The sequence below is a fragment of the Saccostrea echinata genome, unplaced genomic scaffold, assembly GCF_033153115.1.
Source record: "Saccostrea echinata isolate AGI-Se365-2 ecotype Australia unplaced genomic scaffold, CSIRO_AGI_Sech_v1 ptg000085l, whole genome shotgun sequence".
In the NCBI taxonomy this organism is placed as follows: domain Eukaryota; kingdom Metazoa; phylum Mollusca; class Bivalvia; order Ostreida; family Ostreidae; genus Saccostrea; species Saccostrea echinata.
The window spans coordinates 238,392-299,339 of record NW_026889834.1 but is presented as its reverse complement, the minus strand read 5'-3'; the positions used below and the strand labels follow the sequence as shown (position 1 = coordinate 299,339).

Here is a 60,948-nt window from a genome sequence, read left to right as displayed (position 1 = left end):
CAGTGTAAAATTGGAGTGTTACAACCTGTCTGGTGGCAGTTCAAATGAAAAATTAATTGATAAGAATTAGGTTAAAAATAGAAAAACACATTATTGGTCATAAAATTAAAACTATTCAATTGAATGGCAAAATGAATAAATAGATAAGGGAAAAAATTAATAAATTAAAAAGAATTTGATTCAACAAATTTTACATGTAAATATGATCACATTTAAAGAATCTCAGTTACTAAACTCAGCACTGACCCTACAGCAGCAGAAATAATCTGAAAACTGAAAGCCGACCAAATGTTAGTCTAAAAATGTTGATTTATTTTGCTCCCGTCCTTTTGCATAAAGAAAGCTTGAAAATTCTTTCCATTTAACTCACATTTATCTTTTTTAATTACTAACAATGCGTAGTGGTTATAGAATTTGCTCTGGAGTCGCAGCTTACACTGCGGATTCGAATCTCATTGCGGGACATGGGGACAGGTCCTTTGGATGACAGTATATACCGAGCTTCTGTTTCATAGTATGCGCTGGCATGAAAAAGATCCATAATTGCTTATGGGTGCACAGGTCTAAATTTTTGGCCCTCCACCGGCAAGTGGTGGCATCTCAGTATGAGATAAAAAAATTTTCAAAGGGATGGTAAACAAGCAAACAATTATTTTAATTACTTGTTCTTTAATATAAAGCAAATATGAAAGAATTTTATTTTTCCTTTTAAATATTTTGCAATTGTATCAAACTCATTCTTTCAAATAAACTTAACTTTCAGGAAGTTCTGGTAAAGTCAAATTACTGGTATATAAAATGTGAGATTATATGATGAAATAATTTCATTAGAGATGATGAAATAATCTCATTAGATAAGGCAACATTATTTAAAATGAATTGTTTAAAACAGATAAAAAAACACAAAAACAAACAAACAAACAAACGGATAAAAGAACACTAAAAGATTCACTTGTTTTAACTAAAATATTTACATACGTTTATTTACTAAACAATTTTTTTTAAGAAAAGGTAAGTCCACTTTTATCATTCTTGATCAGGAAATTCGGATTATCCCTCATCCTACTTTTACAAACAGTAACTCACAATGACTTTTTTCAATACCCTAATGTTAAGTGCACAAAAGACAAACTTAGGGCCTATAATTTATTAATTTATCTGTTTGCAATCGCATTGCCTTTGACAAACTACTTTAAAATGTCGGAGTTTCGAGGAAATTCAGTCAATATTAATAAATGTTATGTAACATATAAAACTGATTTTAAAGTTTAAAATAATAATTTCATTAAACACGGTACGTTATTTTAAAGTTAATTATTTCAAGTAATAGAGAAAATATCCTTAGAAGAAGTGCAACTTTATTCACATCCTTAACTGAATGTCATTTCTAACAAAATAATCTGTTAAAATCATGTTATAATTTTTTTTATCAGTACTCTGGTCTTTAAGCGACTAAATAATAATAAAACATGTCAAAAACAGTTAATTCGGATTTTGTACTATGTAAAAATTGTCAAAATATGTTGTTAATAACTTACTTTTACTGTTGATGTCCATTTTCACGGAAGTTACTCGTGCGCATGCGCAAAAAATCCATCAGGGGAAAGTGTGTAAACGCCATGGTGCAGCATGAAAATGTGTGTGGAAAAAATCACGTTCAGACCGGAAACTCACACTATGAACAATTTTGTATTTTCTGGGTAATATACGGTGCGAAATTCCGTTTTCAACACTTTAGAAAACTCACTACATGAGTGTAAGTGGTGACTCTTCAAAATGTAGTGACTTGCTGGTGTGTTACCTAGTACGTGTAGTGAGTATCGGGGTCTTACAAACACACCCTTACACACACACACACACACACACACACACACACACACACACATATATATATATATATATATATATATATATATATATATATATATATATATATATATATATATATATATATATATATATATATATATTGTGTGTGTGTGTGTGTGTCTGTGTGAGTGTGTGTCTGTATGTGTGTCAATTCTATTTTCATACTAAATATATATGTCATTTTATTTTTCATACTAAAACCATTATAATAACAAGAGGCCCACTGGCCTCCTCCGTCACCTGTGTGCCACTTGCCCAAGGGGCAAGGAAATGACTAGAGCTTTCAAATCACCTGCATCCATTTCAAAACTATTCAAAACTTGTCCAATTTAGTGATTGTAATCGAAATATAAGGACAATTAATTAACTATTAACTTAGTTTTATTTCCTCTAAAAATGATGTTAGATTTTGATGTATTAAAAAAAATTTCTAGATAATATCCCTTTAAATTAGTGAATATACCCCTTAAGAAGAAAGTACGTTAGGAACCAAAATCGGCCCTGTCACCAAATCTGATGATTTTTTTTTTTTTTTTTTTTTTTTTTTGGAAACATGTCTAGAATTGCCCCTTTCTAATTCATTTTATTTTTTGTAATTATCTTAAACTATTTTTTTTTCATAGAGCTCATTAAATTAAGCGAGTTTTCGTCAGTAAACAACACTATGACGTTATGACGTCTATTCTCTGATTTAAACATGACATGATGGTATCATGATGATACCTTTAAAATGACAGAGAGACCGTATGTTTGTATTGCGGTTGTATGCGCCAACTGAAGAGGAAGACCACACTTCTGGCAGACTTGTAATCCTTCCGCAAAGACACCAAGCTCCACAATTCTCCAGCTTTGCATGAGCTGGTACAATCTCATCATGATCCACAACTTCAAAACTGGGAGTGCCACACTCTTCATCTATTGATTATTTATTTCAAAAACAAACTTAAAAGTACTTTTTAAGATTTCGGATATTTTTTCAAATGTAATTTATATAAAATGTATAAAACAAAAATTGTATGCAATTAGCTCAAGATTTAATACTTAACTGATACAGATATCATAACTGGTTATCTTTTTTCATACCTTATGTACAATTATCAGTAATGCATTTAATATATAAAATCCTGACTCTCACTTTGACCTACATTTTCTTGACTTTCCATGAAAGTTATTAATAAATGACAAGAAATTGTGTTGTCAAATAGAAATAAGACCCCTTAATAAAAAAAAAAATATGTGTTAACTTTATGCAGACCAACAATTTTTTTTCACACCATAATCCTAACATTACTTTTCAATATGTATATTTGTATCCCTTATCAATCCTCACAGTGTGTATAAATAAAGATAAAGGAATTCATCTGAAATAAAATTGCTATTAAAAATCCTTTTGCAATGCGAGTTTAACTTTGATGATCAATTAAAGCTTAACATTTGACTTGTCTACCAGTTTTGCATTGCACTGCACTGCATGCCCGTGGTGGTGACCCATGCAATATTGACATGTTTTTGTTGAAATTTTCTACACAATTAGAATTAGTATTATGAACATGATGAATCAAATTCATTCAATTTTAAAGATATATTTTCCAACAGAAAATCTCTCCTATTCATACTTGGTTCTGAACTTACAAGTGTATGAGTTGATCCCTAGTGCCACCCACATTTCGGGGGGGGGGGGGGGGGGGGGGGGGCACCAGATAGCTCAACGAAGACAAAATGTTTATCATTATTCATCTTGGTTGCTGATTATATCACCTGGAGTTTATCAACTTGTACAAATATTGATTAATTCAATAAAAATATCTCCAAACTTGCTTCAACATACACTACAGATTAGTTTCCTTGCAATCTCCGAGCAGTTTGTTTCCATAAATGCCGGGTTTAAATACTTTCTATTTCACAACGGGGAATGACTCTAATCGAAAGAAAGGACTTTTTGAAGAAAATCTTTATCAACAAAGCAACATGAATCACTTAATCGCTCAACATATCTTGATACAGCTGATTCCTTGGAAATAAAGGAATTCCAACAACAGATGGCTAGATATATTAATACATGGTCTGAGATCGATAAGGGATACGTAATTTCTTACCAGTTTTTGAATACATATGGTCACTATGACACCGCATCTACTTCTGCCGTTGGGCTTCTGACTGGTTTTTGTACAAAAATTTCCGTTTGCGAGTGGCAAAGCCTCCCTATGCACGTCCCATTTTCTGAATTTCTCTCGTCTGAGTTCGGGAAATCGCGCGCTCTAGTTACTATGTAGATCGGAAACGGGTCAGATGTCGTAATAAAAACAAGGCGTACTCGATGATCATGCAGATATTTTAATTCTTATTTTTTTATCGAAAAAAAAAATTATGCAGTAAGGTTAAATGCACAGCATAATTAATTATTTAATGTTTTATATACTTCAACTGACGTTACATTGAATACTACTTTCATTCCACTTTGTGTTAAAAAATGCTCACACTCATACAACATCAAATAAGTATTAATGAAATAATTTAATACAGGTACTAATTGTTCAACTTCTGTCCAAAATGGCCTCCTTATTAACTGCCAACCATATGCTGGGGAGACATGCACGTATCAATGTACCAGTCCTTTTGAAGTTAACACTTCTGCTCTAAATGTGACATGCAATACAAGTGGGGAATGGAGTCACGATACCAAAGATCTTTGTGGTAAGTTTATCTTGCACAAGATTAGTTAATTTCAGTCTCATCAGAAAAAGGCGGGATTTTCATTGAAGTATATAACAAACATTGTTGTTTCAGTACGATTATGTCCATCAACAATACCAAATGGAAACCTGGGGCCAGGATGTCAAAGAAAAAATGGAAATAAGTGTTCCTATACATGTGACATAGATTATAGAACTTCCATTTCTTCTGAAAATATTTTTTGTACGTCCGACTTCGTTTGGAACGAAAAGGTTGAAGAATTGTGCAAGCGTAAGATAATTTTTAGACAATTGTTTTATGATTTTTTTTTTTCAAGTTGTTTCTCAATGGGAACATCAAATGCAAAGTGAAGCTTTCTCTTTTGAAATGTTCTTAAATGTCATTCATAGTTATGTTTTTATTTTTACATTTCAATGCATAAATATAATATGCTCTAGTTTTATCTTACATTCCTAATTTAGCCAACCACTAGAAAATTCTTTTAAATGATTTTATCTGTGTAACAAACAAGAAATCGCTGTTTTTGAAAAACCCTTTTCATTATATATAATTGTCACTAAGTTATTTCTTGATGAGAGTAAATGTTATTTTATTAGCTTTACTGGCCAGGCTTGGATTTTTCGAAAAAAACTTAAGTTTTTACTCAAGTTCAATCTCAAATCCTGAGAAAAAACTCAGCTAAGATTTTTCTCAAATCGCGTTTCTTGAAACAAACTCAGTCAAATCTCAGCTAAGTTTATTTCTTTTCTCAACTGAGTTTTTTCAACGTCACATAAGCGGCCTTACTCCTTACTTCCGGTTATAGTAATAATGTAAATAATCGTCTGCTACGGCAATCTAGGCCTATATTATGGAAGTGAAAGTTCCAAAGACACCCCGCCGGCCAAATTGGACCGAGAAGGAAAAACTGGTTTTGGTTGAGGCGGTCCGACAACGCGAGGACCGCCTCTTCGGAAAAATGAAAGGGTCGGGGGGTGTCAAAAATGTGAAACTCAAAGAGGGGGCGTGGGAGGAGGTAGCAGAGGCGGTGAATGCGTAAGTACCATTTGCAGTATATTTTATAATCATGAACACGAATGTATTATGCCTTATTATGCATAATTGATAAGTATTACTATTGTTTCAATAGAAAACGAGTGCCTCGTGTGTGTGTGTGTGTGTTGTTTTGTTTTAAGAATTAGAGTTATTCCTCTTATTTGCTATAATAAGTTTTCAGACGTATCAAGGGGAATTCCAAGTTCTTGAGACAACAAACGGACATTCAAAAAGTTCAGTCATTTTAAAATTGCTATATATCTAGGTATATACTTGGACAGAGAGGTTGTGTAGCATGATTATAGGCCTACATTGTTTTCTGTATTATTTAAAAAAAAATACACAATGATTTAATATGACAAGTCAGCGGCTACACTTCTCTACACGGAGGCAATGCGGGTTGACAACTAGATTGTCCACCGAATGCAAAGGGCAGGGACCAGACACGTAGATTGGCATAATGGTTATTAACATGAAAGTTAACATTCGTGAGCATCAATCTACAGAAGTCTTTTCCCTAGCAAAATTCAGAAAGTACTCGTACATTTTGTACATCTATTATATATTTATACAGTGCTGTATAGTGAGAGTTACCCCTCTTTATTTTACTAAATTCAGATTATAGACTAGTAAAGTTAAAATTTCTATAATTTTTTTCTTTATTTAATAGAATAAACGCATTTGAAATGAAATAAAAACTGCCTATTTAAAGTTCAATCTTATTTCAAGCTCAGTGTCATTTGCATTTGTTTTAAAATACTGGAAATAGGTACCCTTGTATATATCATTTTTGAAAGCTTGTTGTGGAAAATACCTTCACAAATAAAATATTATAAATTGATTACAGACAGTCCGATACAGTTGAAAGAACTGTTGAAGAAGTCCGGAAGCAATATGCAAACATCAAACAAAGAGGTACAGTATTTAGAATTTTATTAATCAATTATTTATTTAATTTTTTCACCTGTTTTTAAAATGTGTCCATATATCACTTATAGCCTTCAATTTAAGAGACACTTTTATGATAACCTAAATATATGAATGGAGGATTTTCAGGTATATTAAAAAATCTTATGATTTTGTTTCTCTGGGAAATCTCTCCAATAAGTAATGGCAAAATTATGGATGACAATATTAATATTTTGTTTTTATGCAGCTAAAGAAAAATCAGATGCAATTAGACGTCCTGTCACTGGTGGAGGTCCAAAACTTCCCTCTCCTTCTCCAGTGGAAACAGAAATACTAAATCATCTTGAAGACAGACCCAATCTTTGTGGTCTGTCTTCAGGTCATGATACAGAAGAAGGTATTTTATTATTTAAGTATCGGTAGCTAAAAAAAATATTTATACCTAAGGTTTGATAAGACATCCGTTAATTACATATTGGGTATAAGAAAGGACAGGTATTACATTTTTATAATCCATATCACTATTTTTCAGTAGTTCTTGGTTGTCTTCAAAGTACTGCTGGTGATTCATTCTCAGAGGTGCTAGCTAGTGGAGATACTTGCTTAGGAAACAGTAAGAACTTAATATTTGTAATGTTAATTTGTTTGTTTTAATTAGATGTAATGATAATAGATTCATACATAGTTGAAAAAATCATTGTCAACCATTGTTACCCTCAGCTTCATGCAATATTTGTGTAAAGAATTATACTAAACTGTCAGCATCAATGCAAGGAAAAGATAAATATTTACTTGTATGCCCTCAAGGGCTCCAAATCTAAATGACCATTCGGATTCTAGTAATTTACATCAAAGTATGATAATTAATATGAATAATGCAATTTTTATGTTTTGATATTTTTATCTAATAAAAGAACATATTACATTTGCTTATTCTTTTTAGGTATTTCATGTACAAACCTGGAAATTCCTATAAATGACAGCACCCAGTTTGGTCAAATTATTGATCTACAGTTGCCATCAACTATCTCAACTAAGACATCCAAAAGGAGGAAAACCATGAAGGATGAGGAGATTAAGACCCTTAAGGCAGAGAGGGAGAAGTATATTCAGGAGACAATCAAGCTGAAGGAAGAAGCTGAATATTATAGAATCAAAACATTGTTCTTAAAAAAGAAAATTAATGAAACTTCACAATCAAAAAGAAATTCAGAACAATAAGTTTTATAAAGAAAGAAATTCACTGTAGGCCTACATATATGAGTATACAAAGTATATTAAATGTTTACTAGTTGAATACGGAATTTATTTTCATTAATGGGACTTTTTTCATGAGTACTAGCAGAGTAAAAATATTTTTTCCAAAAATCCTGTGTCATGAGTGAAATAAATTCCTCATTCAACTACAAATGTTGAATTTTCTTTACATTATGCCTGAGGTCAAAGATTAGGGGACAATTTTTTTGTAGTGCCTGAGAATCAGTTATTCTAAATTTGCCATCTGTACATGTACATCTGTCATAAACTTTAATCTCCATTTATATAGGAACAAAAATGTATTTTTTAATACATGGATGCTACTTTTTTTTTTATTCACACAACATACATAACATTATACACATACATCAAGTTTCAGAAGCAGAAGTGCGTTTTTATTTTATGAGAGAGAGAGAGAGTTAAGAGAATAGTAGGTTCCACCTGTTCCACTGGGTATCAAACTTTTCCTTTCCACCATTCTTATAAGAAATAAATTTTTGTGTTTCATAATGAAACTTCATTTGTGATATTGCAGTATGTACATTAATAGGTTTCTGGGTGCATCTTGCAGTATAAATATAATATTTAAGCCAAAGAAGAATAGCATTTTGAACATCAGTGTTTTCATCAATAAACCCTAAAATAAAAGATTTCTTAGTAACTCTAATCCTTAGACCAGTCTTATCTTCAAGTAAATGAACAAATTCTTCTAGAAAAATTTGTGTACTATTGCATTCCCACAAAAGGTGTTCTATTGTTTCCTCCTCGGTGTGGCAAAAACTGCAGAACTTACAGTCATTTTTCTTAATTTTGAATAAGAATGAATTTGTTGCTAAAATTTTGTTTATAATCCTATATTGGAACCATTGGAGTTTACAGTCTTTTGTTACTCTGAAGGGTATTATGTGAATTTTTTTCCATTCCTTAATTTCAATTTCTAGAAGCTCACTCCAATGTGTTTTACCTGCTGCAACAGAAGAATTTTGATTAAGGATTTCATAATAGCATTTAGATTTTTTACATTTCATTACTGTGTAGATATTTGACATAATTAATGGGTTAGTGAGCTTTTTTATTGTTTTTTCCTTACCAGAATTTTTCATCCAAGCCTTTATAGCATGAATAATACTATTGTATTCTAAAAAATTAATCTTTATATTTGGATAGGTGTTACAGAAACACTCATAAGTAAAGAGTGAACCATCCTCATTTATGATATCATTAAGTTGTCTAATGTTACTGTCAAACATTTGTTTATTATAAAATGGTTTTACACCAATATGTAAATGTGGATTGTAAAATAATGGTGAGTCACCAGCAACATCAAACTTTTTTTCAAGGTTTTGTAACATTATCCATGACTTAAAAACGTCTGTCCAAAATTTATTCTTCAATGTTTTTAAGAAGGTTGTAGTGTATTCAATTCCACAACTTAAAAATTTGTTCAGATTGAATTTTGGAATGAGGTGTTCAATCCCCCTATTTGTAAAGATGAGATGCCTTATCCAAAATAATTTCATGGAAGCTATAAAAGACATCAGATTTAACATTTTCAAACCTCCATCTTCATATTTTTTTACAATTACTTCTTTTTTTACTCTATGCGTTGAGTTATTCCATATAAATGAGAAAAAGATTTTTTCCAATTCCTTACAATACAGTTCAGAAGGATTTGGGATTGACATTAAAATATGATTTAATAAAGGTAAAACTAATGTTTTAATGACTGTAATTTTCCCTATGGGAGTTAAATACCTTTTCTCCCATTGTTTAAGTATTGATTTAATATGTACTAATTTTGGTTCATAATTTAATTGTTGTACCTTATCCAATTCTACATCAAAATGTATTCCTAGAAGAGTAAATCTGGTAGTTCCCCAGTTAAGTTTGTAGTTTGGCAATAAAATTTCATCACTAAACTTTTTAGAACCTATCCACACTATGTGAGTTTTGACATAGTTAATATGTAATCCAGACATTTCTGAAAATTCCTTTAATGTTTCCAATGTTTGTGTGAGGGACTCTTTACTACCATCAAGAATGATTGATGTATCATCAGCTGAGAAATCTTTTTTTCAATATTGTTTACAGTAATACCTTTAATATTTTTATTTAATCTAATTTGGATTGCTAAAATTTCAGCACATATAATAAATATATATGGTGACAAAGGATCGCCCTGTCTGCAACCCCTCTGAATGTTAATTCTATCAGAGAGATTACCACCTTGGTTTATTGCAGATGTAATGTCTGTATTAAAAAGCGATACCCACTTCTTAATTGAAGGACCAAAGTTAAAAAAGTTAAGTGCACCTTGTATAAAGCTCCATGATAAAGTATCAAAGGCTTTTTCAAAGTCAATAAGTAGTAATAGTTCAGGTATATTTTCTTCCTCAGTGTAATGCATTATGTCGTAAATTAGCCTTGTGTTTTCTCCTATATATCTATTGGAAATGAAGCCTGTTTGATCTTGATTAATTATTTTATCTAAATAACATTTTACTCTGTTAGCAATAGACCCAGATGCAATTTTATAGACGGTATTTAACAAAGTAATAGGTCGCCAATTCTTTAAGTATTGTCTTGGCTTGTCACCTTTTGGTAACAAAGTAATGACACCATGTCTTTGTGTAATAGACAGACTGTTATTCTTATATCCATAATTAATAGATCTAACTACAAAAAAAACAATATATTTCCAAAACATCTTGAAAAATTCAGCAGAAAACCCATCCGATCCAGGGGATTTATTTGATTTCATTTTGTAAAGCGTAGAAGAGGCCTCCCCCATAGTAATTTCACCCTCTATAGATTCTGACTCTTTGCATGAAAGCTTAGGTATTTCTTTATTGCTTAACTTGCTGAATAAATCAATATTTGTAGTTACTGTACTTTTTGTATATAACTGTTCATAAAATGATTTTGTTTCCCTCAAAATTTCTGATTGGTCATTAATAACATTTCCATTATTATCCTCCAATCTTGGTATGATCTTACTAGTAAAGTTTCTGGATTCTAGTGTACAAAAATAATGTGATGGTTTTTCACCTTCCTCAACCCATTTTGCTCTACTTCTGATATATGTACCCTGTAACTTATGTTTTCGAATGTTCTCTAATTCTTGCTTTTTACTACACAATTCTTCAATATTATTTTCACTAGCATTTTCTTCCAATATTCTAATATTTTCTATTAATTCTTTCTCCTTATTTTCATTCTTCTTTTTGATATAAGTTGCATAGGAAATAGTTTTACCCCTTATTTCAAAGAGCAGGGTTTCAAGGAATAATTGACCATCAATAGTGAAGAAAATGTCTGAATCTAAAATATTATTTATGTTATCAAAATTGTATACTGGAATTGCATATTGTTTTTTAACTTCTAAGATAACTTTTTTGATGCATTCCAGATATTTTTCATCATGAAGTAAAGAATTGTTAAACTTCCATAGACCCCTTCCTTTCTTAAAGTCGTTAAAGGCTATAGACAATGATATCATGGAGTGGTCTGATCTGTAGCTAGATTCTATAGTACATTTTTCTAAACCTGACAAAAGGGACTCTGATATTAAAAAGAAATCTAAACGACTTTGTTTCAAAGGAGTTTTTCCTTCTCCAAGAGTATCTACGAACATTTTCATGTAATTGTCGAAAAGGGTCAATATAACAGCTATTTTCTATTATTTCCAAAACCTTTTCTCTTGCCTTTGGATTATTGATAGATTTATAATTATAATAATCTAATTCTGGGTTTAAAACTAGATTAAAATCACCACACCAGATAAAATTACTACAGTGCATATCCTCAATGTGATTTTGTATGTTTTCATAGAAGAGTGGTGTGTCATTATTAGGCCCATGTATAGTGCATATCAATACTTCGTGTCCCTCTATACTATTCTCTTTAGAGAAGTGGACAGGCTTTCGCCTACATCCACTTCTCTTCGCAAGCCTTCATGTTTTGATTCTGGAAAACGTGTAAATCTCGAACCGGTGACGGTCTACACTTCAACTGATATTTCGTCTAAAATACGTCTGAATGTACGTAATAGACGTGTTATATTATCAATTTTAACATAAATACACACAATTGTCACAAGAAAACTGACCTTTAAGTATTGTTAATCCATTTTCACAAGTTCTCCATCCCGGATTTAAATTATGTGCAAGTAACTCTTGAAGTATTCAAAAATCTCTAATTCGGATAAAAATGGAAACTATTTTTACAAAATAATAATGAAACGAGAGAAATCGTCTACTCTGTATAAACTAACGAGAAAGTATTTCCTCAAGTTTCGTTCAAATTCTTTTGATCTTTGTTTTAAATTTTTTTTTTTTTCATTTCTCGGGAAAGGTAGAGTTAATATCGTTTAAAAATAAAAGAAAATATTAGTATTGTCAGTGAGGAAGTAATGAAGTATTTTTTAAGCTCAAATTTACATTTAAATTGTATTAAAATAGTAAATATAAGTATAGGTAATAATATTAATTTTGAATAATATGCTAAATCAAAAGTGAATTGTCAAAAACTTTTTTTGAACATTAAAATACGTCTTCGCCAATTTTTCCAAATTATCCGACTTAAAATTTTCAATTTTTTCTAATAAGCTGTGGTAGATAAACATTAGTTTAAATCCGGGATGGAGAACTTGTGAAAATGGATTAACAATACTTAAAGGTCAGTTTTCTTGTGACAATTGTGTGTATTTATGTTAAAATTGATAATATAACACGTCTATTACGTACATTCAGACGTATTTTAGACGAAATATCAGTTGAAGTGTAGACCGTCACCGGTTCGAGATTTACACGTTTTCCAGAATCAAAACATGAAGACTTGCGAAGAGAAGTGGATGTAGGCGAAAGCCTGTCCACTTCTCTAAAGAGAATACCTCTATAATTACATGCTTTAAGCAAAATATAGTTTCCATCAACATCACCCTTTTCTACAAGGGGTTTAAAATCAAAGTTATTATTTATCAGAATTGCAACTCCCCTGGAGTTTGTAGTATATGAGCTAAAAAAGCACTGATATCCCCATAAATTTCTTACTTCATTTTCGATATCACAGGAAAAGTGTGTGTCTTGCAAACAGTAAATGTTATATTTCAACGCTCTTAAATAATTGAAAACATCCTTGCGTTTTGCAATATCACCTAAACCTTGGCAATTTACTGATAGAATTTTAACCATTTGATATAATTACGCAAAAACGTTTAGATACCCAACGGAACCGTGGAGGTGACCTCATGATATTGAATATAAGTCTACTACAGAGATAGAGATATAGAAAAGAAAGAAAGAAAGAGCACAGAAAAAGCAACAATACAGTAAGTCAGATAATGATTATCAACAGTTAAAAAAAAATTCCACAAAAAACAATTAAGTTGACTACCGTGATCTAGTGAGTCACTGTTTGGAAAAAAGTCAATGCTTATGACACCGGATAAACATTACTGTCAACTAACGTCGGTGGGAATACGGTCGGATTTTTTAGTCCCGGATCTTATTTACTATTTGCTATATTTTTAACATGATGATTTATTTCACCTTTCTTAGACTCTCCACTTTAAGATGATACCGGGTACATGTATTGATTTTTTTTTTTATTGTTCATTTGCATGAAACTTTTTTTTCTTTAAATAATAAAATAAAACAATTTTTTAAAATAATAAAATATTTTATTACCACTATTAAATACTAAAACAACATTATAGTATTATAAAAAATATGTTGTAAGTGGTAAAGATAGATACACATGTATATAAACATTTTCTAGCCACATTTTAGCAAAATGCATCTATTCATGAACTCTTCTTGAACAGAAATTTTCTTTCTGAGATATTAAATACTGCAAGGTTTCAAAAGAATTGTAACAAATTTTACAGAAAATTACATGTTACAGAATGTTAATTTTTGTTCTTGTAAAGGGAGCACTTGTCAATTATTTATAAGACTGTTTTAAAGTTTTTAAACTAAGTGGATCTTTGATTATTTTAAAAGCATGAACTAAAAATTGGTGCACACAATTAATTGATTTCAAATAAAGCAAAATTTTAAGACATCCAAATAAATGATATTTTCAAGAGTTATGGTTCCTTCCTATGAGACAGACATCCTTATATCCAGATACCCTGTAATAAAAAATGTCTTGCCTTATTAATGATTCCATCACTAAATCTGCTATCTAAATGCTTGTGTTCATTTATAAAGAAAAAAAACTCTCAGCAAGTTTTTGGTGTAAATTTATTGGACATTGATTAAGAAATCACTGTTTGATTATTACATGTCAAGATTTTAAAGATAATTGTGTATTATGTAAATATACATGTAGTACTGGTATTAGTATTTTTATTTTGTTTAATCATCATAAGTTAATTATATGGAATTTGACCAAAAGAATGTGTTACATTTGTATAATTATTTTGCAAGAGAAATGTTTCATCTTTCATCATTTCATAAATGTTCTAAAAAAAAATCATACAGATACTCGCTCAAAAATTCTCAGTGTATATCTCTGTTCTAAATACTGTACCCATAATTTTAGCTTTTTTCTTATTTTATTTTCTTAATTCACTGAATTCACTAATTTTCTAAAAAATTTAATTTATAATATCCTGTGTGTACAGTGATACATGTAGCGGTACAGCGTTAATATAATAAACAATTACATAATTAGTTACTTGCATTTTCTTTTATTGATATCTGATATATCATTACTGGTAATTTTTAAGAAGTTCAAAAATATTTTCAAAGTGTTCATCGTTGTACTGAAATTTTTTTTACTTAAATCTATATTTCAATGCCATATAAATTGTTTTTACCACTTATAACCCAAAAGGTTGTATAGCATGCATAATATAAATCAAGATTTGTTTGTAAAACACTGATTCCCCCTGTATGACAGCTTTTGGCGAAGGTCAAAGTCCAAGGTCTAGGTCAAAAGATCAAAAGTGTTGTTATAAAAGATAAGGACCTGTCTTAATGAATATACAAGCCTAAACAACAACCATTCGGAAGTTATGGCCCAGGATAAAGTTGTTTTTAAAGTGGGTAAAACTCCAAAATCAAGGTCAAAATGTCAAATTTGTTGGTACCCAAAGATTGTTCCTGTCACAAGGAATACACCTGAAATATGAAAGTTATAGCTTCAACCAATCAAAAGTTATGGACATGGTTAAAGTTTTTGCGGACAAACAGACAGACGGACGGACAGGGCAAAAACTAAATACATGTACCCTCGAATCTATAATTAAGGGGGCACAATAAATTATGTATATCTGCATTCACATGCTGTTCAAATCCTGTTATTCTGTTTCCACACTAGTCTATTATGATTTGTAAACTCTATATAAACTCAAATGGAAATATCATACATGTATAGACAACTGTACCAGGGATACAGTTGTGGCATAATACTTTATGAAAAAAACGACCTACATATGTAATTTCTAGCATCTTTGCCATCCCACTGATCCCTAACATTAAAATTTACATCCCCTTGGTTGATATATACGCCATCATCAATATCCAGTATGTCATTATGATCTATTCCTATATTGTGCAAAACTGCACAGGCCAGAGTGATATCACACGCCTTTTCAGGAGTTGTTCTTAAGCCGCTGTGGAGACATGGAAATCTCTTCTTCAAGATGCCAAAGGTCTGTTCGATGACAACTCTGGTTCTAGCGTGAGCATTGTTAAATCTTGCTTCCGCATCATTTGAAGGGACGGGGTACGGTGTCATTAGGTGGGGTTTGCAAGGGTAACCAGAGTCCCCCAAGAGTAGTCCTGGATATTGTCCTTAAATATAAAGAAATGTATAAGATTACTTGAAAGTATCATATTTGTGCCCCCCCCCCTTTTTTTTAATCAAACCGTGGCAAAAAAAAATAGCACTCTAATTTTTGAGTGAACTCAGTAAAAGTGCAATAAGCGCTAATCGGTGATTTTCCACGGTAGTGACCCAGGCAATAATTGTCAATAGCAGTAAAGAATGGTTTTCAACCTTGGAAAGGGGGGGGGGGGTCCTTAATATATGCACTCAATAATAAAATAGAAAACGTATGTGGTATATATTGAATTACAATGACATTTACAAATATTTGGGTCAAATGTCAGGTGCTTTTATGTTGGTACATGTACAACTCTTTGTTTAAGCCCTGTTCACAGAATTGTATTGTTTGTACATGTATATGCCTAGTTTTTATCAGATAATCGTTCACAGAATTGTATTGTTTGTACATGTATATGCCTAGTTTTTATGAGATCGATCGCAGTTCGTTATCTTCATCTTCTTCATTAGATCTTAAAACTTTTGAATCCAAACCCCAAAAGTTGTTCCAATTTGCCACTCTTAGGGAAATATCGATGATTAGCATCACACGTTTAAAGAATTTTGTAGAATTTATCGCTGTCGAAAAATGGGATTTCTTTCCATATACATGTATATATACCGATTTCAATAATTATTCAATTTAACAAAACTTTACAAATGAAGTTACCATTTTCAAAGGCAATGCTTATATGACTGTCTCGGTAAATCCTGCTGTCATGTACACTTCCAGGCCACTTGGCGACACAGTTCAAAATTCTAAATTTGCCATCGGAGATCATCTGATAATACGAATAATTAAATATTATTACTCGATAGAGATTTTTATAATTTTTAAAAATCTTTAAAAAATATTAATTTTACGATGGCCAGTGCAAATAATTATAATTCAAAATAATTAAAACAAATTACCTGTACATTTAGAGAATGGTACCCTTTTCTATTCAAGAAATCTGGTTCATTTTCTGAAGGTGCCTGAATTTTCATCAATGCACCCGAGGACATTTGGAAAACCTAGGACCATGAAATAAGTAACCATGTGAACACATTAAAAAAAACATGAAGAATGTTGCAACTAATAAGGGAAAATGATAGCCATCTTCTATTAGAAAAGTCTTGAATTTATCCACTATTTTGGCTATAAGTTATTCTTAATTATTTTCTTTAATTTGCATTCAATTTTGTTATTGAGGTAGTGCCCCCCCCCCCCCCCCCCAAACACCTGAAGTGTGGATGCCCCCTTCTTAAATTAAGTAAGAGTCTTCAAATTCTCAAGAATGAGATTTCTCAGTCAATCACACCCATTTTTCGTTCCATACAGGCAGGATTGTACGTTTTCTTAAGTTTAGAGAATGGCCATGCATGTATAATACATTTACGTTATAATAAACTTTATTATATACTGTACATAGCCATGCAATCTCTAAACGTAAGAAGTACTATCTGCTTGCATGAAACGGCATAGGTCCTGATTGGGTGTGATTGATGGGGAAATATTATATATTTGAGAAAGTATAAGTTCTTACGATTTTTTAAATTATTGTGTGAGTGTGTGTGTGTGTGGGGGGGGGGGGTCCACACTTCAGGTACCTGTGAATCCCACCTTTCCCATATATTTTTTTGGGCCAATTATGTGTACATGATGGCATAAATAGAAATCGTTCCATATCTTTTCTTTCTTTTTGTATTTTTTTTTAAAAAGTTTTATTGCAACAAAGTGTAAGATAAGATGTATGCGAAAACAAAACGGCTATTGTTTTATTGATTCGAAGGATTTATGGTACGATGTAACTTGCACCCATTTGTTCTGTGATTACTTCCCTTGTTTTGTTGTTTACCTGCGATGGAATAGAAATGCTTTTTCACTCCATCAGCTGCATGTCTTGCTGGCATCCTTATAAATTGCCGTGACATCTGACGCAAAGCATGACACACATCCTTAACCGCCCTACACACAGTGGATGGGGACAGGCTGTCAAATGTATCGGCTACAAAGGAATAAAACCTCCGGTGGCGAGAAATCTCAGTGTGGCCATAACCTGCAGAAGGGGGGTGAGGGCACAGCTTCGCAGAGTGTCTCTCTCGAGAAATCGTCTTAATAAATTCACCACGAACAAAATTGTGTCCGGGCGGAAACGATACCTTTTGAAAATTTCCTCCTCTGGCATTAATTCTAAAGGATTTTCACGGTCAACAAGCCTGTTGTGAGCAACTCTCTGTCTATGTCGACGTCTACGACGCTGCCGTCGGTTGTTCACCGCCATGTTTGAGATATTTTTAAGGACTTAAGTTTCCTAACAAGGTAACTTAAGTTTTTTCTCAGTTTGAGCAAGAAAAAGAACTTAAGTTTTTTCGAGAAATGCAATATTTTGAGTTTTCTCAAATTTGAGATTTTTCTCAGAAATTTGAGTAAAAACTCAAACTTAAGTCTGAGATTTAACTTAAGTTTTTTTCGAGAAATCCAAGCCAGAGCTACAAGAGCTAATGCAATGGAAAGGTATCCGTCATCCGTTTTTCTGTCTGTAAACATTGTACCACAGATTTGGTCCAATTTCAGTAATACTTGGTACATAAGTGCAATATATTAAGATACACAATAGTGTTAATCGGTTTTTGATTTCGTCAAACGGTGTTGCTATGGTAACAAAAAGATTTGAAATTCTCTCAAAATTCTCCTCCTCCCGCAGTTTTGGTCTATTTCAACAAGACTTGGTACAGAATTACAATACACTAAGATTTTTTATTTAAACAAAAGATGTTATCATGTTTAATTTAAAAAAATATCTCTGGAATTTTACAGTTTCACCCAGATTTCAACAAGGCTTGGTGCACAAGTAGACTATGCTAAAATATACGTAGTAAAAGCCGGTATAGCTACAGTCTCGTCAGAGACTTTTGCTTTTTTAAATACATCTGTACATTAATAGCACTATATAACATTTTCAGCTTTCAAACTATCTGAAATTGTGAAGTCTTCTCTCTCATGCAAAATATACAGGGAAAACGTGAAAAGAAATTTCACTAACAAAGAATACGAGGGTCATTCAAAAAATACGTAGATAATGTTCCTCATCATCATATTATTTTTACGAGATTAAAGATCAACACATTTTCATATATAAATTTTTTTTTTTTGTTGATATGTGAAGTTTCATTCCATTTGATTAGATTAAACTGAAGTTCGCCAATTTTAAACGCAACATGTTTTGTCACCACGGAGCACGGTTAGCAACATTGTAACGTCAAAAACAACGTCGAGAAAGTTTTTTTTTGTCAAAATTGCTCTGCCTTTTCAATTCATACACGGTTTATAGCGTCTTATCAATTCACAAAAACGTATCCATAACACTTGACACCAAGTTTGCTAACAATTGTTCGAGTAGCTGAAGTTGAATTGTCAGTGTTTTCAAATTCTTTACCGCGTAGCTCTGTTTTCACAAGTTACAAAACAGTGAAGCGCATATGACCTTTCATGACGTTACTAACTCTTTTGACAAGATTTTTAACTATAATCTGTTTCAGACCGTCTCCATCGCCCGATTCAAAGTCTCTACAACACAAAAATTGTCTTTTCCATTATATACAAATCCACAGCTCTTTTTTTTTTATATAGATTCCCTACTTCCTCCATCATTTTAAGAGTTTGTTTTAGAAATTTCCCGAATGCAAAACAAAATTTTATTGCTACTCGCTGCTCCGTGAGGTCCTTCGACGTCATGCTGTTTTGCTTTTTTTTTAATCAAGTCTTTCTGTCTTTACAAATTTATATCTTTTAAACGAAGCGATGTATCACATTACTTTTAAGCATCTGGAGTAATAGAACAATAATTAATTTAAACATTTAAATATTATTTTATTTAAGCACCATTCATAAGAGGTACGGCTATAAATATTATAAAATGTAAAATTAGTCAATAACACAATTTTGACCCTGCTCCGTGACCCCATTTTTGCTGTCTTAAATCTTTGACAATTTTGATAAATATCAATATAATCAAGCGGAGAAGGAAGACGCAGCTTTTATAAATTTATTAGGAAAAAGAAAAAGCAATGGCAGATCTGAAATATATACAAACAAATAATACAATATCATAATATACGTAGACTTTGAAATTAATACACTGAAACAAGATACTTTAATTTCCTATTCACTTCAAAAATAAGAAAATTTAATTTTTCTTAGCCCAAAAGTGGTATTTTCATAGTTTAAAAACGTTTTTTTCAAAAATATGAAAAATACTTAAGCTTATCACTTGGACTTAATAAATAAATTACAAAGAATTTAATAAAAGAAACTTACCTTTCAAGTGGTGACAATGGGCAGCTGGTAATTTGTAAGAGTAGAGTTAAATTTCCCGCACTGACAGTAATGAGCCCGTGCCTCAGTATTTATAGAAGAAAAACCGGTTAAACAAGATTTACTGGGGGTACAAACTTACTGGCCAATAAAATTTTATGAGTAGAATTCATGAATGAAAACCAAAACACGAATTGGCTACTAGCAAATATGGCATATAGTAAATAATGGCTCAGCTAGTTCTTAAGAAAAAATAGAAAAAAATATTTTAAATAAATATCACTCTGCCACATCAAGATAAATTCCAAATTTTTACTCAAATTATTTGAATCTTGTTAAAATATGTGTAATAAATTTGGTTGTAATATGACGTTGAATAAAAAAGTTATGACAAAAGTCTACGAACTTGTTGAATGACCCTCGTCTATACAATCCTCTTTTACCTTTGCAGGAGGCATAAAACTTTTGGCGTATATATGTTTGAAAAACAACTCATCAGAAGTGTATGATTTGTAAAGCTATTGAATATTAATATGTTTCTTGTCATTACATCAAAGACCCTATTTTTAGAATAAAAATCTTACGTGAGAATCTCCGTGGACTGTGGTCTGTTGACTTTTCTCAGTATCGATATATCATAACCATAAGGCTAAATTCAGCTTCACGTTAAACAGGGCAAATGATGGGGATTCAATAGTTTACCTAAAGAGTCATGTCCTTTGTAAATATGAGATGATTAGAAATATGTGAAAAAGAAACAAATGAGAGGACATTTTCTCAAGAACCACTTTGCCAGAAAACGAAACTTACGCGAAAGACTTTTTGCATGTATTAAGTGTTAAGTTAAATTTGTATACAACATTGCACCAGGAGCATCTGTGGGGTTACATCAAGGACTCACAGCGCAAGATTGGGCAAATCTTGAAAAATCTTCGTAAAAATCAGGATCATATTTTATCCCATTAATTCCACTTTGTAAAATTTTTGTCCCTTGAATTAACATGAGGCAAACATTGATTACCAGATTTGCATATGGGAATGTATAGAAATTGTTCTCTTAATCCCACAACAGAGATACCACAATTTTCATTTTGATATATGCAGTCTTCTCAGTGTTACATGTAAGTATATCCAATATGATATCTTTACCCATGGCGTACACTCATATATTCTAATAAAAGTTGTACATGACATTATCTGTTAAGGAAATCATTCAATCACGTATGGATGCATCCTAACGTAAGGATATTTTAAATTTGATACAATCAAGGAACTGAGATTAAGATGGACAGGCAGACTAATAAAAACTGATGAAGGATAGCGTCAAAATTACTTCTGACCAAAAGTGTTGGATAAAGCTTACAATTATTCGACAGATAATATCCATTATATTAATATGAACAAGTATTGGACGAGAAATGTAAATTATAACTAGAAAAGCAGGAGTGGACTGACAAGCAAGACTGGACACTCTCAATATTAAAAGAAACATGACATTGTGCAAATTTTACATGTATATTTATCAAAACATTTTTTCAGAGCTTGATTGTACAGAGTCAATACAAAATGGTCATCTTATAAATTGTCAGTCAAAAGCTAAAGAAATATGTCGTTATCAATGCAATAATCCTTTTGAAGTCGATCCATCTGTTCAGAACATTACATGCAATACGACTGGGGAATGGAGTCACAATACCAACGATCTATGTGGTGAGTTCGTTTGTTGAAAAGAGAATCAGTGTGTTAACTGGTTAAAGGTATGCAACAACGAAACAATGCTTTTTTTATATATATAATTCTGTTATAACATACATTGTACCTTATTTCAAGTAAGATTATGTCCGTCAAAAATCCCGAATGGAAATTTGAGATCTGGTTGCCAAAGAAAAGGTGGAAGCAAATGTTCATATACATGTGACCTTGGTTATCAATCTACCATACCTTCAGACTACATTATTTGTACATCCGACTTCACATGGCATGAAAATATAGAAGAATTATGCAGACGTAAGAAAATATTAATTTTGGAAAATTTTATTCGGTTTCATTAAAGTTTGAACTACTTTTCAAATGAAAACGTCATTTGCAAATTGAATTTTCTACTGAGAAACCTAAACGTCGCGCGCAGAATTGGGGCTGATTTTGTAACGTCAAAGAAACGTCAATAAACACTAAAAGTTGACTTCCAAGTGTTGGAATATTCATTATATCTTTCATGTAGAGAATAATTGATTCAAAATATAGATTCTTAAATTGCCCCGATTGAGTTTAATTATAGTTTGACAATATCTAATGTCATCCAATACATCGATGTCCTTTTCATTCTCTATAATAGCATTTGTTTCAATATGAATGTAGAATGTTTTCTAATATACGTTTAAAGTACTAAAACGTCCCATTCAGCAATGTTGAATTTTTCTTTACGATAACGATTTCTGTATTCTCTTGTCTTCTTTCACTTCCTTTTTTTTTTTTTTTTTTTTTTTTTTTTTGGCTGGCGATAGTTTTTATTCCCTTAAAATTGCAAGTGTACAAAAATCTATATTTGACGTTATTTCATGTTTTCTAATAAAAAGCACAAAAATATTAAAAATTTAATGTGTAACAAAATAGACTAGACATCCAATTTTTGCTCTGTTTTCTAGAAAAGGTTTAATTTTTTTCTATTTTTAGGTCACCTGAGTTTACTCAGGTGACCTATTGCTATACGTTTCCGTCCGTCGGCGTGTTAGTGCGTTAACATTTGAACATTTTCAGCTTCTTCTCTGAAACCGCTCAACCAATTTCAACCAATTTTGGCATATAGCATTTATGGGTGAAGAGGAAGAAAAATTGTGAAATTCATGGTCCCTGCCCCCCTGGGGCCTGAGGGGTGGGGCAAAAGCCACTAAAATTAATGTAATCTTTAAAAAAAATCTTCTTCTTCTTTACTCATGCACATCAAGCAGTCAAACTGTTGGCATGATTGTAATAAGCATTGAGCCCTCTACAAAAATTGGGAAATTCATGGTCCCAGGGTCAGGGGTTCTTGTGCTAGGATGGGGCTATATAGATCATATAGTGAAAGTGCATTATTTCTTTGAAAATCTTCTCTGCTCCTGGGTATTAAATATACTAACTAAGTACATAGTTATGAAGAGCAAGGGTGCTTCTTCCAAAATTGTGAATTTCATGCCCCAGGGTCAGGGGTTCTGGTGTTAGAGCGGGACTCTATAGATTAATTAGTGAAAATGCATTAATTCTTTGAAAATCTTCTTCTGTGCTCCTGGGTATTAAATAAACTAAGTACAGAGTTATGATGAGTAAGAGTGCCTCTTCCAAAATTGTGAATTTTATGCCCCAGGGTCAGAGTTTCTGGTGTTAGGGCGGGGCTCTATTGATTATATAGTGAAAATGCATTAATTCCTTGAAAATCTTTTTCTCTGCTTCTGGGTATTAAATAAATTACTTAAGAACATAGTTATGATGAGCAAGAGTGCCTCTTTCAAAATTGTGAATTTCATGGCCCCAGGGTCAGGGGTTCAGGTGTTAGGACTGGGTCTATTGATTATATAGGGAAAATACATTAATTGATTGAAAATCTTCTCTGCTTCTGGGTATTAAATAAACTAAGAACATAGTTATGTTGAGCATGGATGCCTTTTCAGAAATTGGGAATTTCATGGCCCCTGGGTCAGGGATTCAAGTTTTTGGGCGGGGCTCTATTGATTATATATTAAAATTCCTTTAATTATTTGAAAATCTTCCTCTATGCGCCTGGGTATTAAATAAACTAACTTAGTGCATAATTATTATGAGCATGGTGGCCTCTTCCAAAATTGTGAATTCCATGTCCCCTGAGTCAGGGATCCAGGTGTTAGAGCGGGGTTCTATTGGTTATATAGGGAAAATACATTAATTCTTTGAAAATCTTCTCTGCTCCTGGGTATTAAATAAACTCACTAAGAACATAGTTATGGTAAGCATGGCTGCCTTTTCAAAAATTGTGAAATTCCTAGCCCCTAGGTCAGGGGTTCTGGTGTTATGGCGGGGCTCTATTGATTATATATTAAAATTGCAATAATTCTTTGAAAACCTTCTTCTCTGCTCCTGGGTATTAAATTAACTAACTTAGTGCATAGTTACGATGAGCGTGGTGGCCTCTTCCAGAATTGTGAATTTCATGGCCCCTGGGTCAGGGGTTCAGGTGTTAGGGCGGGGCTCTATTGATTATATAGTAAAATTGCATTAATTCTTTGAAAATTTTCTTCTCTGCTCCTGGGTATTAACTAAACTATCTAAGTGCATAGTTATGACGAGCATGGTTGCCTCGATCTTCAAAAATTGTGAATTTCATGGCCCCAGGTGTTAGGTCGGGGCACTATTGAAATATATTGAAAATGCATTAATTCTTTGAAAATCTTCTTCTCTGCTCCTGGATATTAAATAAACTAAGTACATAGTTATGATGAGCATGGCTGCCTTCTCAGAAATTATGAATTTCATGGCCCCTGGGTCATGTGTTCTGGTGTTAGGGCGGGGCTCCATTGATTATATAGGGAAAATGCAAAAATTCTTTTAAAATCTTCTTCTCTGCTCCTGGGTATTTTTCAAAAAAAAGTTAGTGAATGGTTTTAAGGAAGAATGCCTCTTCCAAAACCGTGAAATTCATGGCCCATGGGTCAGGGGTTCTGGTGAAGGGGGGGGGGTCTATTGATTACATAGTGAAAATGCATAATTTCTTTCAAAATCTTTTTTTCTTCTACTGGTTTTTAAGCAAACAAGTGTATAGTTATGATGAGCAAGGGTGCTTCTTCCAGAATTGTGAATTCATGGTCAATTGGTCAGATGTTCTTGTGTAAGGATGGGGCTTTATTTATTAATAATATAGTGAAAATGCATTTCTTTGAAAATCTTCTATGCTTCTGGGCATATTCGAGGCAAACAGGGTAAAAGTTAATATGCAAGGATATTTTTGCCAGAATTTTGAACACCTGGACCATTTAGTCAAGTGTTCTGGTCCTGGCCAGGGCTCTTTTAACTTGTATTCTGCTGAGCAAAGTTATTCCCCTTTGCCATTCACCTTTGATAATTAGTTATTGGAAATAATGTATTTGAAAGGTTAATAGAATAAGAGAATTATGCAAGAATATTTATTGTATAATGCAAAAAGTACTTCCGTAGTTTTAATGATCAGGTAGACTTGGAAATAATAGATGAATAAAAATGAGACAAAAATAACTTATCTTTTTAAATGTTCTTCAAAGGCCAAGAGAGGCCAATGTGAGAAGTAATAATATCGGGTTAAAAAATAGACATTTTGTTAACAGACTGCATGGAATAGTGATAAATGGGGGACAGATAGATACTAGACCAATTATTTTGTTGATGCCAATCATACTATTTTTCTTTGTTTTTGGGCAACAAAGTTTCATTTATCAGTTTATGGATCCTCTAAATTGTTGTATTGTACTCAGGTGACTGTTAGGGCCTTTGGGCTTCTTGTTTAAATATATCATTTATTTGCACATTTCAAAAATAAGACTTCATCTGTAACAAGTCTTCCATTTAAAAGAGAATAGCAAAAACTCACATCTATGCTATACGCCCAGTAAAATATCATAATTGGCATATTTTTGTCGTAGTAACAAAACCGACTAGACATCAAAATCACTCTACCAATCTCTCCAAATACTTGGTTATAACTTTTAAAAGGAACATTTGTCTTTTTCTTGACGTGCACATTTCATTTATCACTTTAGTTTTATCAAAAGAACTTGTTATATGGTAAAAATTCTTTACCAAACATTCCATCTTTCCTTGCTACTTGTCAAAATCACGACATTGTACAAAATCCTACCATTTTTACTAACAGTCGGAATCGGCCAGCATTGGATTTATTAATGAATTTTGCACGACACCTTTACAGGACATTATTGAAATTATTTGCAATTTGGATGGAAAACCCATGCAGCCAAAACGAATACAATGACTAAAAACTACTAGCGCCCGTCTCATAGTGTTACAAATACCCCAATACCTTGCGCGACGTAATGCGAGAGCATATTGTGAATCACTTATTTTCGTCGGGGTTTTATTTTCTTTGTTTCAATGTATGGAGAGACCCACAAATTCATGTCAACCACGAAATGCTAATTTTCACATTTATAACTACTCATCAATTCTATATCAAAATATCAAATCCCCATAAGCCCATATTCTTTCTCACATAAAAAATTGACCCCACGAAAATTTTTGATTTTACAGTATCTGTTTGCCTTAGATATGTTCTAGAATTGGAATATATCATACAGTTAACAAAGAAGTGGCACGATGTATCTTTTTAAGGTATAAGTTGTCCTCTGGAAATACCCAATGGAAATTTTTCATCGCATTGTCGAGGAAATATCGGAGATAAATGTGAAATAGTGTGTCAGGAGGGATTTAATGCGGAACCTCGCTACATAGTTTGTACATCCTCGGGGTCTTGGGACAAGGACATTCATGCTGTTTGCGTGCGAAGCACAGGTAAGTTAAAAAACGAGCATAGTATGAACTAGAAAAATAGGTTAAGATAAAGAACAGAGATCGATCTCCAAAAAAAGCAACAATACAAATCCATTAACAGGGCATAAACACGGACCCCTGGATATTCCAGAGGTGGGATCAGGTGTCTAGGAGAAGTAAGCATACCTATACTTTAATAATTAATTCCTCAATAATCATAGCAAGTTTCAAATACATATAGATAGATGGTAAAAAAAAAACTATGACATATAATGTTACGGACGGTATCGCAGTACGGCGCACGAATTGCTATCGGCATGTCACGGACTCCCTACACCTTGTTACGACAGCCGTCGTGTTCTGTTCATGATCAGTCAGACAGAACAAGATTTTTTTTCTATTTACATTTTTTTATATATATAAAAAAAATCAATATGAACAATATTTACAAGTCTCTATCAATCCATGTCATACAACCACGTCCAGACACGCGCCTTTCACGACGGGCACCCGCCAACTGGCTTGCAGTGGGTCTCCGGTCTGTTTAACGTCGTTGCCAACACACATATGACAAGATAGTATTAGAATTATATCAGGAACCTTTAAATCAAATAATATTTTTTTTAGTCACAGGTTACGTATAACTGAAATAAAACTAGTCACCATTGACTATCATTGCAATAATGGCATCCCATACAAACAGTTCATCTAACCAAACACTGTTATATATGTAGACAGCGTTAAGAATACACAATTTCTTAACACAAGTGGCTTAAACAACTAAACCCATGACCGACTGTATATGCGTAAAACAAAATACACTGCATGCATAAAAACAGAACATTACCCGCATGAGTAACTCTACTCAGCAAAACCTATATACGTAAACAGTAACAAAAACATTACTTACCCGTTTTTTTTTTTTTACAAAGTTAACAATTCTTAATGCAATATCAAAATACTAAATCATAAGAAAAATTTAACTTTTCTCCTCATGAAGAAATGGTTACAGTTGTAGAAACTACCTAACTACACATCTTGGACTGTACGTCAAGCATGTAAAAAGTATGAAAACGTGGACCCCGGCTACGTGGTCAGCAATGTAGCGATTCAAATATTACAATAGGCCGTAACTGACCAATGCCTGCAATTTCTAAATTTAAGGTTCATTACAGGTAACAAAATAAAGAAGTCCCGTAAAGTAAAATTAAGTAAAAATCATAGACATAAATAAAACAGTAATCAGGATAAAATATTGATTGTGACACGCCTTATAAAATATCTTCCATCTTTGTGCATTTCAGTCGCCTGTACACCCATTAATAAAAACAATTTGAAAACACTGCAAATTTAAGTTCTTGTTGGATGTTCTTATCTCATATTTTAATTCATCACGGCTTTCAAAACGATGTCCTCTCAAGTAGTCCTTAAGCTTTGGATCCGAAATCCAGCGGGGCCAGATCCGGTGAGTACGAAAGAAGCTTTACACTTGAAACTTAACATGTCCAACTCTAATTCTTATCCCACCAACCGATGGCTTGGGCGTTATCTCGGTAAAATACCATATTTTGAAGATTCTCAGCAAGATGTGGGCTCTTTGTGCATATAGCATGCAATAATTCACGGCGAACTACCTGAAATTAAAAAAAAATCATTTCAGCATTTTTATTTAACAAATGTTTAATTTTGATTAATCAGTGCCAAATTGTGTATAAAAATGAGATAAAAATAAATCTATAATTATTTTTAAATTAAATTAATTTCAAACATTTTTTAACAAAACCCCATTAAACGAACTTTCGCTCAAAAATCACCCATGCCATTTGTAAACTAAAGATGGGGAAACTCTCCTTTATATTCTATTTAAACATTTGGAGACTTTCCTATATTTTAAAGTCTCTTTAAATGATATTTTATTTATTTTTCCTTTATTTCTATTTTGATTTGTGTCAAAAATAGATATTTGCACTTTTTAGACTCCGTTATGGAAGTGCAACTACCATACGACGTCACTATCTTGAGATTCTAAATGTTCGTGCGGTTTGCTTTCTGTAGGCAATAATGTCTGATCACATGGTCGACTTGTTAAGTTTTTAAGACAAAGAAGAAAAAGTCTGGGTTTAAATGCATACGCATTCATTTTTCAGAACAGTTCTATAAAAAGAATGTTTACAAATAACACACACACACACACACACACCCTCACACACACACACACACAACATAAAATCTTCTAGTAAAGGGAAATAATTATAGTTTCCTCATAATAAATAATAATATATTTATAATTAATAAATAATAAATAATAAATATTTATAATTAATCATAAAATATCATTTCATGCTTTATGTAACACAAATTCATTATCAGAAAATAATTTACTTTTCACTATAAACATTTTTATTTATAGCATTTATATCATTTTATATATAAAATATTTAGTCATCACAATATAGACAAAAGCATCACCAAACACAAATTTTACTAAATATATGGCACAGTATATGAACTTGATCTCTTTTACTATGATTCCTTCCTCAAACAGTCATACATGTAACTATAACAAATGATACATAAATTAAGTCTGACTAATTATTGGCAAAATATATTTAAAACTCGTAAAAAAATAACATTTTACACAAATATCATCCACATAACTTTCACACCTCATGCTCATAATTAATCATGTTAAAATATCAATAAACTGACCTGTTAAGTCAATTAAACTGTCCATAATTCCAATAGCATTCCAATGATACCAATAATTCCAATTGTATAGAAATATTGTCAATTTTCAGGAGTCAGTCAATACGCTGCTCTCTCACAAAGGGATCTTTCTGAATGTGTTTTAAAAATCTACAAGAGTGAGCTCCTCACAAGAGTAACTAATCAAATACACATATGAATTGCATGCTTGACTTAATGGGGGTACTATGGAAAAGCCTTTGTGTAATAAATGTATACATTCGCTCTTACTGATTTTTCAGATTTTTTTTAACCGAGGGACATACATCTTATAGATATAAATACAATATAAATACAGTACACAATAGAGCATTTCATATGAGCAACATATATGGTAAAATATCAAGTATGAATAATGAAAGCATTAAGTATCCAGCAGTTTATTTTTAAATTTGCTTGCAAAAATTTGTTTTCCATGGTTACACATTCCCTTTGTATTTGAACTTGTACACACTCAGTTGAATTACGCAGGTATGTTAATGCTACACCGAGATTTCTAACTAGCCTACACAATGTGACGTGAACTTGAAAGATAAAGATTTCTTAATTTAGTTATAATTAAAGATTTATTTCAAGTCTTAGAAATAAATTGAAACGTAAACCATAATAATTTATATAAGCTAAATCATGAAATATTTATTATGGAATAAATACATGTAATGAAGTATTTGTCACGGGGGTTAAAAACTAGTACCTAACCCATTACGTAATAGCTCTTAATCATATCTTCGCCGAATGAAAATGAAACAAGACAAAAATTCGTATAAACAAAGAAATGAAATGGGAATAAACAGTGAATATCACTTGTGATTCATATTAATGTTCAAAAATCAGATAATATATACTGATATATTTTCATTGTTTTTTTTTTCTCTTTGAAATCCCGATCAGCTTTTTTTCAACAACAGAGATGTAAAAGTTCAACACTACGCCGCATACTTTGAAACATAATTGTGTCGACTTCGAAAACTTGTATTCCATAGTACTTAGAAAGTACTGCTAGAATCGTGTTGTAAACTTGAATTGATGAAAATTCTTCGAGCTTATGTAAAAATTATACCAAAAAAAAAAAATTGGTAAGGGTTCATGCAAAATTTTAAAATGAGTATTTCTGTGACAGGAGCGTAGGATTCCAGCAGCATTTTTCTTTACACAGAGATGTATTACATAATCATTTTACAGACAGATATGAATAATCACAGAAAGTATTGGACTTTTCGCATTTTGTTAAGGCATATTTTTCTATTTATAGACGTCACGTGATTACGTCGTAGTGGACTGCTTTTTTAGCCTAGGCCACATTGATGTCTATACAATGGATAATAACAGTAAATCTATTATCCGTAGCTTTTTTATTCATCAATGTCACATTTAACAAAAAATATGTGAATTTCCAAAATAATGATCTGAATGCTAACTTAATATACCTGCGTATACACAATTTACACTAGGGCGACAGGAGTAACAGTTTTTTTTATAAAAGTTTTTCTAAAATTTTCATATTTTAGGCATTTAGGTACAAAATGAAATTTATCTTCTTATTCACCTGTAGAACAAAGATCACATTTTCTGCTATTCCTTGGGGTACATGTATTATAATATATCCCTCTTTCAATAATCAAATCATGAACACATAATCTTATTTGGGAAATACATGTTCTATTATTAGTGTATAAAGGTTAACAAAGGTATGATTGTTAAGTAAAATACTTTCATATGGTATCTTAACAGAGTTTGAATCTACATTATTGTTTTATACAAATCTGAAAAAACCATTTCTTTTATTTGTAGTCCATTCATCATCATTTTCTACCATTACCTGTACATCGACTTAAGTGTACAATTATCATTATTTTTGTTTAATTTAATCAGACACTTTAATAGTTTTTTTTTTATAAATTTGATAATATTTCGATACAATGACCTTGTCAGCAAATACAATTTATCATTAAGTCAAATGCTGACTGACGTTTTTCATACTAATTGTTAGGCCATTATTTACACACTGAATTGTCAACGGATTTTTCTGTTATTTCCCGATCAAGACAAGGAGCACACGGCAGGGAATTCTCCTCCATGGAACCTGATCCTACCTCTGATCTTTTAGAGGTCCGTGTTTGCTCTGCTCCAAAATTTTTATTGTTTAATGGACCTTTGAGCTCGAATACTTTTTATTATCTTCATACATTTCATTCATAGCAATGTTTTTTCTACACAACATCTTAGAAACGTTTTAGGATTTGAAAAGATCAAGAGATACATGTAGCCACGTGTAGACTTCCATCTGATTAATCCATTGCTATTTTAACGTTTTTTGTCACTAATCCTCAAGCTTGCTAGAGGTGCCCATTTGATTTGTTATTTTTCTTAAGATACTCAATTGGGTGGAATGAGGGAGGTGTCTTCAATTGATAAAGGTTATCATTTTCCCTCTTTCTCTTAATTTGAGACATGTTGTATTCTTTATTAATCTTCTTCTTCTTAACAATCTTTTTTGTTTATGTGAAGATATTTTTACACCTTGGTTTTTTAGAGGAATCTAAGTTTATACTCTTCTTTGATTTTTAATCCATCTGTCTTGAATTATTAGATTCCAATTCTTATGAAGAAAAAAATTGTAATAACTGTCAACTTACATCTCCTGAAGCCCGCGTGGCGCAGTGGTTAAAGCGTCAGACCTAGAGTCGCGGAGTAAGGAGTTGATCCTTACGTCGCGGGTTCGAATCCCACTGATGAGGGACGTGGAGACCGGTCATTCGGATGAGACCGTATAAAGCGAGGTCCCTTGTCACAGTAGGTGCTGGCACGAAAAAGGTCGCTCACCGCTCAATGGCCCTGAGTGCCGAGTATAGGTCAAAATTTGCAGCTCTCCACCGGCAAGTGGTGGCGTCTCCATACGAGTGAAAAAATCTCGAGAGGGATGTTAATACATGTACAACAAACAAACAAACATCTCTTGAAAAATTCAATTTATGTTACCTGTTCCAAACTTCAGTCATTTTCTGGACTTTCGGGATCTGAAAGGAACCCATTCTTCTACGGCGTTTATTGGATTGCCCTTTCTCAATGTCTGTTACAGGGACTTGGACAAAGATTTGAAGTTGATATTTTCTAATATTATACATTAATGTAAATAAGATGAATCTGGTTTGTCGAGAAACATTTGTTATAAAACACTATTACCCGCTGAATAATGAAGCCACGCCCTCCAGCGTAGCAACAGTCAACATTGCTTGACGACGGGTGATATTCCAAAAAATACTGACTGCGCAGAATTTATGCATGCAAGGTTCACTGTAATAATTATTTGTATAAAACATTTAGTATAATATGATAGATATTGCATGTAGTTGAGTTTAACATTGAAAATTTTCACCCCAAGAAAACCACTGTCAACCTCGGTTGCGCCTCGGTTGACAATGGTTTTTTTGGGGGGTGAAAATTTTCAATGTTACACTCAACTACATGCAATATTTATATTAAATGTTCGGTATGATATAATGACTTCCATGTTGTTAAAAACTGATATGTAATAAAAGCGTCTCTATAAATTTCTTTATCGAAATGCGCATCTAATGCATCAAAATTGGTACCGTAAATGATTTATATCCGAACATTGTAAAACTACTGTACTACAGTGCATGAAACTAATTTTGTTACAGTATCGATGCTGATTTGAATGCTTCCTTAGCTTGCTGATTTGAATGCTTCCTTTGCTTGCTGATTCAATGCTAGTAATCCTTATCCTGATGCTGTTTTATAATTAGGTCAATGCTACCAGAAGTAGCATCATGCTACCGGAAGTAGATAATGAATTTCAGCATTGCCGTTTAAAGCAATAAAAGTGCCTTTTACAATAATTTGATCATAATATCTCACTATGTATCAATAATGTGAATACTTTAACCAATATTCTTTTTTTCTTTTTAAATTTTTTACTGAATTAAAACTCATTGATTTTCTGATGCTAGTAGGATAATGCTGATTTTATGTTGGTCAATGCTGGTTTTATCCTTTGCTTGCTGATGCTGATCCTGGTAATGCTGTTTTTTAAATGCTGATGCTGATGCTAGCTCAATCCTGATGCTACTAATGCTTATGCTGATGCTGGTTTATGTAACAAAATTAGTTCCCTGCACTGTACGAATTTTAATGTGGGACCCGTCTGATTAGCTGCAATAATGTAGCCCTCTCCGATATATTTTTTTTTTTTGGGGGGGGGGGAGGAGAGGGCTACAACTCCTTAGGATCTCCGTAATGGTGCAAGTGCAGGAGTGATTCACTACCGCACAGATTTCGGCTCAAATTATCAGTAAGTGGGTATTTTATTAACATATCTTACCTGAACTCATAAAATGTAGTTATGCAAGACATGAAATGATCCAAAAATATACAGAACAATCCGTATATCGGTTATTTTTCGTGTATGTCAACATCACAACTTGAATTTATCCGCCATGTTTACTGACCTTGATCGATTTTATTTTGGGACAACCAATGAGAATAGCGGATCGTTGAGGATTTCCCTTATTTTAAGCATAAATATCACTGTTTATGAAAAAATATCCCATGGAATGCTTTTATTTATCGATGTTTAGTGATATCATACAACACAAACATTTATCAACACCGACATTTACTTTATCAAGTGATTTTAAATTTCAAGCGCAAGTCTCAGTGCATCACGCGAGAACTGTCATGGCTGCTGAGGAGAACGACTTTTAAACACGCAGATTTATTTTACTTGGTTTTCGCGTATAAAGGGCTATGATGGTGATAGTGAATAAAAATTTTGTCTCATTGGAAGTAAGTTGAATGCAAAAACAGTTTATTTTCCCTGCAGTCGCCCGTATCTAAAAAATATATTTGCACAATTACGGAGATGCAGTGGAATTGTAGCCCTCTCCTGAAAATATCAGATTAAAAAAAATCCGAAAGGGCTACATTATTGCAGCTACGTCTGATTGACACGTAAACATCCTAACATTTTTATCCTTAATATCTAATAATAGTGAAAAATCTGTTATTTATTAATGAAAAATATTAAAACTATAATCCAGAAAATTCAAAGTAGAATGTGAGAAAGCAAATCCAATATAAAACTGTTGTCAGTTCGTGTTCAGTGATGTGTGCAGTTAGCAAATTGAACACATCCGGTGAAAATTAACAATGACAGATCTCGTGTCCCCGTTTACAAACACAGATGTTAAACGTTATGCTATAAAGAATATCATGGTCATAGAATTAAATTTTTTCATGCAAGTTCAATTTACTAAACTGAAGTTTTTTTTAAATAAAAACAAAAATTTAAATTCTAAACAAAACAGCGATGCAACTGTGTCCAGGCCCTTTAATTATGACCTTGAGAATCTAAACATCTGAGTAGACGTTATGCTACTAGAATAGTAGAAGTTCTTAGCCTTTTGATATTTTCAGGTTGTCGGTAGTATTGTTTGAAAACGTTTGCATTAGGCCTTCTATTCCAAAGTAAAATTAAGTCTTTTAAAAAAACCTTTAAGTTTCTTTCTTTTCTTGATTTTATCCTCTTATTTCCTACCGAAAACACCATCTTCTGACAGAGGTATATAAATAAATTTACTAATGACTATCTTTCAAAGTGTATAAGCAAGAGTCCTCAGTGGCTCTTTACTCATTATTAAATGATGAAAATCCTCAATCTCCCCGTTTTATCGAGTGCTTTGAATTAATTGCATGTTGTTTTACGTCCCATTCGAGAATTTTTCACTCATTTTGAGACGTCATTATATAAGTAAAAGACTTCAGACTTAGACCTATCCTCGACACTCAGGACCTGTCGTTATTATGCCAAACGCTACCATGACGAGAAACTCAGTTTGTAAGGTCTCATCCAAAAGACCCATGACTTTCACTTCTAGTGCCTGTGAACACTTGGCGAAAAAAACAGTCAATACCTATGTTTACTTAATTTAATTTCTGCCACAATTTAAACACTCCTGTAGGACCCTCAAACGAACAATGCAACAATTCTATGATTTTCTGTTAAAGCACTACTTCTCTTACAGCTTTTGTTCGATTTCAGTAAGACTTGGTACACAATAAACTACACTAAGATAATTCTATTATCAGTTTTTGATTATGACAAACCACCTTGCATTGGTTACTAAAATAGAAATATCTATGTAATTCCTCCTCTCACAGTTTAAATCCAATTTCAGTAAGACGTGGTACACAAGTAGACTTTACCTAGATTAATAATTTTATTTATTGGTTTTTTATTTAAAAACAATCCATGTTGCCATGTATGAGTATAGTTACAATCTTTTAAAACGTTACTCCTCCTACAGTTTTGGTCATATTTCAATAAGACTTTGTACTCAGGTAGACTATCTCAAGAAGACTTTGTAATCAGGTAGATTATACCAAGATACATCTTTCTATTTTATAAGAACACCAGTAGAGCTAGAGTCTCATCAGAGACTTCTGGTTTCTTTTTTTATAACGAAGAAAGGCAGTTTTCTGAATCCAACTCAGCCTTTTCTGTGTCGTTCATAACAACAAAGATGCAAAAGTTCAACACTACACCGCATAGCTTGAAACATAATTTTTGTCCATATTGAAAGCTTTTCTTCTTGGAATATGCCTCTAAAATCGTGTGGTTAACAGTAAATGATAAAAATTCTCCGATGATATGTTCAAAATGTAACACTTTTGGTACGGAGTCATGCGAAAGTGTGGAATAATTGTTTCTTTGACAGAAGAGAAGGATTCTATCAGCATTTTTCATGGTTCAGATATGTTTTTACATTACTATTTTTACACAAAAAAATGAATAATCCACGGAATAGTGTTGAACTTTTCATTTCCATTAAGGCATATTTATTTTCTATTTATCGACGTCACATGAAGACGTCGTAGTGGAATGCTTTTTAGGCTACGACTTATTGATTTCTATGAAGTGAATAATAAGCGTAGATGTTTTTCCGTGGCTTTTCTGATTTATGAATGTTACATTTTACAAAGAAGTGTAAATTTGCCGAATAATAATTTTGGCGTTGCCTTAACTGCCTGCGGAAATGCAATTATTGACTTGGTAAAAAAAAAGGGAGGTTAAAGAAATGTATGCACATGAAGTAATTATGAATTGTTATATTCTGATTATATATTCTCACAATGAAATTGCGCTTGTAGTCTCTTGTCTTGCAGTGCTTTCAGTTCAACTATCAATTTATTTATTTGGAATGCAATAGCACAATAATTAATTCTGAAGCTCAGTGTGTGATTGGTATGAGAAAAGAAACAACACTACACACTGTCACAAAACAGTTTAAACGTATTTTTATGTATAAGTATTTTTATATTACCCGGGTCATCCTAGAGACATATTGCCATCTGTTTTTGTCTTTAGTCCTGCGTCAACTGTGGTTCGTCGTGTGGTTTTTGTCGAGAGTTGATAATAATCCTTTGAACATTTTCAGCTTGTTCTTTGGAACCAATATCAACCTTTTTTTTTTTCATTATATGATAAAGCATAGATGGGTTATGGGAACAAACCTTTTTTGTTTTGAACACGAAGTGAATAAAATATATTACATCTTAGAAATTTTTCTTCCCTACTTATTAACATTCAGGCAAACTATTTCTACGTGATATCATGATAAACTCTTAATTAGCTCTCTACCAATAGGGTGAAATTCATTGCTCCTTGATTCAGGGTTTGACCTCTAGGTTGGGCTTCGTTCAACTTGGTAATACATCAATTGCAAATCCATTACGCACTTGAATATCTTCTTTATACTTATTGACATCTTTCAGGCAAACTGCTTGTGTAGTTACAATGAATGCGTATTTCCACTGTGAAATTAATAGTTCCTGAATCTATTGTACAGTGCACTTAGGGAAATTTTCTGAAGTCATTGATACATGTAACTAGCTAAAAACTGTTTGCATGATTATAACACTACCAAAATTGTGAAATTCTGTACCTTGCCCATCATTCAGATATGTGAGTGTTCAGCTAAGTTGGTCATTTATCAAAAGTACATTTCTTCCTTTGAAATCTTTTCCAATTGTTCATGGATAGATAGATAGATAGATAGATAGATAGATAGATAGATAGATAGATAGATAGATAGCAGACAACTAGTTTGTATGGCTTTAATGATTAGAAACCCTCTACAAAACTTTAAAACTCATATCCTTCAGATTCAGGGGTTAGGACCTAATGTAATCAAAACATATTGATACATATATCATAACTTTACTTCTGAACTTCAAGAAGTATGATCATGATCTTAAAGTGTTCAGCAAGCTGAAAACTATTATTACATGAGTAAAGAGTGTCAGTTCAAGATACAGTGAAAGTGTTTATAGATTGAGAAAATCACGATACTCGGGTGTTCGCAAAGGTCCATTTGCCACTTGTACTATAGATTCCAGTTGTCCAAGTAAGATATCAAAAGGCCACCTCATAAATTGTCAGTCAAATATTGGAGAAATATGTCGGTATCAATGTGACATTCCTTTTGAAATCAATCCATCTGCTCCAAATGTTACATGCAAGGGAAGTGGAGAATGGAGTCATGATACCACGGATCTTTGTGGTGAGTTTGTTTTGTAAAAACATAGTACTGAAAAGAGATAGGAACCGTTTTCCCCTTTTAAAATGAATCCATCTGTTCTAAACATAAGTTGCATCTAAAACAAAGATAGAGTTGTGATACAAATGTTTGTGGCAATCTTTTTATCCAAAATGTCATGATGAGGAGAACAATTACTAGTACACGAAAAATGCATTGAAAAATTAAACACGATTTCATTTTTAACAAATACTGAACTGTTTATTTTCAGTACGATTATGTCCAAAAACAATCCAAAATGGAAACCTGGCTCCAGGTTGCCGACGGCATATTGGAAGCAGCTGCTCATTTACATGTGTCACTGACTATATATCTTCTATTTCTTCTCAAAATATTTTCTGTACCTCAGAGAGCATTTGGAATGAAAACATAGAAGAATTATGCAAACGTAAGACATTTTTATATGATTTAGCTTTTTTATTTTTTATTTTTTTGTTTATAACATCACATGTATAATAACATCACATGTATAATGGTCTCTCGGGTGGGTTTTATTAACTTATTCATTCAAAAAATAACATTCTTTTGCAGAAATACGCTGTCCACTTGAAATACCCAATGGAAATTTCTCTTTGCTATGCCAAGGATCTGTCGGAGAGAAATGCAAAGTTGACTGTCATGGACAATTGAAAACAAATTCTTTACATTTAGTTTGTACCTCCTCTGGAGAATGGGACAAAGATACAGATCGTATCTGTGTACAAAATAGTTATCGTAAGTTAATTATAGCATATGATTCCTCACAATTTAGAACTCTAAAGAATTTACAGTGAAAAAAAACGATAAACAATGTTCTTTGCTGCAATATATATCATTTTCTTCAAATTTGTTAAAAATAATGTAATATGGGAACAGGATTTGTCTAAAAGTTTTTCATCAAGTTTGCAAGATGTGATTTTAATATAAAAAAGAGCAATTGATAAACAAATGTAATGAATTAATATCGTTTATTAATAAGATAATAGAGTAATGATGCTAAAACAGGAAAATGCAATATTAAGTATCTTGAAAGGACTCCTTTCTTTATTTTATTTTTTTTTTTTTCGAAATCACAATTCTACGGATATTTCGTAGAATTTTGACAAATTTTGTTTTATCGTCCTGGACATGTATATATATATATATATATATATATATATATATATATATATATATATATATATATATATATATATATATATATATATATATATATAAAATTAAAGAGGTCCTTGGTATAGGTAGTAATACAGAAAAAATAATTAAGATTTCGTAGAAGATGGCACTTTAATCCATAGCGCTTTCGCCTCTTGGCTCTTCAGTGGATTTTGAATATTGACAATAACAATAGCAACTTGACATAATAACGTCGTTATTATGACGTCATAGTTAAAAGACAACGTCAAAAGTTGGCGCAAAAAATGTCCGAAGAAAGCGCCAAAATAAATAGACTTGTCACTATAAATGATACATGTTTACACAATAATGATCAATAATTATAATGAAAAAACAATATTAAAAGTCATAGATGCAGTCAGAATAATTATCTGTTAAGTTTAGGCTTAAATGTATCAATGAAATATTGTTCTTTGGCCCGCCGTAACTGTTCATTTTCCTGTGTAACTTTGTAGAATGGAAAGATACTAAACAATCCCTTGCCGCATTGGTCAAAGTGCTCGCTGCACGGAGTATTCCAAACGGATGGGTCCCGTATATGCTGCTTATGTACTCTTACACGGTCCGATATTTTATTTCCTGTTTGTCCAATGTAATGTTCTCCGCAACCACTGCAGGTCATGCAATATATGACGTTCTTTGATTTACAGTTAATGTTATGTTGAACTTTAAAAATTCATTCCGTTTTTGAATGTGATTGATTTTCCGATTTGTAGGAAATCGCAAGTTCCACAGCGCGGATCGTCACATTTGGAAACCATAAATGTTTCTTTTGAAGAAGTGAATTTGGCTTTTGTGAGGATTTTCTTCAAATTTGGTGGCTGCCTTCTACTATAAATTAAATCCTTCTCCTTAATAAGGTCGTTCAGATTTTTTGATTGTAGAAGTATTGGCAAACACTGTTTCGTTGTTTTGAAGATGTTATGATTTTTTGGATTATGAGTGATAACAAATGGAATTTCGATTTGTATATTTCCGGGTTCATTCTTTCTGTTTACTTTCCGAAGTTCTGTTATTGGGATTGATTTGGCCTGCTTTATCGCTTCGGCTATAAGGTTGTGCGGATATTTTTGGCGGCGTAGGAAAACACTCAATTCTTCTAATCTTTTCGTCCTACGTTTTCATCCGTAACTATTGTGCATATTCTTCTTGCCAAATTGAATGGTATATTCCGTTTAGTATGTGAAGGGTGGCAGGAATTAAAAAGAAGATACTGATGACTGTCAGTTTCCTTGTAGAATAAATCTGTAGAAATGTTGGTGTTTTCCTTAATGATAAGTATGTCCAAAAAGGCAAGTTCTCTTTGACTGGTTTCGATAGTAAATTTGATGTTTCCATGTAATCTATTAAGTAAACAGTGGAATTCCATTAATTCTCTTTCAGATTTGTTCCAAAAAATAAAACAGTCGTCTAGATAACGCTTCCATTGATGTCTTATATAATTGGAAAATTCCAATCCGAAAACTTTCTCGGTTTCAGTGTACATCTTTTCTTCAAGGAATCCTAATACTAGCGTAGCGTAAGTTGGGGCTACCTTCGTGCCCATTGCAGTATCTTTTACTTGTAAAAAGTACCTGTGATCAAAAAAGAAATCATTGTTCTCAAGAACCAGTTGTAATCCTTCTAAAATAAAATCTTTAGAGAATCTAGGGTCTATCTGGTTTTCATGTTTATCAACCCAGAATGATATGGCCTCTAGTCCCAAAGTGTGTGGTATATTTGTATACAAGTTGGTCACATCAAAGCTTACCAAAATAGCATTTTCCTCAACGTTTTTAGGGATGTGGTGTAGAAAGTCCATATCGTCACGGATAAAACTTGGTACTAGCTTACAAAGAACATTACATTGGACAAACAGGAAATAAAATATTGGACCGTGTAAGAGTACATAAGTAGCATATACGGGACCCATCCGTTCGGAATACTCCGTGCAGCGAGCACTTTGACCAATGCGGCAAGGGATTGTTTAGTATCTTTCCATTCTACAAAGTTACACAGGAAAATGAACAGTTACGGCGGGCCAAAGAACAATATTTCATTGATACATTTAAGCCTAAACTTAACAGATAATTATTCTGACTGCATCTATGACTTTTAATATTGTTTTTATATTATAATTATTGATCATTATTGTGTAAACATGTATCATTTATAGTGACAAGTCTATTTATTTTGGCGCTTTCTTCGGACATTTTTTGCGCCAACTTTTGACGTTGTCTTTTAACTATGACGTCATAATAACGACGTTATTATGTCAAGTTGCTATTGTTATTGTCAATATTCAAAATCCACTGAAGAGCCAAGAGGCGAAAGCGCTATGGATTAAAGTGCCATCTTCTACGAAATCTTAATCATTATTATTATTATATATATATATATATATATATATATATATATATATATATATATATATATATATATATATATATATATATATATATATATATATATATATATATAACCTTTAAGGATGATCTGACGATTACTATTTTAAAAATGTGTCAAAAAAATAAATAAAAATACTTATCATTCCGCATGGAAACATGACAGAATTAAATTCCAAAGTTCATTGTCAAACTTTAAAACTAAGTTTGCATTACTATGAAAGCTTATTAATACAGTCTCGTGTCAAAAGTATTCTTAAAAACATGGCGTCGCTCAGGTTGAAATTCGGTAACGGGTTTGTTTTAGACATCGTTTTCAGAAACGAAAGTAGAGTTATCTCTCTTACTCCATATCTAACTTCACTGGGAGAGACATTTATCACGTGATTGGTTGATAACGTATTATATCGTCTGCATTAGTTACTTTCGGACTGTAAACAACCATGGTTAGAAAGGGGAAGGAATTATATTTGGAAGAGAAACAGTCGATTTTATCACTTAGAAAAGCAAGTTTGACACTACAAGAAATATCGGATATTTTTGGAAGGCCATTATCAACAGTCCATACATTTTTGAAGCGTCAGGGAACAACTGGAGATGTTGAAAACAAACCAAGAAGTGGCCGACCCCCAAAATGCAGTACACAGGATGAGCGACAAATTTTTCGGATGGTGAAAATGAATCGCAGGCAAAGTTTAACAGAATTAACGAATGTTAGAAATGAAATTGGTCCTGGAACTGTCTCAGAAAGCACTGTGAAAATAATTTTAAATCGAGATGGATACAGAAGGAGAATTGTAAAGAAGAAAATGCGTGTGCGCGAAGTGAATAAAACAAAGCGTGTGAAATGGTGCAAAGAAGAGAACTGTGGATGACTACTGGAAAAAAGTAATTTTTACAGATGAATGTAAGGTTTTGATCGATGGCGAACGACGTATATATGTATGGAGAAAAGCCGGAGAGGAATGTGACCCACCTTGTATTGACCAATAGATAGTTTTCAGTAGGCCCAAATTAGCGAGAGTTATTTCCCGTTGGCCGCCATATTGGAGGTCAACATGTTCATATTCCTTCATTATTCAATCAACTTTAACTTTTTATACTGGCCATTGTGGGGTAGGAAGGATTGTTTTTCTGAAAAAAATACATTTGTTAAAGCCTCCTTTATTTCATTCTTTTTTATTCTATAAAGATTTTTACCCAAATATTTCTGCTACACCCTCTTAGATTTGGTAAGACAAAGAGGAAAAATTACCATGTTGACCACCAAGAAGGCGGCCAAGGGAAATAACTCGGAGAGAAAATATGTCATATGAAAACTATCTATTGACCACCCGCCGGGCGACGTTTGGATTTAATGATCTGGGGATGCATTACTTTCAATGGAGTCGGCACATTTTGTGTTGAAGATGGGAACATAAATGCTCAGAAATATACAGAGATAATTGACAATCATCTTTGGCCCGTCTTTGCAGCACATTTTCCATCAAATGATTACCTATTTCAAGATAACAATGCCCCCGTTCATAGGGCCAGGTCTGTGAAGGAATTTATGGAACAAGAGAATATTCCGACGATGGAATGACCTGCTTAAAGCCCTGACTTGAATATGATTGAAAACTGTTGGCGAAAACTTAAACAGGAACTTTGTAAAAGGGTACAGAATTTGAGAATCGCAAATAACCATGAAACGGCCATACAACAGGTATTGGAAAATATCCATCCTAACTTCATCCAGGACCTTTACAGGAGCATTCCACGCAGAATCCAAGCAGTAATAAAGGCTAAGTGTCTCACAAAATACTGAGATAAGATTAAACTTTTAAAATAATGTAGACTGAAGAAAAACATTGATAACTTAGTTTTGTTTACATCGCCGCCATTTTGTTTGTACGAATACTTTTGACACGAGACTATCTTGAAGGGAAAAACATATTTATTCATGTACATCGAATTTTTAGAGGACATTGAGTTTATAATCTTATTTTTAGGGGGATGCATGGAGTATAAACATAATTCCTTAATAAAGCACAGAATATGTAACATTCTTAAGATAGCAAAAGTATGATTTTAAGTTGTCATGCTGTATTCAAATGCAAATTGAAATGCGTGTATTACAAATCTTAGATGAGATGATTTGTTTCATTTTAAGAACGCGCATCCAAAGAAGAGGATAAAACAGGTCTTTACGCCGCGGTATCGATTGCAGTTATAATAGTTTGTGTGAATATATTAATCGTGACTGTCTGCTGCATCAAAAGAAGGAACTCCCCTAGGTAAGTATAAGAAATGTCAATTGCCGTCAAACGTATTTTCTGCACATCGATCGCGACTTTATAAACTAGCATGCTGAGAAATTATACAATGAATTTTTTTAAAAATGTCATATAGGTTTGCACATTATTTCAAAGAATATACACAAACATCATGAAAATTACATCACAACGAAAAAGAGCTATAAAATGTTACAAACGTAAATTCAAAATTTGCAGGAGAATTAGACGAATACATAACACTACTGGACTTAAAATTCCCTGATATTCTGAAAAATCTCTGATAAACTCTGATATCCACTGTTTAAGTACTGCTTTTCTCTGTATAAACACTGTACAGTCACTGTACAAAATCCCAGTACCTACTGTAATCCCCAGTAAATCACAGTACAAACCCACTGTTATTTTCTATACATCCCTGTACTTTATTGTACGTCCCCTCTGTACGGCCCGGTACACCACTGTCTGTCCTTGTACGCCTCGACAGTACAGCACTGTACATCACAGACGTGTACAGTACTCAACTTCTATACAGCACAGTACACTACTGTTGCTCACTGTACGCGTCCCAGACTGGCACTGTACATCACTGAAGTTCAATGTACGCATCCAAGTTTGGCACTGTACATCACTGAACCATACTGCGAATATTTTAGACGTAATAAATGAATGAAATTTAACTTTTGAATTTTATTAAATTTTATTCTTCTCTCGGTACATCTCTCATTGTTCAGAAGCCTTTGGTATTTTAGATTTAAGCGAATAAAATGTTTATTTCAAGAGTGATAAATTTGTGCTGTTAGTACACTTAACATACACTAGCACCATATATAAAAAAAGTAAAAAATAAATCCTATAAATTATATTTAAGATCATTTAATTGATAATTATGATTCCTCTAGTCTTATATTTTATAATTATCATTCATAGTATTGAACAAATTTAACGTCACATTGTCATTTTCCATAGTTCGATAATGCGGTTAACAACCTGATTTGGTAGGCAAAGTTACATGTTAAGAAAAATTTTAAAACATTAGTATATTATATATTTTTAAAATATTTTTTCTTTAAAAATTAACTCTTTCTCTCACTCATGCATTTACCCTGTCACTATAATTATTTTTTAACACGGCTTGTGATAAAAACAAAAAAAAAAAAAACTAATTATTGTTTGAATTGACTTTGTCAATACAAATAAAATATCAAAAATGAATAGAATGATTCAGTGGGTAGGGTGGCTTATCATGGTTGTGGGTTAACGTGTACACTCGACAGAAAATGTATACCAAACAGGAAAACGGTGGATTAAACAGCGGACAGTAGCCAGAGATTTAAACAATAGGTGTCAAGACTGAGTGTCCTGATATATCAGCAAGGGGTGGATATTTTGGTATCCATAATCAAATAAATAGATACAAAAAAAACTTCAGAATATTTTCATTATTTTAATTATATATGAAAAATTATATTTTTATCTATTTATTTATTTTTATTTATCATTTGGATTGTAATTTTTTTTTCTCTTTCTCTAAGTCTTCAAATATAATAGCAAACAAACAACAAAGGGAGTTATTTGAAAATTTAATATTGATAATAATTATTATAATTATAATATTAAATTAGGACGAAAAAAGTAACATGCAGTTGATGTGTTATTTGCTGTGTAAATAGTAGACTAATTGCACTTCAGATAAAAGTATACAGAACCTCTCTGTAAAAGAGAGAGAGGGGGGGAGGGGAATCAGCCAATTTAATTGCAAGAGTAATCAATCAGTGTTAAATAAGTTTGTGTTTCCAAACTTTAAGTTGTGTTCCATATACAATATACACTTTGCATACCCTTAGAGTATTACATTGGAAGGCCTAATTTCACTAACAATGTTGTTACACGGAAAGTAGAACTGTACATGTAGCTCCGTGGGACAGAGAAATCAGACAGACAGCCCTGGATCTGCCGGGGGCAAACAAATAATTTTTTTCAGTTTGAGGGACACCGTGCTGTTCGAATTCCTTAGCGAGCTAAAAAAAGGAAGGACCCACCCCTTTCCCTATTGGTTCCATTAAGCTTGATATTTATAGTTAAATTTTAAAAAGAAAGATTGATTAATAAATAATTGAATGAATTAATTTATGATTTGCTGCAAATGCCGTGAAATGTGAAATTTATTCAGGATATTTTGCTGTATTGCTATTTATTCCATTTTTCAAAGGTTGAATTCGCACTTTTTTTTTTAAAATATATTCTTTAATTACTTATTTTTAGTTGCTTCAAACACTTTTTTAGCACTTTGAGTCTTTAAATATACATATAAGGCCATTGCTGTTAGTTGATCATTGTCAATTTCATGACCATATGGAGAGGAAAAATATATCCAAGATTAATTTGAAAACCTGACATACAATATTTAGTATAATTTTTCTTGGGTTATTGTAAGTTGAAAAATGCAAACCACAGATCAAGTGTTATGAATTTTTGTTTGTTTCTTTACCCATAATTTGAGTTGAGAATAACAAAATAAAATTTAATTTTTGAAATTTTAAAATTACTACATTCAGTGAATTTTTAAAAGTAAAATGTCCCCATCGGCACCCCAGTTCAATGGGGAAAAAGGGAGGGGGTCTGACATCAATCTGGTGGACATATTATGAACATATACCTTAAAATCGTACACTATGCATGAAAATTCAGTTCATTTATTCATGATCAGCTGTACAAACCAAATGTATCATTATCAATAATATGACCCTAAGCTAATATAATTTACGATTTATATACATATTCATAAGAAAATACATTCACAATTAAAGAAATGCTTCATTGGTCAAACAGGTGACAATAATATATCTATGTGCAGATCCGTATACAGAATACGATACCACTTGGCTTTCAATATATGAACTTAAAATCGAAACCGTGTTCCGCACTTAACAATCTTCAACTAGAGGAGGAGAGAAATGTGAAAACGAGAGAAAACGTGAAGATTCAAGGACATCTTCCTGACAACTCGAACAAGCCATCAATGATTTCGGAATTAAAAATAACATTTTGATCATTGAGGATTCCACGTATGATGTTAAACCCACATGTGCAGTTATAATGAAAGTTTAGAGACCTGGCTATCTTAGAAAAACCATATAAGTTATTTATTTGTTAAAAAAAAAATAGCTAGCAATTACCGGAAACTGTGGGAAAAAAAAATTAGTCGTCCATTTTCATTCGTGCGTAAAGTCCAGCGAGATTAAGAAGATAACAAATAATGAAAAAAAAAATACGTAACGTTAAGTGCATGTGCCATTTTGTTATTGATTTAATTGAAAAATAAAATACATGGACGGGGAAGCATTATGAACAAGTGTCTAATTACTAACTAAGGCGAAAACTTTTCAGATCTCTCAAAACTTTGACACACGGACAATCATGTATTATTTTTTTTACTGTGTGTGTGAGCGAGTGACCTCTCAATAGATACGGTATCATTATTTTTAGTTTATAATTTCTCGCCTGATTTAACAGCAAAATATTGTAGTCGTATTAATGTGCCCTTATTTTGTACGCTAATCTAAATATGGTGAATTAAATAGTGTATACTATATTTTATACTAAAATGTAGAGAAGAATTCATTTCATTTTACGTGGCTTGATTTGTAACATTTGTATATTTTCTTTTTTTTAACATGTTAAAACGTTCCTATCTATTTCAATTATTACGGTTATTAATAGTTTTAATTTCATAAAGGTTTACAAAACTTTTATAAAAAATTTAATTGATGTTTCATAGTCCAGTCGGAATCTTTGTTATGTATATAAACAAGTTTCATTTTCAGTAATACAAATTACGAAATGTTTCGAGTCTGTTGAATACCGGGATTATCAAACAAACAATCGGAAAGTCTGTGATGTTACTCTGTGTGTAGATAGAATCGACTGAGGTGATCCGAGTGTGTACGGTAGCGAGACACAAGACAATAGGTGTCACTGCTGCATTATACAGAAAGGCACTCGCCGGAGTTCACATGAAGTTAGTTACGCAACATTACGGCCACAGCGAGGTTAAGGACACAAGTTTAAGCCATTAAACACATTATCAATTGAAATATTTATAATCTATCACTTTCCTTCACAACAGATAAATGTATAAAAAGAAATGATCTCTGATAATGTGAAACTCATTTAAGGGAAAAAAGAAAATTATTTTAGCATCCCCCCCCCCCCCGTTTTCTGGTAGATCGGTTTAGTGCGCGATGCGCATTTTACGGGACTGAAAAGTGACAGATTGCACAATAATAAGTTATTGTGAAGTCGTCTGAACTACATTAATTATAGATCTATAAACATATAATAGAAAACGAACTTTAAGTGTGGGTATAAACTTTAGAGAGAGAGAGAGAGGAATTACGGTAAAACTTCGCGCTGATTATCGTTTGGGCCAGTGATTGAGATTGAAACTGAGAAAAAACGTTTGTGCCAAGTGGTCAAAGAAATTTAAAGTAAAACGACACATAAAATTCGATTCCTTTGATGCATCCCAGATATTTAGTGTTTTTATGTAATTCAGGGAATTCTATTAATATTTTAAGCGTTTAAAGGTTTTCTTATATGTAATGGTTTAGAGCCTAATTATGACACAATTGTTTGATATAGTATTTAAAAATTCACAAACTATTTTCGATCAGCAAGGAAGTTTAGTAAGAACCTCGTTTATTATGAAGTACTGATACCAAGTGTCTAGTGTTTTTTCGTAAAGGGTGGGGGTGGAAAGAGGGGTTGGGGTTGGCGGAAGGTGTGTTTCCACATCAGCTGTAACAAACGTCATACGATCATTATTCCTACCCATTTCAGAAATCTGTCTGAGAATACCAGAAATCCTTAAAAGCGGTTAGCAGATATTTTAAATTACATGTACAATTACTCCTTAATTTTAAACCAAGTCTTTATAATTTTACATTAAAAAAATTGTACATAGAGAAAAAAATTCAGAGGCGCTTGTCTTGTTGAGAAATATTTAAAAACATGTTTTTCTAATCAATGGTAAAAGGAAATAAAGCAAGCTACATGCATACGGATATACGTACCCATTGTATTGAATAGAATAAAATGATAATTAATTCTTGAATTAAATTTATACATGGCCGTTTGAACCAGGGGCACGGGGGGCGTGCCCCCCCCCCCAATAACTTTGCCGATATATACAATACTATAGAAAACATAGCTGTTACATGCTTGTGCCCACTCAATAATAATGTCTGATGACCTTTTTTTTAGCTTGTCAAGGAATTTTTGTAGTTCATAGTGCCCCCCCCCCCCAACTGAAAATGTATGGTTGTGCCCCCTCAATGTGAAATTGCTTTAATTTATTTTAAGATTGAACTTGGAAAGAGATGAAAAGCAACGGTTCCATATATTCACTTAAGTTAAAACTTGATTCGCAAGATTAATACTTTGTACTTTATATCGAATTAGTCGGGAACTATGTTAATAATAAAATTATTTATATATTTTTATTACGTTTATCATCACAAACCAAGATAATCAGCACTGTTCTGGAGTTCTATACTGGCAATATAACTTAAGGTCAATAATTATCCACGTATTGCATTAAAGACGGTACATTTTCAATAATTTCTCTGTCGAGAAAAATGAGGGGGAGGGGGGTTATCGGTACGTTTTACGGCGATTAGGGATTAATTGATTCTAGTTGTTTTCATAATGAATATAGAGGGAAAATTATCAGTAGATGTACGCTGTACACTTAAGATAATTCAAGGAAAATGAAAAGTTGAATTAATTGAAAATCAGAAATCTAAATCATAACATCGGCTTTAACCAGCTTTTCAGTGTACACAATTATGTAGAATTAAAAACATGCAATACTATGTGGAGAAAAGATTAATATAATTAATTAACTATAAATTAAAAAGAATTGTAAAACTCTTTAACTCTTTAAAATGTCCGTTTACTCATTTCTCAGATGTTAAATGGAAACTCATTTAAAATACTTGGACAAAAGTATTAATAAAAAGAAAATAGAACATTTAAATAAAACATTTTCAGTTATATCTAGAATCAAGGGCGCTCTATCCATTTTGAAAATTAACCTCTCAGAAATACATGTACTCAAAAGCAACCATGAACTAACATAAGATTTTTTTTTAAATATTAAATAAATTTCCTAGGCTACAAAGCTTTTCAGGGTAGAACAGAGTAAAATTGGTTGTACATTGGTATATACTGAATAAACTGTAGAATTATGATTTGATGTACTGTGATGTACAGTATGAAGGTTCAGAGAATAACAGCAATGTACTGTGAAGATCAGTTATCTGTACAGCTAATATCTGTGACGTACAGTGGTAAGCAGTGGCTGCGTACTGTGGAGTATTGTGGGGTACTGTGATATACAGAGGAAGTGTACTGTGAGGTACAGGGAGGTGCTGTGAAATGCTGTGCTTCTGTACAGTGTTGTACTGTTATGTACTGTGAAGTACAGAGGTAAGTACAGTAATGTACAGTGAAAGTACAAAGGTTGACAGAGATTTTCAGAGAAAAATCAGAATATCAGGGGATAATAAGTCCAGTAGTGTAAGCGGAGAAGACTGATTTCTTGTTAACTATGAAACATAGTGGAAACATATCCCTGTAAATATCATAAAAAACAATAAAAGACTGTAATAATATAGCATGTAATGTTTATTAATTTACATGATAATAATACTTACATGTAGATTACAATCGCTTATATTTTTCACACATATCATCAAAGGGAGATATTCTCGAATACATTTTATTTTTTCACGTATTTTTCCTATAATAGTTCTAAAAATAATCAATATTAAAAACATATTTATTTAACCAGTTATGGGAACAGCTTTTTTCACAAACATGTTTATACAAGTAGGCCTATACCCGTGAATTGTGACAAGAACAGACTGTAATTCTAGAAATATTATATCTTAAATATAATATCTATTGCTCACTGTGAATAATAGCAACTAAAAAGATCTTTGATCATCATAAATATACATAATCTGATATACATCAAATCACTTCTATCAAATATGTTATATCGACCTTGTATTTAAAAAATATGTATCTTCATCAAATAAATTTCTCTCCGATTCATTTATTCACATTTATAAGTGCAAATGGAATGGAAATAACTTTTACATACTATAGGATGAACATTTTAAATATGAAGTCTGACAAACAGAGGGGCTGTCGGCTTCGTAGTAGTTATCGGCTGGTTGGAAGGGGTTGCATTGGATGCTTTTGGATATAACCCTCCAAAGTTCATAGTCTTACCGGTTTTCAGTTTCATCGTTTTTGTTGAGTAAGCAATTGCAAGTTGAGAAACAAGTTGGCAAACCCAGAAGTCTTTGGATTCTTTACCAGTTTTTGTAAAATATTTTGTTGTAGAAGGTGCGAGTTAAGTTAGGTAGTGTGCTTGTTGTAGAATTGGTATACAAATGAGTTGTTGTGCGTGAGGATCTTTATCAACTCGTGATAGTGGTCTTCGTGATTCTAATAGGTCGTCACGTAAAAGAAAAAAAAAGCAGCGCATATTGCTTTAACTGTTTACATATTTTTGAATTTAAAGTCCGTTGGATGGGACGTTAAATGGTGCCCTGTGTCAAGGAATAATACCTTGGCACGCAAAAGATCGTTTCTCTGCATCTCAGAAAAGAGTAGGCTCACTGGGGGGGGGGGGGGGGGCAGAGAAACCCAAAACTATTTTTTAAAATGTCATATGTACTTCATTTTCAGCCGAAATATGGCTGAAATATAGCCAACTCGGCTTTTTAAACTATAATAAGTCAATCAATCCAACAATAATATTTAGGGGGTGGGGCTCCTGTCTACAAGTATCTGTGGTTTTAAATAGTTGAGCCGTGTGACACGGCAGAAAACAAAGTAAATTAATACACGTATGTACAATGTTACAGATTGAAAGAATATGAGAATGGGTATAATAAATAGAAAGTACATAGAATGTGTTTTAACAGAAAATTGTTGTAATTATGTCACTCTTGAGCATTGCAGATAAATCATTTTCTTTGAAGCTCGACGTTTGACAGATATTTTTCGAGATTACAGAGTCCCTTTACATAGTGCATGCTTAGAAGTTTATTTTCAAATACTCTTTCTAACAGAAATAACTTTTCTAAATAGTTCAATCTAAGGTCATGATAAAAAGAAAATGCATTTTAAAATGAAAATCGTCTTCAATAATATTCCAAAAACATATTTTACACAAAATCAACTTTTTAAAAGCTTACGAGTATATACATGCATATGCAATCTACAATTTTTTGAAATAATAGATTTTGAGAAAAAAGCATATACAGTACCAACCAGACCCAACCTGACACAAAGCAGTTCCAAAGCAGTCCCAGAGCAGTCCCAGAGCAGTCCCCGGGACTGCTTTCTGGGACTGCTAAAGCAGTCCCAGAGCGGTCCCAGAGCAGTCTCACAGCGGTCCCAGAGCAGTCCCACAGCGGTCCCAGCAGTCCCAGCGGTTCCAGAAAGCAGTCCCAGCAGTCCCAGAAAGCAGTCCCAGCAGTCCCAGTGGGCGGGGTTAATTAATTTAATGGGCGGATCTTACTCAGAATGAGATTACCAATAAACAATGTAACTATATATAAAAGGCAGTTGAAATTGATAAGCAATTCTCTCTGAGTAGTATCAACAAATATTTACAATTCTTACGCGACAGTCATTTCTGAACTGTTAAGAAAATCAAAGTACGCGTATAGAAACAAATTATAATTCTTTAATGAAGAAGACGTTCACGAATGGAACCCTCAGATTATGTTCAAAATCAATCAATCCCGAAATAACTTTATACACAATTACTGAAACTAAGATTTTTTGCAGGACATAGGTTGAAATTGGTGTCAATGTTGACCAGCGTGTTCAGTGATGTGTAACACTGATACCCAAATAACATGCATTGACTTTCTGCTTATTATGCCCAAAGGCGATTGAAATTAAACCTCAGGTGTTGACACCATTTTATACAATCCCATTGTATTAACCGGCCAGGTAAACACAAACAAAAGAAATAAGAAACAAGTAACAATTCTCGATATTTTCAAATGTTTATTTTTTAAATAAATGTACTCTTTTAATGACTTAATTATTGTTTATAAAATAAAAACTAATTCATAAATAAATCCCCGAATAATTGTTCACATTGTTTATGTGACAGAAGAATGGTAGAATAATTTTATTTCATGGTCATTAAATAAATTATTAGGTTTTATTTGAGGGTGGTAAAAAATAGCATGGAGTGCTCTTTTTTAAGCATGGTATTAGCTTTTTCAATTAAGAAAAAAATCCACTACAGTACGTTCCTCTGAATACATGTATCTTACTGAAATGACAAGTTTGTTTGTTTTTTATGCCCCCGGATCGAAAGATCCCGGGGGTATATTGTTTTTGTCCTGTCTGTGTGTTTGTCTGTTTATCTGTTTGTCTGTATGTCTGTTGTCATCTTTAACCTTGCCCATAACTTTTGATTGGATGAAGCTATGTCTTTCATATTTCACATGTTTATTCCTTGTGACAAGACCTTTCTTTGGGTACCATCATATTTGACTCTTTGACCTTGACCTTGGAGTTTGACCCCCTTTTTAAAAATTTTATGAGACTTTAACCTTGGCCATAACTTCTGAACAGTTGGAGCTTGGGGTTTCAAACTTCACATGTGTATTCTTTGTGACCAGGCCTTCCTTTGGATACCAACCACTTTGACATTTTGACCTTGACCTTGGAGTTTGACCTACTTTTGAAAAACTTTAACCTTGGCCATAACTTTTAGTTGGTGCTTGGGGTTTCAAACGTCACACGTGTATTTCTTGTAACAAGACCTTCCTCTGGATACCAACCACTTTGACCTTTTGACCTAGACATAGGAGTTTGATCTACTTTTGAAAAACTTTAAGCTTTGCCATAACTTTTGAATGGTTGATGCTAGGGCTTTCATACTTCACATATGTAATCCATGTGACATCACCTCCCTTTGAATACCAACCATTGTGACCTTTTGACCTTGACATAGCAGTTTGACCCACTTTTGAAAAACTTTAACCTTGGCCATAATTTTTGAATGGTTGGTGCTAGGGCTTTCATACTTCACATATGTAATCCTTGTGACAAGACCTTCCTTTGGATACCAACCACTTTGACCTTTTGACCTTGACATAGGAGTTTGACCTACTTTCGAAAAACTTTAACCTTGGCCATAACTTTTGAATGGTTGGTGCTAGGGCTTTCATACTTTACATATGTAATCCTTGTGACAAGACCTTCCTTTGGATCCCAACAACTTTGACCTTGACCTTGATGTTTTACTTACTTTAAAAAAACTTTAACCTTCGCCATAGCTTTTGAACAGTTGCAGCTAGGGCTTTCAAATTTAACATTTTTTTTATCTTTTGGCCTGGATTTTGACCTGCATTTGAGAAACTTTAACCTTCGCCATAAGCTGCCATACGGGGCATCAGTGTTTCACAAACACCTCTTGTTGTTTGTTTTTTTAAATAGTGCTAATGCAAACTTTGAGTACATATGTAAGTTGACAGCATTAATTTATTAAATAGGCCTAGAAGTTTAATTTAAGGGATAAAAATTATCCCCCGACTTCCCTTTTTAACTACTTTTATTTTCTTAAAATTAATTCTAGACTACAATTGTGTAAATTTACAGCCCTCTGAAGACATTTAATAATTACATGTATAACTATCTCTATTTATTTAATTTTTGTAAGAAATCAATACTTGTTTTTTTTTTTTATATTTGCTTTTATCTTAAACACCTCTCTGCAGAAAGTAAACAAAACAAGAACAAGGAGCTGCAAATTCAGAATACACAAGGGGCGGAGCTATCATGTCACTCAGAACCTTTTTCAAGCATGAGTGAACAAAGCTGGGTCTGCTTTCTAGAGCAGTCCCACAGCAGTCCCATAGCGGTCCCAGAGCAGTCCCACAGCGGTCCCAGAGCAGTCCCAGAGCGGTCCCAAAGCAGACCCGACTGCTTTCTGGGACTGCTTTGGTGTCAGGTTGGGTCTGGTTGGTACTGTAACCAAGTCCCATCTTATTATAAGTTCGTCGTATATGTCTTTGGTCTTACTTTCGTTACATTTCAGCTTTGATTGCAATCAAGATTTCGACAGAATATTTCATGTGCCATTAAATTCTTTAAAATAAAATTATATATAATTTTAAATTTTCTTAACTCTTTCATATGCATTCTGCCTATTCAAAACATACTTAATTTTTACATATACTTTTTTTATCATATTTAATTTACATAAAAGACTGTATAATTTTTCTTTTGCATGGGGCTTTATAAAATCACCTCGCCTTTGTTCCATATAATTAAGACTACTACATATATACAGATATTAAAATGTGATATTGGGCATTTTTCCAATTGTCCGTAGAATGACGGATCTTTCCTCCACCAATTCTTTAATGAAAATATCATGCAAGCGTTTGATCAATGAGTTAATGTAATAAAAAAACAACAACATATTATTGGTCCTTCAAAGCAAATTAAAAAAAAAAAAAAAAAAAAAAAAAAAAAAAAAAAAACTTGAATTTTACACGTCACATCTTACAGTGCAGGGAACTTATTTTGCTACAACATTGATTCTGATTTCAATGCTTCCTTTGATTGCTGATTTGGATGCTTCCTTTGCTTGCTGATATAATACTAGTAATCCTTATCTAAATTAGAGAAGCACAATTATTTGCTTGAATTTGTTTACTCTTGACTTCTAAAACGTTTTCGGGATAAATCCAAAACCCAAATGATTGCAACATTGCTTCAAAGACTTAAGAAACATCTTTGTATGATCTGCTAGTAATCTTTCATCAAAAGGTATTACTGGTGTATCAAATTGCTATTATCGATTAACGTACATTCCACACTGTTCCATAACCAGTAGGAAGGAATCTCTGTATGAAAAGGTCAACCATGCATATCCTAAATTATTACCAATATGAAAGGTGCACATAGCGGGTGGTGGAGGAGAATAAATTGATTTATTCAGGAATGTATATTATATCACAAGTTGTCTTTAATATAGCGTGATTTTTTATGCTTATTTAAGCATATATGTCTTTGCTTTAAACTTTCAAAATAAAACTTGCTACATAAAACGTGTAATGGATTGACATATTTAAAAAGAATCAACTTAAAACTAGATGATGTCATAAGACAGTAATAACTGCATATAAATGTTTGCCTCTAAATGAACTTTCCCTTCTACCTGTGTAATGAAGAACCCACAACAGTTATTCTATAATCTACATGAAATACATATACATGTATTATACTGAGCAAATAATGCACAGGTGAGCAAGTGGTCAATAGGCTTCTGTGTAAGCATTTAAATAATAAATTCATTAACGGTCAGAAATTTAAAAGTTCTCTTTAAGAAAGGTTTTTTGGATTTTTTTTCTGTAAAAAAAGAAAACAGTTCATATTTGGTAGTCTGTTTATGTTGTTGCAAAAACATTAAATACATGTAATATTTTCTAGTATGTGGCAATTTTGATGAAAATGAAAATTTAGATGCCTTAACGACATTTTTCAAAAAGAAACCCATATATCAGAATATATTTTTTAGGTCACCTGAGTCACTCAGGTGACCTATTGCTATCCGTTTTTGTCCGTCGGCGTGCGTCGTGCGACGTGCGTCGTGCGTCGTGCGATGTGCGTTAACATTTGAACATTTTTAGCTTCTTCTCTGAAACCGCTCAACCAATTTCAACTAAATTTGGCATATAGCATCTATGGGTAAAGGGGAACAAAAATTGTGAATTTCATGGTCCCTGCCCCCCCCCCCCTGGGGCCTGAGGGGTGGGGCTAAAACCACCAAAATTAATGCAATCTTTAAAAATCTTCTTCTTTACTCCTGGACATGAAGCAGTCAAACTGTTGGCATCATTGTGATAAGCATTGAGTCCTCTGCCAAAATTGTGAAATTCATGGCCCCAGGGTCAGGGGTTCTGGTGTTAGGGCGGGGCTATATAGATCATATAGTGAAAGTGCATTATTTCGTTGAAAATCTTCTTCTCTGCTCCTGGGTATTAAATAAACTAAGTATATAGTTATGATGAGTAAGAGTGACTCTTCCAAAATTGTGAAATTCATGACCCCAGGGGCAGGGGTTCTGGTGTTAGGGCGGGGCTATATTGATTATATAGTGAAAATGCTTAGTTCTTTGGAAATCTTCTTCTCTGCTCCTGGGTATTAAATAAACTAACTAAGTATATAGTTATAATGAGTAAGAGTACCTTTACCAAAATTGTGAAATTCATGGCCCCAGGGGCAGGGGTTCTGGTGTTAGGGTGGGGCTCTATTGATTATATAGTGAAAATGCATTAATTCATTTAAAATCTTCTTCTCTGCTCCTGGGTATTAAATAAACTAACTAAGTATATAGTTATAATGAGTAAGAGTGCCTCTTTCAAATTGTGAAATTCATGGCCCCAGGGGCAGGGGTTCTGGTGTTAGGGCGGGGCTCTATTGATTATATAGTGAAAATGCATTAATTCATTGAAAATCTTCTTCTCTGCTCCTGGGTATTAAATAAACTAACTAAGTACATAGTTAGGATGAGCAAGAGTGCCTCTTCCAAAATTGTGAAATTCATGGCCCCTGGGTCAGGGATTCTGGTGTTAGGGCGGGGCTCTATTGATTATATAGTGAAAATGCATTAATCCTTTGAAAATCTTCTTCTCTGCTCCTGGGTATTAAATAAACTAACTAAGTACATAGTTAGGATGAGCAAGAGTGCCTCTTCCAAAATTGTGAAATTCATGGCCCATGGGTCAGGGATTCTGGTGTTAGGGCGGGGCTCTATTGATTATATAGTGAAAATGCATTAATCCTTTGAAAATCTTCTTCTCTACTCCTGGGTATTATTGAAACACATTAAATACATAGTTATGATAATCAAGGATGCCTCTTTCAAAATTGTGAAATTCGTGGCCCCTGGATCAGGGGTTCTGGTGTTAGGGCGGGGCTCTATTGATTATAAAGTGAAAATGTTTTAATTTTTTAAAAATCTTTTTCTCTGCACCTGGGTATTATTTAAACAAACTAAGTACATTGTTATGATAAGCAAGGATGCCTCTTCCAAAATTGTGAAATTCATGGCCCCGGGGACAGGAGTTCTGGTGCTAGGGCGGGGCTATATAGATCCTATAGTGAAGGTGAATTATTTCTTTGAAAATCTTCTTCTCTGCGCCTGGGAATTGCTTAAACAGGCTAAAGTACATTGTTATGATACACAAGGATGCCTCTTCCAAAATTGTGAATTTTATGACCCCAGGTTTAAGGGTTCTGGTGAAGGGGGGAGGGGCTTCTATTGATTATAAAGTGAAAAAGCAAAATTTCTTTGAAAATATTCTTTTCTTCTTCTGGTTAAAAAAGCAAAGAAGCTAAGTGTATAGTTATGATGAGCAAGTGTGCTTCTTCCAGAGTAGTGAATTTCATGACCCCTGGGTCAGATGTGCTGGTGTGAGGGTGGGGCTCTTGATAATTTAGTGAAAATACATTAATTCTATTAAATAATCCTGTTTGCTCCTTAGTGTTAAGCAGATAAACAAAGTGATGATGAGCAAACATATGGTCCCAGGGTCAGAAGCTCTGGTGTTTTGGGGGTGGGGGGGGGGGGGGCTCTATTGATAATATAGTGAATCTGTAGTAAAAATGCATTATTTATTTAAAAATCTTCTCCGCACCTGGGCATATCTGAGGCAAACAGAGTAAAAGTTTTTATAAGGAAGGGAATTTTTACCAGATTTTTGAACATCTGGACCATTTGGTCAAGTGTTCTGGTCCTGGCCAGGGCTCTATTAGTTTGTATTCTACTGAGAGGAGTTATTCCCCTTTGCCATTTACTTTTGATAATTTATCACTGTAAATAATGTACTTGAAAGGTAAATAGAGAATTATGCAAAAACTTTTATTGTATAATACAAAAAGTACTTTCATAGTTTTAATGATCAGATAGACTTGTAAGTAGTAGATAAATAAAAATGAGACAAAAATAACTTGTCTTATTAAATATTCATCAAAGACCAAGAGATGCCAATGTAAGAGATTTCAACAAAGGATTAAAATAGTACAGAAGCATTGATAATTTGTCAATATACTGTATAGTGATAGTGATAAATGGGGAACAGATTAGAACCTAATTTATGAACTGTTAATGAATATTAAGACCAATTATTTTGTTGATCATGATCACCCTATTTTTCTTACTTTTGGGCAACAAAGCTTCACCTTTCAGTTCATTTTATACTCTATGCATCCTTGAAATTGTTTTATCATACTCAGGTGACCGTTAAGGCCCTTGGGCCTCTTGTTTTGTTTGTGGGAGGAGGGCTTCCAAACCCACCTGGCTTTTTTTTGACTTCGCAAAAATATACACATCCAAATTTTATTTGTTTTCTTGTCATATTTGCCTCAACTACCCACTCTTCGGAAAATGTTTGCAACCTCCCGAAGTTACAAGCACCCCTTCCAAATTACAGTGGTACATGTACTAGTTTTACCATATTCTTTGGTTTACACGCGGTGTTTGTGTTACTATCATAATGGATTATTTCATAAACATTCTATTTTGAGGTGTTAAGTGGAAAATTGCATCATGTTTTAGATGGATTTATAGACTAGCTGACAATAGAAGGTTACTCTCTACCATCAAGTCACATATACACAAGACCAGATATATAACCTTGTGTCATGACACATAAAATGGTATATAGGTTATGACCTTGGAGGCCATTTCCACCCGCGTAAACTGGAAATGGTCAAATATAAAAAAAAAAAATTTAAACTTCACCCTTTATTGTATGTAATCTTGTTCTTTGTGTCCTGACATATTAAACACCTCTGGAGGTCATTTCCACCCGCTGAAACTGGTAACGGTCAAATATCAAAAACAACGAAGCTTTACCGTTTCAGCTTTATATCAAAAAGTCAACAACAAAAAAAAGAGAGTTACTGACTTAAATTCATTAGAAAATACATGACTGTCTTCATAACTTGAGTGTGCAGAAATGAACTAAATTATGTTTGAAAACTTCTCACGTTGGACCATCAGCTGACTTGTTGTAAACGGGTAAACATACCCCTCATGGCATAATTTTCATGCATGAGCCTGTACAAAATTGGACTAGTCAGGATTAAATCATCATTATCTTAATTAAAATGACAAGAAATACACTAGAAGTGTGATGAAATAGATAGGAGCAAAGAGTAAATTTCTCGAGTAAAACATATTATATTTTATATGTTGATAAACTTTCCCCTCACCTCGATTTGTTCCCTCCCTTGCTCAGTACCAAATCTCATGTAACTCGGGAAAAGCTTATCAACATCAACATATATACTTATCCTATGCATCCAAAAATTTAGGAAGAACTATGCATTGAGTATTATGTTGGCCAAGTACTCCAGGGTCATACCTCCCCTTTATTTTAATTCACTTGAGTTGAAGGCTCAAGTGAGCTTTTCTGACCAAAATTTGTTTTGTCTGTCATTTTTGTTGTCTTTGTCTATAAAGTTTCATTACTTACTCAATATCATCTTCTTCTCAAGAACTTTTAGGACAATTTGAACAAAATTGCCTCAAAGTATCTTTGGCTGAAGGGGATTTAAGTTTGTTCAAATGAAGGGTCAAACCCTCTTTCAGAGAGTGATAAGAATGACTGACAATTTCAAAAAAAAATTTAAACTTGTGTGAAACCTTCACAACATAGTGTAGATTTATGTTTGTCGAAATCATGACACTCAGGGGTAGGTTAGGGCCATAAGAGGAGATCAAAGCTTTCCATGGGAATGGATCAGGAAAAAATCTTTGAAAATCATTTTTTCAAGAACGACTGGGCAAGAAAAGTGGAACCTTATGAGAACGCTTCATTGCATAGTGAATCAAAATAGTTATTTTAAATCACTACTCCTCCAACAGTTTTGATACGATTTGAATAAGACTGTACAAGTAGACTATACTAAGATACATAATTCTGTTTATCTTTTTTGATTTCCTTCAACAGTGTTTCCATTGTTACTAAAAATAGATACAGTCAAACCTCATTATCTCAAACTAGACGGGACCAATAATAAATTTCAATATATCCAATGAATCGAGATACATGTAACCAGGGTAAAAAAACATCAGTGGTTGGGACTGCCAACTCACTTCGACATATCCCTGGTATTTATGTTATCGGTGTTCGAAATAATGAAGCTCAATTGTATTTTTGTGAAATTCAATCGTCCCTTAAAGCAAATATATTCTTGTTGCACAAGACAGTCTGCACTGAAAACCAGGTTTTTTTGTGTTGTTTTCAACCCATAATTGACCCCCCAGG

General features: G+C 32.8%; 3 protein-coding genes and 1 pseudogene across 3 annotated transcripts; 2 read left to right on the top strand and 2 right to left on the bottom strand.

Annotated features, from left to right (window-relative positions):
• Positions 1 to 5,413: 5,413 nt before the first annotated feature.
• Positions 5,414 to 7,803, top strand: LOC133176947 (myb/SANT-like DNA-binding domain-containing protein 4). The gene is made up of 6 exons (XM_061312011.1): positions 5,414 to 5,598; positions 6,446 to 6,513; positions 6,755 to 6,904; positions 7,040 to 7,120; positions 7,451 to 7,610; positions 7,800 to 7,803. The coding sequence occupies exons 1-6, from the start codon at positions 5,414 to 5,416 to the stop codon at positions 7,801 to 7,803; spliced, it is 648 nt and encodes a 215-aa protein (XP_061167995.1).
• Positions 7,804 to 13,865: 6,062 nt separating this feature from the next.
• On the bottom strand, positions 13,866 to 16,602 carry LOC133176946 (putative nuclease HARBI1). Its single transcript, XM_061312009.1, has 4 exons — positions 16,510 to 16,602; positions 16,268 to 16,379; positions 15,204 to 15,566; positions 13,866 to 13,897 (listed from the first exon to the last, which is right to left on the bottom strand). The coding sequence occupies exons 1-4, from the start codon at positions 16,600 to 16,602 to the stop codon at positions 13,866 to 13,868; spliced, it is 600 nt and encodes a 199-aa protein (XP_061167993.1).
• A 753-nt stretch (positions 16,603 to 17,355) lies between these two features.
• Positions 17,356 to 17,861, bottom strand: LOC133176945 (uncharacterized; annotated as a pseudogene).
• A 2,243-nt stretch (positions 17,862 to 20,104) lies between these two features.
• Positions 20,105 to 39,661, top strand: LOC133176944 (P-selectin-like). Its single transcript, XM_061312008.1, has 5 exons — positions 20,105 to 20,114; positions 21,725 to 21,901; positions 26,222 to 26,401; positions 38,275 to 38,457; positions 39,615 to 39,661. Exons 1-5 carry the CDS (start codon positions 20,105 to 20,107, stop codon positions 39,659 to 39,661), a joined length of 597 nt encoding a protein of 198 aa, XP_061167992.1.
• The last annotated feature ends 21,287 nt before the right edge of the window (positions 39,662 to 60,948 follow it).

Excerpts from the sequence above, each read along its gene's own strand:
- LOC133176946 (XM_061312009.1), bottom strand. The coding sequence starts at position 16,602 with ATGTCCTCGGGTGCATTGATGAAAATTCAGGCACCTTCAGAAAATGAA. Across the intron at positions 16,380-16,509 it reads ACCATTCTCTAAATGTACAG|ATGATCTCCGATGGCAAATT; the intron begins GTAATTTGTTTT and ends TCGTATTATCAG. Across the intron at positions 13,898-15,203 it reads AGATGCTAGAAATTACATAT|GGTATCTGGATATAAGGATG; the intron begins GTAGGTCGTTTT and ends TTTTTATTACAG.
- LOC133176944 (XM_061312008.1), top strand. Across the intron at positions 21,902-26,221 it reads TATAGAAGAATTATGCAGAC|GTATAAGTTGTCCTCTGGAA; the intron begins GTAAGAAAATAT and ends TATCTTTTTAAG. Across the intron at positions 38,458-39,614 it reads CTGTGTACAAAATAGTTATC|GAAATCGCAAGTTCCACAGC; the intron begins GTAAGTTAATTA and ends TCCGATTTGTAG.
- LOC133176947 (XM_061312011.1), top strand. The coding sequence starts at position 5,414 with ATGGAAGTGAAAGTTCCAAAGACACCCCGCCGGCCAAATTGGACCGAG. Across the intron at positions 6,514-6,754 it reads TGCAAACATCAAACAAAGAG|CTAAAGAAAAATCAGATGCA; the intron begins GTACAGTATTTA and ends GTTTTTATGCAG. Across the intron at positions 6,905-7,039 it reads AGGTCATGATACAGAAGAAG|TAGTTCTTGGTTGTCTTCAA; the intron begins GTATTTTATTAT and ends ACTATTTTTCAG.